At 32.0% G+C, this 72,089-nt stretch overlaps 4 protein-coding genes, 2 long non-coding RNA genes and 1 other non-coding gene across 9 annotated transcripts; 3 read left to right on the top strand and 4 right to left on the bottom strand.

Annotated features, from left to right (window-relative positions):
• Window positions 1–20,211: 20,211 nt before the first annotated feature.
• LOC110648941 (uncharacterized) lies at window positions 20,212–20,907 on the bottom strand. The gene is made up of 2 exons (XR_002493672.2): window positions 20,522–20,907; window positions 20,212–20,434 (listed from the first exon to the last, which is right to left on the bottom strand). It is a non-coding gene; the product is annotated as an uncharacterized LOC110648941 (long non-coding RNA).
• Window positions 20,908–27,720: 6,813 nt separating this feature from the next.
• Window positions 27,721–29,768, top strand: LOC110648942 (uncharacterized). Its single transcript, XR_009147452.1, has 3 exons — window positions 27,721–28,264; window positions 28,347–28,503; window positions 29,247–29,768. It is a non-coding gene; the product is annotated as an uncharacterized LOC110648942 (long non-coding RNA).
• A 1,973-nt stretch (window positions 29,769–31,741) lies between these two features.
• On the bottom strand, window positions 31,742–42,953 carry LOC110648939 (probable proteasome inhibitor). Its single transcript, XM_021803317.2, has 9 exons — window positions 42,639–42,953; window positions 42,364–42,535; window positions 42,103–42,252; window positions 40,789–40,875; window positions 33,814–33,891; window positions 33,682–33,716; window positions 33,503–33,557; window positions 33,342–33,419; window positions 31,742–32,021 (listed from the first exon to the last, which is right to left on the bottom strand). The coding sequence occupies exons 1-9, from the start codon at window positions 42,811–42,813 to the stop codon at window positions 31,949–31,951; spliced, it is 903 nt and encodes a 300-aa protein (XP_021659009.2). The 5' UTR covers window positions 42,814–42,953; the 3' UTR covers window positions 31,742–31,948.
• Window positions 42,954–55,191: 12,238 nt separating this feature from the next.
• On the bottom strand, window positions 55,192–55,836 carry LOC131178537 (uncharacterized). The gene has a single exon (XM_058143485.1). The coding sequence runs from the start codon at window positions 55,671–55,673 to the stop codon at window positions 55,260–55,262; it is 414 nt and encodes a 137-aa protein (XP_057999468.1). The 5' UTR covers window positions 55,674–55,836; the 3' UTR covers window positions 55,192–55,259.
• A 3,567-nt stretch (window positions 55,837–59,403) lies between these two features.
• Window positions 59,404–59,474, bottom strand: TRNAG-GCC (transfer RNA glycine (anticodon GCC)). The gene has a single exon. It is a non-coding gene; the product is annotated as a tRNA-Gly (tRNA).
• A 94-nt stretch (window positions 59,475–59,568) lies between these two features.
• On the top strand, window positions 59,569–68,045 carry LOC110648940 (uncharacterized). 3 transcript variants are annotated; one of them, XM_058144115.1, is made up of 3 exons: window positions 59,569–60,911; window positions 67,237–67,301; window positions 67,443–68,045. In XM_058144115.1, exon 1 carries the CDS (start codon window positions 59,628–59,630, stop codon window positions 60,375–60,377), a length of 750 nt encoding a protein of 249 aa, XP_058000098.1. In that variant the 5' UTR covers window positions 59,569–59,627; the 3' UTR covers window positions 60,378–60,911; window positions 67,237–67,301; window positions 67,443–68,045. The 3 variants fall into 3 exon arrangements, 2 of the variants coding, with proteins under 2 accessions (XP_058000098.1, XP_058000097.1); XM_058144114.1 differs by having other exon boundaries at window positions 67,237–68,045; XR_009147637.1 differs by lacking the exon at window positions 59,569–60,911 and adding an exon at window positions 66,435–66,491 and having other exon boundaries at window positions 67,237–68,045.
• Window positions 60,376–61,040, top strand: LOC131178701 (uncharacterized). The gene has a single exon (XM_058144116.1). The coding sequence runs from the start codon at window positions 60,386–60,388 to the stop codon at window positions 60,698–60,700; it is 315 nt and encodes a 104-aa protein (XP_058000099.1). The 5' UTR covers window positions 60,376–60,385; the 3' UTR covers window positions 60,701–61,040.
• Window positions 68,046–72,089: the final 4,044 nt, after the last annotated feature.

Below are 72,089 nucleotides of genomic sequence, written 5' to 3'. Positions count from 1 at the left end.
GTCTACTAACACATCAATGTGAGGGAGAGGGAAATCATCTTTCAAGCTTGCTTTATTAAGATCCCTGTAATCAACGCACACCCTGACTCTCCGTCCTTCTTCATTACCGGGACAACGTTAGCTATCTATTGGGGATATTTGACTACTTCCAGAAACCCAGCATCATACTGTTTCTTGACCTCATCCCTAACTTTGAGCAGCGTGTCAGGGTTCATTCTTCTTAGCTTTCGCACGGATTGTCCCCGGAATTAGAGGAATTTTGTGCGTCACTATCTGGGGGTCCAAACCAATCATATCGTCATAGCTCCATGAAAATACATCCAGGAATTCTTTGAGCAAACTGATCATATCTTCTGATTCTTCATTCTCCACAACCTTAAGTTCCCTTTTCACTTCTTTCGTGCCTAAGTTTATGGTGCGCGTTTCGTCCCCACAAGGCACTAGGGAAGGTTCATCTCTTTCATCCCTTTCCTCTGTGAGTTCTACCTCAGAATCATTTGAAGTAATGGCAGTTATGGGGATTTCAAAATTAACCAGAGGAATTTCTGAGTCTATTGAATTATTAGGTGCTAATTGATGAATGGTCCTGAATGAACGAAAATGGATTATATTATAAGGATGGAATTCAAAAGGAAAGAAAAAGAGAATTCAAAATGCGTTATTAATTCATTAACATTTATGACATAAGAAAAGGGTCCATTTACAATATTACACTTGCCACCATGGACAAAATGATCAAGTGTAGATAACCAGAAGTACTTTACTCGAAATTAAATACAGGGATGTCCTCTGCTGTCCAGTTGTCCAGTTCTTGCCCTTCAGTTATTGGCGAGACCAGAGCCTCATACAAGGAATCCAAGTGGATGACATCGATGGATGGTTCATCAGATGATCATTCAACCTCTGCCGGATTTTCAATGATCGGTTTAGTGAATACTTCCGTGATTCTCGGGACTACCTTCATCCTCCCGATTTTCTGATCAAATCTTTGATCCCGAAGTTGATTTCTCATCCAGAATCGCCCATCCATGAGGGCGTCCTCCTCATAACCCAAACCACAATGACCTACCTTCTGGATAGCCGGTATAGGTTCGACAATCCCTTGCAATGCGGTGCCTAGGCCTTTGCCCTCTTCATACCCATTCCTCGACATTACCTTGGCTACCATAGCCATAGCCCCTTCATTTTTCGAGATAGTTTCTTGTAATTTGAGGGCTTGGAAGGAGCTTTCCAATGACTTTTCGGCAGCTTCCACATAGGGAAGTGATTGTGGCTTGGTGACCAATATGGCTTCTTCCCCTCTCATAGTGATGATTTAACTGTCCATAATGTACTTTATCTTCTGCTGCAGAGTTGAGGGAATGGCATTCGCTGAATGGATCCAAGGCCTCCCCAGCAACATAGTGTAGGCCGGTTCAATGTTCATCACTTGGAATGTGACGTTGAAGGTGCATGTGCCAATTTGGAGTGGCAAGTCAATGTCTCCCAGCACTTCTCTCCTTGTACCATCGAAGGCTCTTACCACCATAGCACTCTGACGTATATCGGACCGGTCAACTGGCAGCCTAGCCAAGGTGGCATTAGGTAGTACATTGAGTGTGGATCCATTATCAATAAGGACCTTGGCCACTATACAACCTTTACATTTCACTGTCACATGCAGAGCTTTAGTGTGCGTTAAGCCTGCAGGGTCTATCTCTTCTTCAGAAAAGGTGACAAAACTGGATGCCTTGATTTATCCCACTATCTTCTCAAATTGCCTCGGTGTGATGTCGGGGTTCACAAAGGCCTGATCCAGGATTTTCTGCAAGGCTTGACGGTGCACCTCAGAGCTCAGAATCACCGATAACAGTGAAATTCGGGTAGGTGTCTTCCTTAACTGTTCCACCACATCATACTCACTTTGCTTCATTATTTGAAGCATCAGCTCCTCTTCCTCTCTTGACCCGGCGGGTTCTCCTCTCTCCATTCTCTCAACCTCCTCTCCTGTATTCTCTTGGGGCTCTCCCATTTTTACTTTCCCTCTCTTCTTTTCTTTTTCTTCATGCCCGTAACATCTCCCACTCCGAGTTATAAACTCGACTTCTTGCTCAGGTGGGGAGGATTTTGTGGCAGCGACGGGCTGAGGATTAGCCTGGGGAGTAGTACTACTGGTAGGTCCGGCATAAGTCATTTTGAAATGCTCATGAGGAGTGAAGCACGATTTTGGAGGTGCTAAAGGTGAAGCAAGATTAGGAGCCGATGTACTGCTTGACGCTCCTTGGGTGAACACTTAAAAATTATAATTCCAAGGTATGGCATGGGTGTTTGTGACAGGGAGCTGAGGCGGGGTTTGGATGATTGTCACTGGAGGTGAGGATACTGGGGGTGAGAAAGTAATTATGTGATTATGGGTGGAGGTGTTTTGGCCGAGTGGGGCTGTATTTATTCCGCTTTCCATCTTTGGCTTTGCCTGGCATCTCAGAACTTTGAGGGACAATAAGTTCTGGACCTCTTTCTTAAATTCTCCACAATTTTGCAGCTCATGGCCAGCTGCTCCTTCATGATAAGGGCATCCCGTTTCAACCCCATGTTCTGAGGCTTGAGGGTGGAGGTAACCTTCCCTTATTACCATTCTAAAAATTTCCTCAAAGTGAGGAATCAGCTTGTCTACCTCTGGTGCCGACCTTTCTCCGTCTGACTCTATCATGTTTACACCATTGCCCGTATTATGATTGGGCAACGGGTTTGAGGTAACATTGGGGAGGGAACCATTTCCCTTAATCTTCAACCACCCATTCCTGATTAAAGCGTGCACTCTCCCTCTGAGTGCCCCGCAGTTATCGGTTGAATGCCCTTGTGCCCCCCTATGATACTCACAACGGGCAGTGGCATCATACCACCTGGGGTATGGTGGCTAAATTGGGTCAAAGGAAACCGGTACTATCTGGTTTATACCGATAAGGTATCGGTATATTTCACTGAGTGGCAGGGGAAGAGGTAGATCAGGATTTCTTGGTGGTCTCGGGTTGTTTTGAGGTGGTCTAGGTTGAGCAGGTGGTGGAGGTGGTCTGGGTTGGTAATTTGTAGGTGGTGGATACTGGGGGCGTGGGTGAGGATAATTTGGAAAAGGGGGAGGAATGTTGGCAACTGTTTGGCCACGAGGGGGAAGATATGGCCGATAGTTATTTTGAGGAAGCGGGGAGTAATTGTTTTTCCGGGTGATGGAATGCACATCACCCTCCTTTTTCTTGCCAAAACTGGCAGCCTTCTTCGTAGGGTTCTCAGCCAACTCCTGCAGTCGCCCCATCCTTAAATTAGTTTCTATCCTCTCACCGGCTTGGATAATATCCGAGAAGCTGTTGGAGGTATTTCCAATTATCAGATTGAAATAAGGAGCCTTCAATGTCTCAATGAAATGGGAGCATAGCTCATTGTTAGTTACCGGAGGATATACTTCTGCAGCCTTTTCTCTCCATCTCTGGGCATATTCCTTGAAGCTTTCCCTGTCTCTCTGCACCAAGTTTTGGAGTTCTCTCCTCGTGGGGGCTACATCGCAGTTAAATTTATACTGCTTCAGGAAAGCATCAGCCAAATCCTTCCAAGAGCGCAGTTCGCTCCTGTCCAACTGTATGCACCATCTCAGGGCTGCCCCGGAGAGACTCTCGTGAAAGAAATGGACGAGAAGTCTGTCATCTTCTGTCAAGGCAGAGATTTTGGCAATGTAGGTTGCCAGGTGAATGCGAGGGTCTGAGTTCCCGGTGTACTTGTCGAAGTCCGGGATTTTGAACTTGGGCGGCACCACCACGTCTGGCACCAATCTCAGTGACGCGACATCGACTGAACCATACATGTTCAGCCCCTCTATTGCTCTCAATCTCTCCTCTAGAGCAGACAGCTTCTCATTTTCCCTGGTCCTATTTTCTCCTCCTACTGCATGAAATGCTCCCCCAGTTGGGAGATGAGGGGTGGAGTGAACTGGAGGAATTAGTAATGAAGGGTATGGGTCGGCATGTGAGACGGCTGGGTAATGGGAGAAAAGTAGGTCATTATTTATGGTAGCCGAATTGACAGTGATTGTCGGATCCGGGATAGGTGACTGAAAAGTGAAAGAGGTTAAAGCTTGATGCGGATCAATTGTTGTAGATGGTGGGGGAGGTAGTGGTAAGTTAGGTTCTGAAGCAGGTTTATTCTGGGACATCTCCCTCATTAGTCTCATCAGTTCTGAAACCTGATCTTTCAGCTCGGACACTTGCCCTTGTAGGTTCTGTACTTGTTCCTGATCTTCCATTATCTTCTTTGTTCGTGATCTTGTTAAGTACACTTGTTTGGGTTGAACCGTGTGCCTGGTTAGACTTGCTTTGTTTGAAGCAATATTGATTTTCTGTAGGGAAGTAAAAACAGCTTTTAATGAATTTTGAATTTCGTAAAAAAAACTAAAGGTCCTGGTTCGGACAAAGGATACAATGGCATTTGAGAGCCAAAATGAAATCTGCAGAAGGATAATTGCATCAATTTTATCATGGCATCGTTCGATAGTTTGATCGTGAATGACTGGATTGAATGCACATCTATGATACCTGTCCATATGGCACATCCAATTTTTCACACAACCCTAGCGAGGGGGTTTCTACGGGAGTCATACTATTCATTCATAATTTTACTAAACAATGGCCCAAAAATCATTCTATTAACTGAATAATTCATGCACAGCATTGTTTACATCGGCCTAGGCTCAGGGAGGTTCTTTATAATGAGATTACATTTTCTGAGATACTCATATAACCTTTCTTCCTGTCTGGCAGGGTTGAACACTTTCAGAGCATATTCGGATTCAGGTAGGAGTTCTTGTTTTCCCTGTGCTATCATTCTCTGCAGCTGGTCAACATTTTCTTTCAGCTCCTGATAGAAAGCAGCTTGTCTCTCTTTTTCCTTCCTTTCTTTAGCACATTCTTTCAGAATATCGTTAATAAGCAGTGCTTGTTTCTTTAGTTCAAGCTTCTTCTTTTTGCTTTCTTGTTTATATTCTTCCATGAGTATTTCCTGATATTTCATTTTCTCCTGAAGTTTGCTATTTTGTACTTCTGCTTCTTTTATTACAGCTTGGAGAGAGCTTTTTTCCTTTTCCCACTGTATCTCTTGCTCTTCGAACCCCATCTTTTTGGGTCTTGCCTCTTCCCTGAGTCTCCTTACTTTTCTTTTGAGGATCTGCTGTTGGTCCTCCAATTGTTTTACTTGTTCTTGCAATCGTGAGTTTTCAGTGTTTGCCTTTTGTAGGGAGTTGGCTAAACGATCATCATCTTTTTCTGAAAGGGCGTTTCGGCGAGGGTTGCTATCTTCGGGTTTTGTTGAATCTGCAGTCAAGTGTTCTTGATCTCTGTCAGCCCTCCATTTAAGATAATCGTCCGTGGCACTCGAGCCTTTAGGCGACCTCTCCATCAGAGTGATGTTTTCCCAAGATCTGTGAGCTATTTTCAACCCTTCCTCTTCCTTGAGCTCATGGTAGAAATGTCCTTGATGGTATTCTTCAATGTTGACTCTGAACTGTGTCGAGCCGAATTGTCTCATCACTAATGCCGGAGTGTAACTTGTGTATCCAGTCACTCCGATTAGGGATACTGATTGATTATCCCCTGTGCTGATCAAGATGGATTGACCCGACGTCCACAATTTCCTCCAGCAGTAGTCAGGGCTGTTAAAGCTCAAGATCCGTTTTTACCACTGCAGCTCATCCTTTGGGCTGATTACTAGTCTGGTCATTTTCTCAATAAGAGGCTGGTCAAGTTACCAAGTCAATCCCTTCGTCTCTACAGGACATATGTGACTGATGATCCAGAGGTATAATAATTGAGGGCAGCATTTAACGGATCCCTTGCCTCGTCGTCTACAATAGGTGAGAGTCAACAAAGTCTCTGCAAGAATTGCCGGTATAGGGTTGACTTTTTGTTTCTCTACTGCCCAGAACATTTCCACAACGCCGCAGGTTATGATTCCGGAAGGTCCAGGGAACAAGATCAGGCCGTAGATTGCTAAAGCGAGCATCAATGAAGCTTGATTCCACTGTTCATCTTGGATGCATTGATCCAACCACTTATTGAGATAAGTCCAATACCATCCATGCGTGTTCCTTTGACGCTTTCTCGCTTTGCTTCTTCCGTGGAATCCTCAAAGATATGTGCGAACCGTTTCCAGGTCTGCCTATGCTCGAGGTGTAGGTAGATCCGATTCTGCACTGCATAAGGAATCCCTAGCAATGCTTGATATTCTTCCATAATGGGAGCAGTATCGATATCGTTGAAAGAGAACACCCCATACTTAGGATTCCATACTGGCAACATGGCCTTTAATACCGGGACTTGAACTTTAACTCGTATCAAGGTCGCAATCCTCCCATATCTCTTCTCAAATTGTGCTTTGACCTGATCGGGAAATGACTACCAACCATTGGCCAGACCCTCGAGACTGTTCATTCTGACTTCAATTTTGCTCAGGTCCAATGGAGGTAATGAGCTGTTATCACTTTGTGGAGGCACTGGACTATTAGGCGTTTTGGGCCATGGTTTAGCATTCTGTTCTGATTTAAGAACTTCTTCTGCCGACTGACTCGAGGATGCCATCTTAAAAATGATGCTTATCCTTTTACAGACCTTATTTTGGTGATGCCTGCTGGAAAGATTTGTTAGCAGGATAAATTCAGGTAGTCTTGAATCATACTGTTGGCTGAGTGACACCTACACATTTATCAAAGTAGGAAAGTGTGTAGGTTTTCTTAACAGTATGATTCAAGATCGCCCTTAAAATAAGAACAAAATAAACACAAACGGAATAGGGTAAGAGTAAGTATGCCCCTTTTGTCCTAAAATAAGGAGAGTCCTAGTACCGGCTAGGTGCTACCTAATTGGATAGTTCTATCTTATAAGGTAGCTTGCTACGGCTTCCAGCTATCGTGACAGTTTAGCTCAAGGTCTAATTTTCTAAAAGCCACAGGTTCCCAAATTGCCCCTACTGTAAATAGTAGAGCCCCATTCTATCCCCCATGATACTGTCGGGAAAGTTCAACGGGTATCACAGTAGATAGAATGAGTTTCAATCTGAGCAAAAGCCTTCACGGATACTAACGGAGTAAAACCCACGGGTACCGCTACATGACCCCCTCCTATTTTCCTAAAAGGGTAAGAAAGCCTGGGTATAGGGCTGAAGTGTGTGAGGACATCGTATGAGTGTTCAGTGTGTGAAGGGACACCTTTACCTCTTCCCAATACAGGGGGATTTTTATTTTTCCTTTTTAGATGGAGAATGCTGTAGGATATAAAACAAAAATAAACAAAGCGGTTAGCGAAAATAACAAACATTAATAAACTAAGGTTTTCGAGCTTCGTAAATTGTACCTATTTAAATATAATTCTAGTTTATAGGAACATAAAATTAAATCTACTTTTGGACCTCTGGGCCGAAATTTCGAAACCGGTCCCCAGCGGAGTCGCCAAGCTGTCGCAAGGTGTTTTGCGATCGCCTGAACGAACCCTCACCAAAGTGGAAAGAGTGAGGAGTCACCACTTTAATTTTGAGGGAAATTAAAGAAAACCATTTGCAAAAACAAATTAAAATGAAACCACTTCAAAAATAGAGATTCTAGGTTCGGGGTCCGTAAACGGGTGGGGAAGGTGTTAGGCACCCCACCTCGTCCCTCAATGAGGGTAAGCAGATTTAACTTCAAGCTCTTTATAAACTAGAATTGATGGTTAGGAGGTTCGAACGGAGATGTTAATCCTCTTGGTAAAAAGGAATATTTGATTTTTCACCAATTCGGGTTACCCAGATACATAAATAAATGAGTCGACCCTTAGTGAGTTACCGTTGCATATCAGTTTTGTTTGAGGAGTCATTTTGCATATTTGTTAGAATTCAATTTGAAAATCGGATAAGAACTCTCCTCCGATCTCTTTTAGGTTAAAATTAGAATTTTGGATTGAGAATCGGATAAGAACTCTCCTCCGATCTCTTTTTAAATATTTGTTAAAATTTTGGATTGAGAATCGGAAAAGAACTCTCCTCCGATCTCTTTTAAGTATTTGTTAAAGTTTTTAGGTGAGAATCGGATAAGAACTCTCCTCCGATCTCTTTTTAAGTATTTATTAAAATTTTCAGACTTGAGAATCGGATAAGAACTCTCCTCCGATCTCTTTTTAAATATTTGTTAAAATTTTGGATTGAGAATCGGATAAGAACTCTCCTACGATCTCTTCTTAAATATTTGTTAAAATTTTTAGGTGAGAATCGGATAAGAACTCTCCTCCGATCTCTTTTAAGTATTTATTAAAATTTTCAGACTTGAGAATCGGATAAGAACTCTCCTCCGATCTCTTCTTAAATATTTGTTAAAATTTTTAGGTGAGAATCGGATAAGAACTCTCCTCCGATCTCTTTTAAAATATTTGTTAAAATTTTTAAGTGAGAATTGGATAAGAACCCTTCTCCGATCTCTTTTATTTTAATGGGAATCGGATAAGGACTTTACTGATCTCTCGAAGTTTGATTACAGTTACGCCTCGTAAGAGCCTAAGACTAAGGGTTCTGGCATTCAAAGATGCCGGGGATCGGAATAAGGCTTCTTTTTAACTCATTGGAACCTTGTGACTAGACAGGGGATATCAAACTGAATTTTCTGACCTTCCTATGTGGTCGCCTTACCAGTACCTTTTGATACCCAATCTATTCCATTTATTTATCTAAGGTTTAGTTTTACTCTGCCTTGTGACGTCTTACCCAATTGTCTTTTGTGTTATTCTAGTGATTCGGCCTTACTATTTTCCTGACTTATTATTCAGACCTTTCATTATTTTAGAGAGACCCTTAAGATACAGTTACCTATATTTTATCCAACCACTTATACGCTACTCGGGACTAGTAGACTTACATTCAGAAACAACAAAGATTAACAAAAAGAATAGACTGATCAACAAGGAAGTAGACTCGAGAATAACCTTCTTCGTGTTCTTTAACGCAATATAAACTTAGAGAAAATTACGAACATAAAAATAAAGGAAATACGTGAAATAAAGCGAACTCTTGATAAAGCAGCGATATAAGCACTCACCTGTAGGGAGCCGAATCTACCAAACTAAGTATGGAATCACAAATCGTAATAGGACTGCGGGTTGATAACCGGAAGACTAAGGTTCGTCTTGAAATGAAGGATGCAGTCAAGTCAAAAGAATAACCAAGTTTGAATGAAGTTGAGCTTGAACAACGGGAGTAGAAATAAAGATAACAAAGACAGAAAGTGAGAGTGTCACCGGATAATGAATCACACTGAAAATGGAGAGTTTTAGTATTCAAAAATCCCTTTGCAAGAAAATACTTCAGAAAACTGGTTTCAAAAGTTTTTCTTATGAAAGCTCAAAAATAGCAGAGTAACGAACTGAATTAAGTTTCAGAGTCCTTCCGCTATATTCACTATTTTTCCGTCCTTCTTTGAACAGTTTTTATGCAGGTATTTATAGGAATCGGGTGCTCCCCATGAAGGGTCAGGATTTGTTTTGAGGGAGATGGAGGGTTAGGATTTTAAAGGACATGATCTGAGGCTCGGGAATTAAAGAGAAGCAGAACGAATGGCTGAGATTCCTTTCAGAATATTTGTCCTTTCCCTCTTCTAATCTAACGGCCCCAAATTTTCTTATCAAGGGCGATCCGAGGGCTAAGAGTGAAAGGCGCTGGTCTTGTCATCTTCTTCTTTGATCCATGGGCTTCGGGCTCATCCTTACAAGTCAGATCAACGGTGGAGATTAGGATGTACAGCACCGTCATGACATATTCTGGCACATGTCAGTAATGCGGGCGATTCTGGGGCATGCAGTAGAGATTTCATCTGCAACGCTTTAACTACCTCGGCTCTTATTATGACGACAGCGATAGGCGCCTTATTCTTTTTGTTTTCCGATCTCTCCTCCTTTCCGGTCTTTCCAACATGATGCTTTTCCGATCTCTCATGCCGGGCTTCCTTTTTTTTCGATCTCCCCTATTCCGGTCTCCTCCTTCATCCGGTCCGGTTCAGTCAAAGCATTTATTCCCTCGATTTTCGAGACATTCGCTTCGTTTTCTGCTAGCAATAAATGCTCAGACTCGCCCTATATATATACCTTCAACGGGAAACTCCCCCGCATTTGATTTTCTCCTCTTTCCTTCTCACATTTCCTGTTCTAGCTGCCCCAGCCACAATTTCGGCCATGGTGGCCACTTTTGATCTTTTCCCTATTGTCCTCTTTATCCCTCGTCTGAAAGTTTACGATCTCGGTGATCGAAGAATCATGATGACCTTATTTGATGACAGTGAGAGAACCAGACTAATTAACCGATCTGGATCGAGGACCTCGATCATGTCGATTTCAAGTCGTTCGACCGATATAATCGGCGGATCGATTTCGGGCGAGAAGACTGCTAATATTTCGCTCAACATCGGTGATTGCCCCTTGAAGTTCATTTGGCTCCTCACCACATTGGGTGTCCCAACAGCGGCTCGGTTCCGAGCAATAACATTGATGACGACCTCTCTCATCCTCATGAGAGTCATAGTTTCCCCATCTGAGCTGTACCTCTGTCCGATATCGATGGCTGGCCTAACACATCTTTTGACTTAGCCACGAGACTAGGCTTTGACATAGGTCTTTATTAGATGGGATGTACTGCCGATCTCTAGAGATTGCCCAAATGATGTAATTTTTCTTTCAATGTAATCCGATCTCTAGAGATCGCCCAAATGATGTAGCCCGACCTTTAATGTAATCTGATCCCTAGAGATCGCCCAAATGATGTAATCCTACTTTTTCGGAAATAAAATTTTATTTTGACAACAATCATTTTTATAATTGTTGCGTTGTCTATTTTTCGATCTCTGATGTGTTCATTCGATCTGGTCCCTAACTGAACAACCCTTAACTGATCCGCCTTAATTCACCGATCTATAACTAGCCGATGGAATTTTTGGAATATTCGTGATACGTGTCAGAAAAGCTGGCGAATCCCGTTAACAGATGCACCGCCTGAAACACTGTGAGCATTAAATGCTCAGACGGGTATAAATAGAGGACGGGTCAGCCAGTTGCTCTCTTATGTCATTTTCAGCATCCCGCGAGCGGTTCCAAAATCCTCTCAATTTTTTAAGTTTTTCCGACACCGATCAAGCTCCGGTAAGGGTTTTGATCTTTCTTTTTGTTTAAATTTTCTATTTCCTTTGAAAATGAGCGGCGCTGAGGGTCAGAGAGCGGCAAGCCCCCCTTCCATTCAGATCTCGTGGTCATCTGATGAAGTGGAGGTAGTCGGACGAAGCGTGCGACCTGAACCTCCTAGGGTCTCCGTTCCAGCTCGGGGACAAGTAGCACCATCAAGACATGTACCTTCTTCAGGGAGGGAAAATCTTCCCATGGACGAGCTGCCATCAATTCTTCAAGAAATCGACCTGCAGTCGTTCAGCCAGGAGTACAACATCCGGCCCGATTCATACGAGCTCATTAAGTGTCACGGCGATCTTCGAGCCGATCACTTCTTTGAAGAGAACGACATGATCATGGTATACGAGGAGTAATTAAAAGCCGGACTGCGGTTTCCCCTTGATAACTTCTTCAAGGAGGTCTTAAAATTTCACTAAGTGTGCATCGCCCAAGTTCACCAGAACTCGTGGCGGATCCTAGTAGCCTTCCGAGGCCTCTGTCGAGCTAAGGGACTCCGTCCTACAGCTAAGGTATTCGCCGAACTACATAGATTAACTTGTCGAAAGGATGACGAGTATTGGTTCTTTCAGGCGAAGCCACATTGCGGTCTTTTTACCGACCTGCCCTCCTCCCTGAAGAATTGGAAGAACCGCTTCTTCATTCTGAGGAGCAAAATTCCGAACGGCTTTGAGGGCTTCCCTCGCAGCTGGCTGTACCAGGGCCCCGTACTTCGGAAGCGCCTCACCCTAAATAGGGAAGAAGGCCTGATGGTGATGGAGCTGAAAGATCAGGTGGCCAGAGAGAAGTTCTCTTGTTTGGATGCAGTGACTGTCGAACTGCATCACTGGACAATGGAGTTGATCACTGGCGAAGATCACGGGCTTCAGCTCTCTGACCTCGGCATCGGTATTTTTCTATATCTCATATCTTTGGACCTTAGCGATCTCACTGACCTCTTCTTTGTGAAGGTATGGCAAGCGGCGAAGCTTCCAAGGAGAGCCGGAAGCGAAAGAGAGAGGTTTCCCGGAAAGTGCGGGAGATGAAGCGATCCGAGCTGCTTCAGACACCCAGGCATGAAGCTGAGGAAATGCAAAGGGGCTCATCTCAACCTTCGGGGCAGCCAATCCCCAAGGTAGAAGTGATCCGATCTCCTCCTCGCTAAGAAGAGCCGCCTCCACCTCCTCCAGTTGCTTCGAGTGCGGAAGGGGGTCCTTCCCAACCTACCTCAAGGACCCTCTCCCGCGGTGCTCAAGTGCTAATCCATTCCCTGGAGAAGAACCGAACTGTTCGGGAGAATCCGGGTTTGGCTAAGGTTCTGGGGGTTTTTATCTGCCTTCGGGAGGATCGGGACAAGCTGTCCCCGGACAATCTTGATGGCATCCTGACCCGATCCATGAGCCTGAACGTGGAGTGCTTAGTGAATCAGCACATCGTCCGGGAGAAGGCTCACCGCCTGGGTAAGGAGGTCGAAAAGATGAGTCATGAAGTGGCTTCCCTCCTATCCCAACTCTCATCCGCTCAGAACTACATATCTGAAATTGAGGGGCAGATGAAGTTCTACGAGGACAAGCTGGCCGAGCAAGCTCATGTTCTGGCCGAGCGAGATCATGTTCTTGAGGAAGTTCAGGAGCTCCTTGCCGGTGAAGTTGCTCGCCTCACTGAGGAGCTCAAAGCGAAAGAGGAAGAGGCGGTAACAAGGGAGGCCAGCGCTTATGTAAATGCTCACAGGGATCTCTTGGCCGAGCTCAAAAAGCGTTATCCCGAGGAGGACTTCTCCTGGATGGTCGACCTGGCTCCCCAAGACGAAGAGAAAAGCGAGGAGGAGGCTGAGGGTGAGAGAGGAAGTGAGCAAAATGTAGATCAGGCTGGGAGTAATCCTCCAGCCGAATGACTTGTACAAATTTTAATATGAAATGAAATTCCCTTTTTGTTTAGTGAATGGATATGATCAGAAAATCTCTAAATTACTTAAGCACTTGATTGTCTGAGCATATTAAAACAACTAAAAATGATTATTAATCTAAGTGTAAGAGGTCGGAAAACACAATGAGTATGAGATCGGCAGGGAACCAACGCTAAACGGGACTTGATTAAAATTGGAGATTTGACTTGAACACTTAAGATCGGGATCATCATTAAACCGGATCGAAACCTTAACTTTATTATTCCCAAACTTTTAAAAGAGAGATCGGCAATAAGACTGGTGGCACGAAGGCCTGATGTTGGTTCAATCTCGTTTGACAAGAGAGACCGGGAATATAATTGACTAGTCAGGAGATTTGACAATTGGTTAGAGAGGTCAGTGAGGCTTTAAAATGACATGGGGACTTAGTATTGATTCGATTCCTTTTGAGGAGAGATTGGAAATGTGGTTGTCCGGCAAAGAGATATCGGAAATGTAATTGGCTGGCAAAGGGAGACTTAGTACTGGGGATCGGTTTCGAAATTTATTGATTATGGGGATCGGCCAAAATATGGTGTCGACAATTACTTTGATTAAAATATAATAAAATTATTTTATTTAAAAAATAAAATTTTATAAATATAAATAATATTACTTTATTATTTTATAATTTGTTAATATTTTAAAAAAATATTATTTAATTAAAAAATAATAACAAAAATATTTAAATTTATTTTTTATAATAGTAAAATATTTCTCATTTATTTAGCCATTTCAATTCAATGGCTATAAGTTAGCAATAATAATAATAATAATAATAATAATAATAATAATTAATGATAGAAAAGTAAAATAAAAAATATTATTTTATTAACATAAAAATTAATATATACTAATTATAAATAAGTTAAATCTCTATATTTTATTTTTATAACTTTTTATGTAGACAACATTTTTTGTCTCTCAAATTTTTTAAAAAATATTTTATAATAAAAATAATAAAAAATATAATAATATAATAAAAATATTCATTAAAGATATAAAATAATTTAAGATTGATTAAATTATATGATTATGAAATTATAAATTAATGGCCAATTTCTTTTAAGTTCATAGTCATCACTTACCTTTTATCATTATTATTGTTGTTATTATTAAATTATTTTTTTATTTTAAATTATTATTATTATTATTATTATTATTATTATTATGAAGAATGACGTGTGGTTTTGCATAAATAAATTTAAAAAATAATAATAATATCAATAATTTTTAAATATTACATTTAATTACAAAATATTTAAATTTTTAAAAATTAAAATTAAAAAAATAATAATAATTTAAATCATAAATATTAAAATAAAATTATAAATAATGTTGATAATGAAAAGAAAAATAAAAAAATAAATAATTATTATTATTATAAAAAAATATAAAAAAAATTATTAATGAAAAGTGCTAAGTTGGCAATTCTTTAAAAATGCATAAATAATATCATATGTTAGTGCTTACGGCACTCATTAGACAACAATCGAGTAATATGAAAATAAAACAGGCAAAAAGCCTGATTAAAAAAAAAAAAATTAGATTACTCATTTGACTCTAAACAAAATTTAGCAGATATAATATATCTGTTAATGATAATTTTTACAGGTTCTACTGAATGAGTTACAGAATTTATTGTCAGGAACCAATTGAAACATATTTTGAAGAAAGGCCATAAAGAATTATTTGCCTAAGTCCACCATCTAATCTAGAAGTCTGAGATAATGATATATGAGAAGAAAAACCATATTACCCAGTCTAATATGAAATTTCTTGGTATAAAATTCGAAAATGGGAAATATCAACTCTTAATCATTATTTGGTATTTAAGAAATTAATTGAGCAATTGTGGCCTAGTCAGTCAATAGGCCACGATTATCTTTTTTTTTTTTTAGTAAAAAAAATAAATTTTATTTAGAAATAATCATCATTAATAATAAAATTCATTTTTAACTTAAAATATTGTAGTAAAATTATTCTCTAATATCATTAATAATTATAATTTAATTTAGTACTGAAATCATGATATTATATATTTTTATTATTAAATTCTTTGATTATATTGTATTTTTTATTGATTGAAAATTTACATCACAATCAATTTAAAATCATCTTTTAAATTTAAAAACTGTGACAATAAAAAAAATAATTTATTTAGAATAAAATAAATAAAGAGATGAATAATTAAATAAATTATATAAAATGTTATACTTTATTGAAAAATATAAGAAAAAAAGGGAGTTTGTCATCGATTAAAATAATGGACAATAATGAGAAAGAAGAGGACAGTTAGGCAAGAGTCACCATTATCTAATCTTTACAAATAATAAAATTTTCTTAGTTTCGAGACTTTTATATTGTCTAATTTTAGTATTAGATTAATTTTTTATCTTACGAGAATATTATGCTATATTTATTTTATTATTTTTATTAATAAAATATATATAATTTTTTTTTAAAAAAATATATTTTTTCACTTTTCAAAATTAAAAAAATTAATCAATAAATTTATCAAATTAAACTAAACCAATCAAATTGAAATTAAATTAAAATTAAACAAAAATAAAAATCAATAAGTGTCCGTATTGATATTGTGGTTAGATAGCCAAAAATGTTTTTTCAAAAAAAATATCATTTCAGATGAAATAAAAAATAATTTTAAAAAATAATTTTATTATTTTATTATTTTAATATTTTTATTATTAAAATTTATTAAATTTAATTTTAAATATTTTTTAATTAATTTATTTAAAAAAAATTTAACAATAATTGTAGTAATAATATTTTTAAAAATTTTTTATAGAGTAAAATATGGTTTTATAAAAAAAAAATTTAAGTAAAGTTTTATATAATAAGATTTTTCATATTTTTAAAATTTTATTATTTTTTAATATTTAAAAGAAAAGAGAAACTTTTTTAAATATATCTAAATATTAAAAAAAATTATTAAATCACTAATTTAATAAATTAAAAAATAAAATTTTTTAAAAATTATTTTTTAAAAAAATCTTCTATTCTTTTAAATATATATTTAAAAATTTTAAATTTTAAAAACTTTCCACTACTTTAAAAATATACCTTCCAAAACAAAGGCTTAGTGCCAGTGGCGTTCAACAAGCAATGACAAATGAGAGAGAGAGAGAGAGAGAGAGAGAGAGGCAAAGCGACAAAAAAAAAAGGTACACGTGGAATGTGCAGGCGTTATGGGTCGTGTCAAGGAGTACGTGTGTGAATTTAAAGCCATATGGGATGTACCCGTCTCATCCTATAATATATTCCACTCTCGTCTCAACGTCTTTTCTTCTTTCTATTCCATTTGGTTACATTTTTTGAGAAATTATACGATATATTTAATGTGCGTATATTTTATTTCATAATTATATTAAATTTATTTTTTATATTATAAAAAATATTTTTATATAAAAAAATATTATTTTTTAATACTTAAATTGTATCCTGTGCCTTTTGCTCATATGGGACACCATCCCCTCTGATTGTGATTCAGTTCCGCCTCCGCTCCCCTCTACGTCATACATATTCAAACTCCATTGACTCCATCAATTTTCTCTATTTTTATTTTGCTTATTAGTTCAAGTTATATTTATTTTATTTATTTAAATAATTATTATAAATAAAATTAATTAATTAATTATATATAAATAAATTAATTCCTAAATTTGTAAATAAAATTATGTATCCATTTGTAAATAAATTGACTTATGAATTATAAATGAAAAGTGTTAATAAATTTAAGCTCACTTTATCTTGTAAAAAATATTTAAAAAATATATTTTATTTTTACATTTTATAGTATTTAGAATATTTAAAAAATAAATTAATAAAAAATATTTTCATAATAAAAAATTCAGTATTTTAAAAAAAATAACTTATTTTTTTTAAAATTTCATGAAATATATATTATTTTCAAGAAATAAATAACACCTTTAAGTAAATCAAATATTATTAAGCTTAAATTTAATTTATTAAATAAATTTTAAAAAATTTTTATTTAACTCATAAACGAGTTTAGAAATTCATTTTATATTTAATTTATTAAGTAAATGAGTCAAATTGATTTTTAATGAATACAGCTGTAAAAGTACTTGGGAGTGATTTTACTATATACATATATATATAATTTATTGAAAAAAAATATCAACCATTAAAATTTGAAATTTTAATTTTTATATATTAAAATAATTTTCATTTTGTATATTAAAATAATTTTAATTTTATAAACTACACTTTATTATTTTATTAAAATTGTTATATATATATATATATATACACACACACTACTCATTATTAAAAAAAAAAAGAAAAAAATATTTTAATCCTGAATTTGTTTTATTTTGCAACGTAAGGGCATAGACAGTTAAAGGAAACTACCGGTTTTACTTTTTATACAATTATTATTATTTTTTTTCAAATTTTCATTCTCCTCTTTCTTGAATTTTCTATTTTAAGTCCACATAAAATTTCAGGATAAATTATATATATGGCACTTTAATTTAAAGATGTATAATAGTAATATATTTAAAATATAAAATTATTTAATATTTAATTTAAATAATATAAAACTCTAATAATTTTTAATCTCAGATTTTTAAGTTATTTATATCAATATTATATATATATATATATATATATATATATATATATATATATATATATTCTTGTTAATGGGTAGCTTTATTTAAATAGATTTTAAATTATTAAAGAGTCTATATGTGCAAATTAAATCTTCAAATTTGAGATAGAGAGACAATATTTTTTTGATAAATATTAAATTAATAGAGAGAATATATAATTTTTTAATTTAATAAGTATCACATAAAAAAAAAATCTAAATTCCATAAAGAGAATGGTTTTGTAATCGAATATTTGAAAGGTCCACTATGCCCTCTCATTAATATGGAAGTCCAGCGAAATAATTTATTCATACCGGAAAATTTTAAGGCGAATCCATAATGATTTAATTTTAATAATTCATTATGGTAATTTGTCTATAAATTCACTATAATTAATAATTATAATAACTTTATTGTATATATTATTAATTTATCAAATAATTTCTCCATCATTCGGTGTGAAATTGTTATATATGATTTTTCCTTTTTTATATATATTATTAATTTATATATGATTTTTCCTTTTTTATAATTTTTAGGAGACGGAGAAAGTATATAAAATCAATGTAAAATTTTTATACATACTTACATCATAATAAAGAGAAAAATATATAATAATTATAAATGTGAATGACTATTAATAGTTTTCTATTTAAAAGGAAAAGTGCAAAAGATTAATAATAAATGATAATTAATTCTAAAATACAAAAATTTTATATTAAAAACACACTATAATAATTTTGTGAATTCATGAAAATTTTAATTTGAATGGTTAAGAGGTCAAAACATTGCTCTAATAATATGAGCAGACTCATGTCTTTTAATATATATGAAGGGGAAGGTTACTGAATTGACTGGCATAATTGTGCCAAAACAATCCTTTTATATTCTCTGCCTAATATATTTAAAAAATATTTTATTTAATTGTAATACCAAATAAATTATAAGTCATGATTCGGACTACGTTACCCCAAAATCATGGCAAGGCCTCACCTTTTGCGTACATTAATGCCATCATCAACATTAAAAGCAGCAAATTTCAATAGGACGTATAGAATCCAGCCCAACCCAAAATTTGATTGAGCCTAACAAACGGAAGCTTCTATAGTCCGGCCTATATTTTTAACACCAGGTTCATTTCTAGCCTGTCGGTGGCCAAACCCATCAAAATGAAAATGAATTCCTGAGTGCTTTGTTTGTGATTATTACTATTATTTCAATAGCCTCCAATTGGGCTTAAATCAATATCAATTTTGTCCTCTTTAGAATTTTAGTTGAGACATTGCTCAAAACCTAATCATCTTGTTTTTGGGGACTAATATGAGTTTTCAAAATTCATAAACTATCTATTTTAAATAAAAATTTAATGGGGAAGACTTTTTAAAATATATTTTTGCATTTTTTTCTTTTATTTGCAATAAATATGTACAGTTAGACACCATTTACATGGTTTAGGTCAATGACCGAGCGGGTAGAGAACGTAGATGCGTTCTAGAAAATTGTCCCCACAAAAACATGGTTGGCAGAGCTTGCTGAGCTGCTGTTGATCACACAACCTCTCTTGTATTCCAATTAACCATCATTTTCATCTTCGTTTTTCCAAGAATCAGTCTTCCACAATTCCCAACCATTGTGCATCTCCGGTCTTGTTTGGTTTAAAATGTTCTATTTTTTGGAGAAGTATATTTTTTGAAAAAGTATACATTTTGGAAGACTTAAAACCCTATTCTATAACAACTTTTAAAATAATTATTATTTTAATTATAGTTAAAATATTATTTTTTTTATTTATATTACTTGGTGATATAATATTTATAGTAATGTTTAGAGATTGAAGAAGTAATTTATAAAAAATTAACTTTCCTAATTTTTAGAGGTTGAAAGCATATTTTGATCAGAACCAACAAGATAATATAACTATTTTTACATTTAACAGCTAATTTAATAGCTTTTTTTTATTAAACACTTTTACTTTAAATCAATATATAAAACTATTAATAGTTAATATTTAATAGTACAACTATTAAAATAACTAATAGCTATTAAAACAGTTAATATTATCAAACAATGTCTTATTTTCTAAAAGAATATGAAATAAATATATTTAATATATAAATTAATATGCAAATTTACTCATTGCTTATAAGTTATAATAAATATAGTGCTCATAATATAATTTAAAATATAACAAATTAAAAGATAAATTGATAAATTAAATTATGCTTAAGTGTAGCTTACAAATTCCTATGTAGATTCACTTGTGAAGTAAAGTGACTTACTTTCCTAGAAGCTGGTTTGACAATATAACTAAAGAAAATTTTTTTTACACTTTTTGAAAAGTTTTACTTGCTTGATTTACTTCCAAACAAACAAGGCCTTAGAAATGTATATTTTTAGCCTGTCAAGGTTTTGATTGATGATCATCATCATATATGGATAAAAAATATATATGAAACAGGCTCAAGATTGTTTCCTTCATTGCATATGGCTATGTACAAGCACGAAAAAAATACAAAATTGAAGGAAATTAAACAATTTTTAGCCTATCTTCCAAGGAAGGCATTGAAGCTTATGGCAAGATCCCTTCTTCCATGTTCTTGTACATTCACCTTGGCCGCCATCACAGCACTTGCAAACAACTCCCAGAGTAGCAAAAATCTTCGAATGGTCTGCAGAATTATATTCAGAAGATTAATTAGGGGAGAGAGAGAGAGAGAGAGAGAGAGAGAAAGAGTGATCTTTTGTGCACAACTTACTTTGTTCAGCTAGGAAAGAAAGCGTTCTTGCTTCTGTGATTCTTGGTTTCTGGGGGAAGGAAATTGAGAGTACAAGAAGTAGAAAAAGCAGAGGAGACTTAGAAAACATACCCATATTCTTCTGTTTCTGGGAAGCAAGTGGGTATGATGTCTTAGATTTATATATGCCAATCTACTAAGAAAAATCAAGGCAAGTGGGTGCTGAGGGTTTTGGAGGTATACAAAAAATCATCAATTATATATATGAAATGATGACAATTATAATGGTTAATTAATTATAGTAATCTAGAAGGGTTGGCTCTTTCTGCTTGAATTTTGGGTAGATAAGAGATTTTGAGTGGGCTTCTAGAACCGACACAAGGGTCACGCCACACGTTTTCAATTTACTTACGTTTCTAATGGGGGAGAGAATTGGGTGGAAAGTTCCTGTCCCTATTCATGGATTGATAGATATATAATTGGCAAGGTTTGGCCTTTAGCGATTCGCTTGTTCATCTTTTTGTTTTAAAGTCGTTTACATAAGTTGGCAATTTGATTATCGAGTCTCTGCATTGGAACAAAATAATTAAATTCTGCATAGACTTGAGCCCCATGATTTACAGGTCTTTCACATGAATTATATGGTGGGTATGTGTTAAAGATGCAGATCATAGATATTGGAGAAGGATCTTATTAAATAACCAATCATTAACTTTTTTTTCTTTTATTAAGGGATTAGGGACTCAAATTTAATTTTATCAGATGAGGTATATATATATATATATATATAATTTTAACTACTAAATTAAGTCAAATTAGATATCAATCATTAACTAAAAAATTTGAAATCGTGGAGTATTTCATCAAATTTTTAAATAATTAAATAGCAATCTAATAATTAACTCAACGGTTTATAAATAAATTTTAATTTAATAATATTAAAATTATATTCAAAATTATAAAGTTTCAGAATTTAAGTCTCCATCAAAACTAATAGTATGAAAATAAACTGCATTTTATGAGTATTAATTTATTATCTCAAAAGCTCTTTTTAACTTGATAAAAAATTACACATTATATGTGACGCTTTTCTTAAAAAACTTGTCACGTGCTACCTTCCATAAATATTATCTTTTATACTGATTATTATTTAAATTTTTTATTTTTTTAATTATCATTATTATTTATAATATCACCTTAACATTTATGATTTAAATTCTTATTTTTTTTAAAATTTAATTTTTAAAAATAGGATTTTTGTAATTAAATATAATATTTAAAAATTATTTATATTAATTTTTAAATACAAATTATTATTTAATTTTTTATTTTTATTTTAATTATTATTATTATTTACAATACTACTTTAATATTTATAATTTAAATTATTATTTTTTTAATATTTAATTTTTAAAAATTAAGACATTTTATGATTAAATGTAATATTTAAAAATTATTTATATTATTTTTTTATAAATTCAATTTTGTGAAATATTATTTGTCACATTATCCTCCTCATCAATAATAATAATAATAATAATAATAATAATAATAATAATAATAATAAGATTATTGATGTCCGTTAATTTTAAAAAAATTTGTCATTAATTTGTAATCTCATAATCAATTATAAATATTTTCTTTTAAACTAATTATTATTTATTTTTTTATTTCTTTTTTAATTATCATTATTATTTACAATACTATCTTAATATTTATGATATAAATTATTATTTTTTAAAAATTTAATTTTTAAAAATTAAAATATTTTGTAATTAAATATAATATTTAAAAATTATTTATATTATTTTATAAATACTAATTATTATTTAATTTTTTATTTCTCATTTAATTATTATTATTATTTATAATACTCTTTTAACATTTATGATTTAAATTGTTATTTTCTTTAAAATTTTAATTTTTAAAAAATTAGGACTTTTTATAATTAAATGCAATATTTAAAAATTATTTACATTATTTTATAAATACTAATTATTATTTAATTTTTTATTTTCCTTTTAATTATCATTATTATTTACAATACTATCTTAACATTTATAATTTAAATAATTATTTTCTTTAATATTTAATTTTTAAAAATTAAGGCATTTTATAATTAAATGTAATATTTAAAATTATTTATATTATTTTTTTTATAAATTCATTTATGTGAAATATTATTTGTCACATTATTCTCAATAATAATAATAATAATAATAATAATAATAATAATAAGATTATTGATGTCCGTTAGCTTAAAAAAAGTTATCATTAATTTGTAATCTCATAATTAATTATAAATATTCTCTTTTAAATTAATTATTATTTATTTTTTTATTTCTCTTTTAATTATCATTATTATTTACGATACTACCTTAATATTTATGAAATAAATTATTATTTTTTAAAATTTTATTTTTAAAAATTAAGACATTTTATAATTAAATATAAAATTTAAACATTATTTATATTATTTTATAAATACTAATTATTATTTAATTTTTTATTTCTCTTTTAATTATCATTATTATTTACAATACTACATTAATATTTATGATTTAAATTATTATTTTTTTAAATTTTAATTTTTAAAAATTAGGACTTTTATAATTAAGTGTAATATTTAAAAATTATTTATATTATTTTTTTATAAATTCATTTATGTGAAATATTATTTGTCACATTATCCTCCTTAATAATAATAATAATAATAATAATAATAATAATAATAATAATAATAATAATAATAATAATAAAGGATTATTGATGTCCGTTAGTTTTAAAAAAATTTATCATTAATTTGTAATCTCATAATTAATCATAAATATTCTCTTTTAAACTAATTATTATTTATTTTTTTTAATTATCATTATTATTTACGATACTACTTTAACATTTATAATATAAATTATTATTTTTTTTAAATTTAATTTTTAAAAATTAAGACATTTTATAATTAAATATAATATTTAAAAATTATTTATATTATTTTATAAATACTAATGATTATTTAATTTTTTATTTCTTTTTTAATTATCATTATTATTTACAATACTACCTTAACATTTATGATTTAAATTATTATTTTTTTAAATTTTAATTTTCAAAAATTAGGACCTTTTATAATTAAGTGTAATATTTAAAAATTATTTATACTTTTTTTAATAAATTTATTTATGTAAAAACATTATTTGCCACATGTTACTCTCAATAATAATAATAATAATAATAATAATAATAATAATAATAATAATAATAAAAGGTCATTGATAACCATTAATTTAAAAAAAATTAACCATCAATTTATGATCTTATAATAAACTATTGTATAATTTAATTGACTTTAAATTATCTTATATCTTTAATAAATATTTTTATTATATTATTATAATTTTTATTATTTTTATTATGAAATTTTTGTTAAAAATTTTGAGAAACAAAATGTGTAATCTACATAAAAAAATTAAAAAAATAAAATATAGATATTTGACTTATTTATAATTAGTATATATTATTTTTTATGTTAATAATTTAATATTCTTTTTGTTTTATTTTTTTAAGATTAATTATTATTATTATTATTATTATTATTATCATTATGACCTACTTATGATGATTTGATTGAAAGAGTCAAGTAAATTGGAAACATTTTACTTTCGTGAAAATTGAATTTAAATGTTTTTGTTATTTTTTTCAATTAAATAATATTTAATTATAAATTAATTTATTTAAATAATTTTTATTTGTTTGTCTATATTTAATATGTCATATAAGACATTTGATACATATCGAGCACTCTCCTCTCACCAAGTATTTTTATTTCACCTAAATACTCTTATATCTTTTTTTGATTTATACTATTTTTTTTAATTTTTTCTTTCAAAAGTTATTAGTTATTATTCTCAAAATTTATTTATTTAAATATATTCAATTAATATTTATTTAATTATTAATTTTTTTATAAATTTCTTATATAATATTTCTTCAACTTTTGAATATTTTATTTGATTATAATTATATATTGAATGCAATGATAATTAATATTTTGATTATTTATATTTTATTATTATTAATTTTCAACAGAATTATTTTTAAATTTTAGTTAAATATCTATATTTTTATACACAAATTATCTATCAACTATATTTTTATATAGAAGTTGAATTTTAAAAATAAATTATAAATATGATTGTTTTGAAAATGTAGTTACAAATAAAGATAATTAAAAATAATTGAAATTACAGTATTAAAATTATAAAAACTATATTTCAAAAAATAGTATGTAATATTTATTATATTAATAGAAAATAATGATATTTTAAATTTTCAATTTTTATGAAATGTATTTTTTATATTATAAATTTATGCAAAGTGATAAGTATTTTTATCAAAGAATTATTTTATAAAAAATATATCAGATTAGTAAAAAAAATTTTCTTTTTAAGTATAGTATTTTTAAAAAATAATATAATAGAATGTTATTTTTAATCAATAATAATGTTATATATTTTCATTATTATTAAAATTAAATAATTCGATTCATTATTAGTTATTTAATTTTTTTATTATATCAATAACAAAAAATATTATATTTATATATTTTGGAAGTAATATTATTTTCTCATTAATTTAATATATTTTCTACAATTTACAAAAAATAAATATTTATTTACATAAATTATGAGATAAAATTTCATGAAATTTAAATTATTTTTTAAATGAAGTATTTTTATTACATTTTAAAAAAAATAATCATGAAAATTATTATTATTATTATATGTATAAAAAGAATTAAATATGTATTCTAATTAATTATATTATAAATTAATTAAAATTTATTATTATAATAAGTAAAAATTTATTCAAATTAAATTAAATAAAAGAAAATTTTTAATTTAAAATTAATTTAATAATAATTTATCTTATTTAAGATGTAATTAAAAATTAAATTAAAAAATAAAAATTATAAATTACCTACGCATTACATGAACATTATGCTAGTTTTATATATTTTCTAGTTAATTTTATTCATTTAGATTAGACTTGGCAACTAAATATGCTGTGTCATTAAACAACTAAGTCAAGTTGGATCAAGCACAGCATACAAGTTTTGATTTAATTAGATCTATCTCACCCAGTAAACAAAATCTAGATAAGAGGTATTCATTAATTATTTAATAGGGAAAAAAATTTACGTAATAATAAATTTAAGACATAAATATATAAGTGGAACTTATATATTTATTTTTTGAATCCATAATATATTGAATATAAACAAGAATTTCCTTATAGGCATACAATTTTTAAACTTCTTTTTATGAATAACAAAAGTGAGAAAATTAAATTATATCTGCACCCTATTTGTCAAAAAAGTTTAAGAGAATTGAATTATTTTGTCCCTATTTATTAAAAAAAATTAAGGGAAATGAATTATATTTTCCTCCCTATCTTAAAAAAAAAAAAAAAAATCCCTTTTATGAAAAAAAGCTAGAAAATTGAATTATGTTATCCTCCATTTCTATAAAAAAAAAAAATTAGAAGAATTGAATTATATTGTTTTATTTATTATACGAAGGTTAATAATTAAATAGTTATTTTTAATTTTTTTTCATTTAAAAATTCTACTATTCAAAATTATAAATTTTTATATTTATTATAAACTTCATGTAATAAAAAATTATTTACTTGAACTTTCAATAAATTATGATAAATAAATGAATTTTTGTAATTTAAATAAGTGAATAATTATATCATACTAAAAAAATATATAAATATATCATTATTTTAATAGAAGTCTTTGATATTGGATTAATTTAAAATAATTATAGTAAGATTTTGATTTGACAAGATAATTACAATGGGAAACCAATAAAAAATGTAATAAAATATTAATATTAATATTAAGTTCATTATAAGCAAATTATGGAGATTGGGGCATCAAACTAAAATTATATATATATATATATATAGCCCTTGAAAAGGTGAGAAAATTGAATTATATTATCCTCCCCCCATTTGTTAAAAAAAAAATAGTAAGAAAAATTCAAGTCAATAGTTTCTTTATGAATGTAATAATTGAAGCATATAAATGATTATAAAATTAATAATCAATGTTTAGTCTATTAAGGTAGTTAAGAAAGAGTATGAAATCCTCATTAGTTTTGGATACTCTGATTTCACCTTACCATTGGCAATGAAGAAATTGAAAGTTGAGACGAAGAGGGTAAGAGAATAAGATGGCTATTCGTGTGTTACAATTTAAGACAAACTTATCATAATGATTTTGTTTGAAGTGCAGTCCCTGCTGCTCTGGACCTCGTCAAGCTCTTGGAGAAACCATCGGTGTACGTGAGAGAGTGAGTGGTCTGAATTAAAGCTTTCACAACTGTATTTATATAAGATAAATTACTATTTAATTCTTATTTCTGATATCATTAACTACTTTACCTCTTTATTTTAAAAAATATATTAAAAAATTACTCTGTGTTGCTTTTGTCAACAAAATTAGTCCATTCATCTATTTTTTTTTTCAATTTCACTATTAATCATAATTCAGGGTTTTTTTTTTCTCTCATTTTTAATTTTTTTCAACGGAAACAATTTGTTTTTCTTGTTGACTCATGGTCGTCTTCTGCCCTTTCTGGGTAAGTGGTGGCCTTCCCCATCTCTTGTCCAGAGAGTGAGACTCTCCCTCCTCACTTCCGGCAAGAGATTGTTGATAAATAATGGTTTGGTTAGGTTTTTGATGATAGATCCATTGGTTTGGTAAGAGGGTTTCTATCGATCTGTTTGAATCAGTGTAGCTGCTTGTAGGGGTGGATCTACTTAGTGATGACTTTTGCTTTATTTTGCAGCGTGTTCACAGTTGGTTGATTTCCGTGCAGGAGAGTAATGTAATAACTTGATTTTTTTATATATATATAAAATATTTTTTTTAATTAGATTATTAATTTATTATTATTTTATTTATTTATTTATTTTATAAATATTATTTTACACGTATTATTATTATTGTTATTATTTTAAATTATTATTTATAATTTTGTCATTATAAAAAATTAATTAGAGTTATTTAAGATTAAATTAAATTATATTATATGTAAATATAATTAAATTTCTTTAGAGTATTATTATTATTATTATTATTATTATTATTATTATTATTATTATTATTATTATTAAAATTTTATTTAATTTAAATATAATAAAAAAATTTTAGACCTATTTCAATATACCAAAAAAATTCAAGAACTAAAAGAGTAATCCCTGCCCGCTCTCCCTCTCTTTCCTCCCTCTCCTCTTCCATCTCGTCTTCTCTGGCAATGAGGAGCTCCAGCCAGCAGCCAGTAAAGACCCTGCCCACCCCGCAACAGTTGGCACAACCCTCCCTTGGTGTTGAACGGCGACGATTCTCTAGGAAAAGGAGAACACACGTTAAATGCGAGAACATTAGGCTACAATTCAGGCCACCTTTGGTAGCGTTCCGGTAAGGGAAATGGAGAAAACACCTCAACACCTCATGGGATTCATTTTCCAACCAGCCAATGCCCCAAACTGACGCTCAGAGAGAGAGAGATTCGAGGAGAGAGAAACTCTTGGGTTTTGTCACTTTTCTGCGAGATTTCGGCCAATTTGACCATTGGATCAGAAATTTGAGATCACCGTTGAACTCAGAGCGACGAAACCTTTGAAATAGGACTAACCTTGCTCCGATCGGATACCATTTGAAAAAGGTGATCATCAGACGGTTTAGATTGTTTGGTGAGATTTTCGACCTTTTTCAATGCTCGTAAATTAAATATTTTTATATAATAATTATTAATAATTTATGGGCTTCGTTTAGGTGTAATCGGATCGACGATAGCTCACCGACACTTGTGATTGAGTTTTCAGCCCTGTCTAAGTGTATAATTGGCTATTCTGTTAAGTGGTCATGTTTACAATCGTTCCTAGCATTTTCAGACATTTCGGACGAGTTCTAGATAGCAGAATTTACAAAGGTACTCCTTAACTCAAGTCGTATAGTTTGTGTCTTGATTAAGTTAACTGGTTAAATCTGTAAAATATTCATGGCTTAGTAAAATTAAGGAAATTAACTTTAATTAATATAAGGACGATGTAGACGACTTTCAGGAATATTTTTATAATTTTTAAAGTACTGAAAATGATTATTTGAACTGTAGAGGAGTTAGGGACCCCAGCTGAAGTTTGGAAGATTGGACATGGATTAGGATTCTTGTAGGCCTCGGATGAACATTATAATTATTGTTGTGGGCTTGAGGCCCTATGTGTTGCTGTTGTTGCATTTTTCTTGGAGGAGAGTTAGGTCCAATTATAGAAGAGATTTTGCCGAAATTTCGGCAAGACCTTAAGAATTATTCTTACTTCTTTAATTAAATGAATTATTTAATTTTATCAGTAAATTGATAGAGGTCAGTGTGTCTATATAAGTGATCGGTGCAGGCTAGCCTTTCTTCTCTCCAGCCAAACCATCTGCAATCAAATCGACCAATCTGTGAATTAAATATTGATTATTTTTGTAATTTTAATATTAATTATATATCTGGCATATTTATGCATTTTATAAATATTTAATTGTGCACATAAATAGTTAATATATAGGGACATTTTAATTATTGCATATTTAATTATTATTATTTATTTGTGATTGCCTCCTGAGGATAATTTGAAACTCAGTGTATTATTTATATATGGTATATATGGATATGGATTGGTTGGGCAGTCACGGCTTGAGCTAGTCTCGTTGGAACTTGGTCCTTGTGGATATGAAAAGACTGGGTGAGCACGACTTTGAGTTGATATCGCTGGCCTCTGCACTTGGATTATTAAGCGAAAGTTCGACTTGAGTTGATATTGCTGGCATGTATTGGATTAAGAAAATTGTATAGGGGTGCATGAGTAGCTCTAAATTGTCTTCTCGTGTGAATATCGAATAAATTATTATTATATATGATAGATGTGCATTTCATGGTAGGATTGTAGTAGTTTTAGATAGCTATAGATATTGAATCTATAACCAATATCTAGACTTTCTGAGTTGAATACTCATTTTTGTTCAAATATTTTTTCCCAGATTGTAGGATGAGTGAGTTTATTTTTCAAGTTTAACCTACATTTTTCTTTGCAGGTTATGTTTCTTAATTCAATAGTTTTTATTGTATCTATTTATTTGTTTATTTATTTATCTATTTATTTAATTACTAAAACTTTGCTATGATACTAGTTTATGAATATATTGTATTAATTAATGATATAAAATGGTTTGCACATGCTGTGTATCAGGGTTGAGCTAGACTCCCCTAATAGAGGATTTCTAATAGAAATCGGGTTAAATTGACCCAAATAAATTTTTATATATATATATATATATTGCATATTGGGCATTCATCTTGGTCCTAGTTATGGGTTTGAAAATAGTGAAATTTATTACAAGCCTCAGGGGCTTTATGCCAGTCTATGTCCTAGTAATAATTCGACTCGTGGGATCAGGTCTTGACAAGAGTCACCGGTTTGGCTTTGGGAATAGTAACTTTTTCCACCAAATACTTCAATGGTCGACGATCCTTAATGGCTAAAAGAGAGTGAGATCGCTAGTTGAGCTCCACCTTTCCACTCTCCTCGCTTGTAACTGCCTATTTCTCCCTTCGTTTTCCATGCTCGAGTTCCTTTAAATGGTTGCTGACTTGGTCGATCTGTGGTGGCATTGTGGAATGTGCTTGGTATTCTTTAGCTTGCTTATCAAAAACCCCCTGCAACTAGGAGGATAAGGAATGCTATTAGCTGAAGTTTGTTGGATCCTCTTTTTCGAGTGGACAATCTGAATAGCCTAAGGAAGTGGTCCTGGTTGTTTAGTAGGTTAGGTTTCAGGGTTGGGCTAGATTTTTTATTTGTCTAAGGGACTTGGGCCAAGCTAGGGAAACTAGGATGGCAGAATCTGCATCATATAATTGGGCCTTGAGCCCTAAATTTGTACGGCTTTTTATGCAATGAATATCTCTCTATTTTTCAAAAAAAAAAAAAAAAAAACTATTAATCGCGCTTATAGCTCAGTAGCATCATTGCTGTCTCAATGTCATGGCTCAGTGTGAAAGTCTTCTTTCTCACTGTGACTTGCCAACGTGATGTTATGAGGAGCCTTACTGCGTGAAGCTCAACACATCATCGATCTTGAAGAGACCACCTCATCATTACCTGTCCGAGGACCTAGACTCGGCCATCCAGCCGATTTTGATTCACCTAAAAGGGTGAACAAGAACCATGAACCCCCAGGATTTCGACTCAAGTTTCAATTCCGGTTCAGTCAATGTTCAAATTGAATGGTCCAAAAATTTTTTTAGATTTTTTTTAATTTTTAAATGAAAAAAAGGCAATTTGACCTGAAACTGTTCGGTTTGATTCTAGTTTAATTTCAATTTGATTCATTTATTGTTTAAGTAAAAAACGAGTTTCACAAATTTTGGTCCAATTTAAACCAGTTTGATTCCAAATCTAAACCAGCCCTTGACTGAGTCTACGAGAAAATTTTCCATCCATGATGAGACCCATAACCATAGCTAGGCAATCAATGGCAAGATCCCATGAATGGGTTGGGTGCAAACCATGCCCAAGGCACACTTCAAACCCACGACTCTCTTCAAACCCGATGCAAAGTGACTCCTTCCTACTTCATAGTTTTGGAATGCAAATTGCATTTGCTTGTTGATTATGCATGATTTATTATTTTATTTAGTTATTTCTTGAGTGAGATTTTATAATTTGGTAGAATTTTGCAATTTGCAAGCAAATTGTAATTATGTAAATTGTTGGATTTTTTATACAATTTCTTGAAATATTGAAATGTTATAAAATTATGCAAGTTGAAATAAGGAGAAGGGGGGAGGAGGGAATGGAAGACAGAGAAAGAGGGAGCAATCAGGAAAAAGAGAGACAGAGGTAGAGAGAGAGAGAAAAGAAAGAGAAATCAGGGAAAAGAGATAGAGAATAGGAAAGACATAAATGAGTGAGAGGGAATAAGAAACAAAACGAGGGGTACAGAGAAAAATTGGAAGATACAGAACGAGAGGTAATGAGGGGTAGAACTCCCCGCCCCTGCCCCATTGCCATTCCCAAGTCCACCCCTAATGACTTAATAACTCGGTGCTGGAGCTCAAAGTACATAAAGTTAGGTTTGGCCATACATTCTACACAAGCACAGCAAATTACGTACAGAAAATAGGATTTACCAGAAATAGGGCTCTTGGGGTTATTACTCATAAAACCCATCAGCATGCCGAAATTCCTAGTCCATCAATATATACAATGCCTTGTGACTTGTAGACTAGCTACAAAAACGTTGTAGACAAACCGATATACTGGCAACCTTCATCTAACAAACGTTTATACAAAAGCAGGACAAGGGGAAAATGCAAAGTTTCAAGAAACATGTTAAATGAAATCTGAATCACTCCTGAAATGCTCGAGGTCTGGATGAGTGTCCCTTCCAGGCCTGCGTGGGTTTCTGCAACAAGCATAAAACAGAAGAATGCCAAATGCTCCTCATGTCAGAAAAAATAACTAGCATCACTGAGATGCATAAGAACACAAATATCTGTTTCAAGGAGCCTTTTGAAGGTTGGGCAGATCCCAAATGCAGCATGAAAAAAATTTACTACCATGTAGTTGCATGGAAATATTTAAAACCCATGTAAATGTTGATTAATACCATGTGAATTTTGTCAAAACATCATTGCTTTCCCCTTTTTTCTTTTAGCCAAACTTAAATAGAGCTTCTCACACAAGTTCAGGCAATGTTTAGAACTTCGAATCATTCCATAATTTACTGTTGGCATTTAAGCCCTTTGCAAGGCCAGACCGTGCATTATCAATGTGAGACCAAGTAAATTTAGAATAAACTAAAGCTCATACATACAACTTCTTGGATTCACTACGTAACCAACACTACAATAAAATTCAGCACACATGTAGAGGAGAAAAACTTAAGGGTCTGCTCATCTATGAAAAATAGAGATAATTTTCTGAAAAGTTTTCTAAGGAATTTGAAAAATAGAGTTTTAAATTCACATATATCAATTTTCAAAATGGGGAATTGGAAAATTAGGGGTTTTCTATGGAATATGAATATGGAAAACACATTTACCTGTCAACAATAGAAAATAGTTTTCTAATTCTTCATTTGGAAAATTGGTGTGTGTAAACATGAACCTCTTTCAAAAAACTAAACCAATTTTCCACAAATGAATAAAACCTAGCTTTCCAGTTTTCAAAAATTTAGGTAAGCCTTGAAAAACTACTTTTTGTTTTCCGCTATACATCCTTATTACAAAAGTTCTTTTTTCCAAAAGGAAAACAATGAATTTTCTATAACTAAAATTATAATATAACTTTTCATAACTAAAATTGAACAATTATTTAGCAAAATAATTATTTAAAAAATAAAAAAAACTCATATTATTATTGAACAAATGAATATCACACACCAAGAAAAAACTTTAAAAGTAATAAATTTTTAAATATATTTTATAATTATTTTTTTAATTATGAAAGATACTAATAATTTTATTATTATTTTTTAAATTAGAAAACTGTTTTCTATTATTGATAGATGAAAACATTTTTGTTGTTTTCTTTTAAAAAAATGAAAACTGGAGTTTTCCTAGAAAATGAAAAATAGAGAACTGTTTTTCACAAGTAAACAAGCCCTAAGTATCGTCCTCTTTGAAGCAAAAAGGAAGAGGAAAAGGGAAAGCAAAAAAAGAAAAAGACACTCTACATTAACCTGTAGATTGTATTCAATTTTAAGGAGAAAAAAGTGATATACCTAACAAATCGGTTAGGCTCAAAACCAGGAACCCCAGGTGGACCATAGGGATCAAAACGAGCACCTGGAGGAACACCCCTGCTTCAATAAAGCTTTCCATGGTTAATTTCATGGGAAAAAAAAAAAATAGTACAGTGCACATAAGAGGGAGGGAAACTCACGGTTGTCCACCAGGAAAATTTGACTCTCCACTAAACCAATGAGGATCATTAGGCCCTACTTGCAAATAAAAAAAGTTAGTAACGCAAGAACAATTGTACATGTTCTGTTTGTTCTTCCTCCTCTTTTCTCAAATAAAACAGAAAACTATGAATGTTTATTTGCATTTAGAAGAAAATACCTAGAAGCATGCTCCCACCAGTGCCAAAGCCACCCCTGAAAGACAGTTACACAAGAAAAAAAGTTTAAATTGATATGGAATGATCAGATAAAATAAGAATCACCAATAAGCAACGAATTCGAACACAAGTACCTCATTGGATACATTCCACCACCAGGACCAGGAAAAAGATCACTACCACCAACTGGATTTACAGGAGGATATATAATTCTAGAAAGCAAGTTAGGAGAAGTAGTATAAGCCTTCATAATCTCTATGAACAAAATTAGACAGCTCATGCCATGGCAGGTCTAGAGAAAACAACAGAAGAAAGGCAAACAGACATCATGGTTCTTCAAAACTCTCTCTCAAAAAGCCAAAGAATCATAAAACCTCAAACATAATTCAGCTTACGTATAGATTAGTCCTGGATATATTTGACAAGGACTTGCTAATGATGAAGCAAACTACGTTATCTTAATTGCAGAATATTATAAGTAGACCACCATCAAATAGTGAGTACAGGGAACCCCTCTTCAAAACTCAAATTATCAAAGAATCATGCAAATGCATAACATAACATCAACACAATAAAGTAAAATTACTTCATGCCATCCAGGATGGCAGATTGATGTGAATGATTAATACCAGGATCCTTTTGTCACTCTTCTTTTGATAAACACGTTGATATCATAATCTTCTTAATATAAGACAGCACCTACACACTGACCTGGCAATGAGCCCAATAACCTAAGCTGCCAGTGTGCTTATGAGAAAATAGGAAGCACGAATTAAGAGGATAGTCAATGGGCTGAAATTTCGGTCCTCTCACTATCTAAATTAGAGTCAAGTCACCACTGTACTTCTGTTACACTACTCATAATCCCAAATAACATTGCCAGTGCACGCTATTGGAAAAATCCTACCATCACAATAAATGCCTTGTCTTTCTCTTCCTAATTCTCTTATTTTCCCAAATAACAATAAATTCTTTCATCTATCTTTTTTCATTTAAACATAAGGAAAAGGGCTGAGCAAACGGTAGGTTTGATTTCAAACCGAATCAAACCAAAATAGAAAATTTTATAAAACGAACCTAATTATATAGAAAAATTGAATCTAATCAAAACAAAATGGTTTGGTTATTCGGTTCTAGGGTTCTAGGCCATTCCATAGAATAACAGAATGCAAAATTTTTCAACCTCTCAAATCTCAAATCATCAATTGTAAACAGTCGAAATTCGCATGAAATCTATTGCAAAACAACAAAACATTAAGTACCACAAAATGATAACAATAAAGATAAAAAAGAACTGAAAAAAGAGATAACAAAATCTAAAGATAATCCTAGCACATTACAGGAAGCAGCAGAACGCAACGAGTAACATATGCTTTTGAAATATGGAAGAAGGGTGTAACCAACAAACCCAATTAAAACAAGGAAAAAGGGTTGAAGAAATCATTGTTCTCTATCAGGTCCATAGAGTGTTATTGAAGGCGAGCAAAGGCGCTGGGTGAGGCGTGAGACGAGGTTGTCCAGCCTCACCAGGGCGAGGCATGCCCCGATGGAGAGAGGCAAGTGGAGATAAAACCATCTCCGCAAATTCTGCAAAACCTACTTCTATTGCAATTACCAGTTCTGTCAACCAAAGTACAACCAGGAACAATCAACCAACCCTTGATTTTAATTCTAAATCAGCTAGAACTTGTTATAGATGTGGAGATAAATTTTTTCCAAGCCACCAATTTAAGCCTAAAACAACCCTAGCTATGCAATTGGAGGAGCATGATCAGGAGAGTGTGGAAGAGGCTATAGAGGAAGGAATAGTGCTTATGCCAGATGAGGAATTACATAAAGACCAACCTAAAAGGACCCTTTCAGTTCATGCAATTGAGGGTAGTCAGGGTATAGACACTATCAAACTTCTTGGGAGATACAAAGATAGGCAACTGGTGATTCTTGTAGGTAGTGGTAGCACTAATACATTTTTGGATGAAAGAGTTGCTGAGGAATTAAAGATCCCTCTGGTGCAGATTCCTCTCTCACTAGTGAGAGTGGCTGATGGCAGAACAATAGTGAGTTTTACTATGTGTCATATTTTTCATTGGCAAGTCTAGAAGCATCAATTTGCTTTCCCTATGAGGATTTTAGAAAGCTAGAGTTTTGAAGAAGTACTCTAGAGTCAAAGGGCTTTAAGTTAAGTAGAACGAAAACAGAATACATGCATTGCAAGTTCAGTGAAGGCCGAACTAGTGATAGGGAAGGAGTTAGTTTGGATGGAGTGGTACTGTTCCAAAGTAATCACTTTAAATATCTCGGCTCAGTCCTTCAAGTAGATGGGAGATGTGAAGCGCATGCTAGCTATAGGATTAAAGCCGGATGGTAGAAGTTGAGATGTAAAATGAGAGTTTTATGTTATCACAAGATTCCCAATAAGTTGAAAGGAAAATTTTACCGTACAGCCTATGATCGGCCATGTTATATGGTAGTGAGTGTTGAGCACTGAAGGGGTCGTATGTGTTTAAGATAAGAGTTGCGGAGATGAGAATGTTAAGGTGGATGAGTGGCCATACTAGACTAGATAAAGTCCGTAATGAGAGTATTAGAGAAAAGGTAGGAGTGGTGCCAATTGAGGATAAGTTGAGAGAAGGGAGATTGAGGTAGTTTGGTCACGTGAAGCGTAAACATACGTAGGCTCCAATTAGACAAGTAGAGCACATTAGGTTAGAGGATAGAAAGAAAAGAAGGGGTAGACCTAAACTGACTTGGAGGAGAGTAGTACAACATGACCTAGAAGCATTACATATTTTCGATGATTTAACCCAAAATCATTTAGAGTCGAACAAAAAGAATCCATATAACTGACCCAAAATTTTTTGGATAAAGGCTTAGTTGAGTTGAATTGAGTCATATGAGGATTTTAGATTTGGCGAGTTTTGATATAATACTTGGAGTGGATTGGATGAAGAGTGTTAATCCTATACATTTTGATTTTAAAGGGTTAAAGATTTCTTTTCATAAGGATGGAAATACAGCAACATTATAAGGAACCAGGGATGGTGGTGAATCTTGTGAATTGCAGGAATGTGTTAGTCTTGGGAAATTAATTCACAAGCAAGGACGTGATTTTCAATCACCTCTCTTTTATGTGGAGCAGTTAGCACCATCTGCTGCAGGTTCTTTTCTGCAGCAAAAGAATTTCTTGTGTTCAGTCTCTAAAGGTACTATACATCTTGCTATTCAATCTCTTCTTGATAAATACCACCATATCTTTGAATAACCAACTTCCTTGCCTCCTTTTAGACCCCATAACCATAGCATTCCCTTACTGCCAAGCACAAACCCTATTAATGCAAGACCATACAGGTATCCCTATTACCAAAAGACTAAAATTGAGAAACTTGTGAATGATATGTTAACCTCAAAAGTCATTCAGCCAAGCTCTAGTCCATTTTCTTCATCAGTTCTTTTAGTAAAGAAGAAAGATGGAACATGGAGGTTTTGTATTGATTATAGGAGATTGAATAATAGTACTGTCAAAAATAAATTCCCTATTCCTATGATTGAGGATTTATTGGATGAACTTCATGGTGCTAAGATGTTTTCTAAAATAGATTTGAGAGCTGGTTATCATCATTTATATGGAGACTGGGGACATTCCAAAAATTGCCTTTAAGACACATCAAGGGCATTATGAATTTATTGTTATGCCCTTTGGGTTGACTAATGCCCCTTCTACATTTCAAGGGTTGATGAATCACATATTCCAAAAATATCTTAGGAAGTTGGTGCTGGTTTTCTTTGATGATATTCTCATTTACAGCCTAGATTTAGAATCTCACTTGGAGCATTTAGAAGCTGTCTTCAAGGTGTTGCAGGACCAGCAGCTCTTTGCTAAGATGTCCAAGTGCTTCTTTTAGGCAGGAGCAGGTGGATTATCTAGGCCATATCATCTCTAGTGAAGGTGTAGCTACAAATCCAGAAAAAATACAGTCCATACTCTCATGGCCTGTCCCTTCTTCAGTTAAAGAGTTGAGGAGTTTTCCTAACCTCACGGGTTACTACAGAAAATTTATTAAACAATATGGGGTTCTTTGTAAACCATTAACTGATTTACTTAAGAAGGATGGGTTTAATTGGTCTTCAGCTACTTAGAAGGCTTTTGAGTCACTTAAGGCAGCTATGTCTTCAGCACCAGTATTGTCCCTTCCAGATTTTACACAATCTTTTGTAGTGGAGACTGATGCAAGCAGTATGGGTATGGGCGCTGTTCTGCAACAACATGACCATACTATAGCTTATATTTCAAAAGCTTTTGGAGTGAGGAATCAAGCTATTTCAGTATATAAAAAAGAGCTATTGGCCATTACATATACTGTATCTAAATGGAGACATTATCTGGAACAGGCCATCTTTTATATCAAGACTGATCATGAAAGCATCAAGTATCTATTGGAGCAGACTTCACACGAATTTGCAGCAAAGAGGAATTTCTAAGTTGTTGGGGCTAGATTATAAAATTCTTTATAGAAGAGGGAGTGATAATAAGACTGCAGATGCTCTCTCCAAGAGGCCACATTCTGCTACTCAAGGGATTTATGCACTTCATTTTGTAATTGTTCCAACTTGGAAAAACCACTTGATTGCTTGCTGAGCAGGATGATAAAGCTAATACTTTATTGGCTCAACTTTCAGTAGATGTTGCTGCTCATTCCAAGTACCGACTGAAGCAATGGCTATTGTATGATGAAGGAAGGTTGTATGTGGGCATTAGTGGGGATTTAAGGAAGAAACTAATTGCTCAATATCATAATAGTGCGATAGGGGGCCATTCTAGCATGCACAACACTTATTTGAGATTGCAAAAGCAGTTTTACTGGCCTGGTATGCATTCAGATGTGTTTCAGTGGGTGCAACAGTGTGCTGATTGTGCTCAGCGCAAGGGAGATAATTCTGCTAATCCAAGGCTGTTGCAGCCCCTTCCATTGCCTTCTCAAGTTTGGCAGCACATCACCATGGATTTCATTGAACAGCTGCCTAAATCAAAGGGCAAAGACACCATCTTGGTTGTAGTTTGCAGGTATACTAAGTATGGCCATTTTCTGGCTTTGTCTCACCCTTTTACAGGATATACAGTAGCTCAGATTTTCTTGGACAATATTTACAAGCTGCATGGGTCCCCTATCTTTATTGTTACTAATAGAGATAAGCTATTCACTAACTTGTTCCGGAAAGAATTCTTTAAACAGTTGGGAACTACTCTCTTATAATAGTGCTCATCATCCTCAAACAGATGGGCAAACTGAGCGTTTGAATAAGTGCTTAGAAGCCTATTTGAGGTGTATGTGTCATCATCAACCTCAATCTTGGAGTATGTGGTTGCCTCTACCTAAATGGTAGTATAACTCTACCTATCATAGCTCCATAAAAATGACCCCTTTTGAAGCGTCATATGGGTATTATCCCTCTACTTTCCTTGTTGTTTTACCTATTGAAACTCCAGTTCAGGCTGTAGCTGACTTTTATGTTCAAAGACAACAAATCCATGATATTTTGAAAACCAATTCACAGCAAGCTAGAAATAGGATGAAGCAACTAGCAGATAAGAAAAGAAGTGAGCAAGAATTTCAAGAAGTTGATTGGGTTTATTTGAAGCTTCAGCCTTATAAACAGAGCTCTTTGGCATTAAGGAAAAACTTGAAGTTGGCAGCTAAATTTTATGGGCCTTTTCAAGTTTTAAAGAGAGTGGAGTAGGTTTCGTATATGCTGCATTTGCTTGAAAATGTAGCCATCCACCCTGGATTTCATGTTTCTCTCCTTAAAAAGAAGGTAGGAGATAATGTGGTGCCTCAAACATAGCTGCCTGCTATGCATGAGAATGAAATTATTGTGGCTCCTGCTGGTATTCTTAGCATCAGAACTGTGGAGAGCAAGTAGTCCAAGACTTGGTTAAGTGGACATTTTGTCTAATGAGGAAGCCACTTGGAAAGACAGAAGCTTTCTATAGGCCCAGTTCCCTAACTTCTTAGCATTCTTGGGGTCAAGAATGCTATCATAGATGGGGTATTGTTACATATAGGAGAAAAAGATACAGAAATAAGGATAATAATGAGCATATGGGCACGTGAGTAGAGGGAAGTTTTTGTTGGGAGTCTATTGAAGTAGTTATCCGTAATTGGAGGGAAATTGTAAGCAGTTGCAGTTGTTGGAGGAGGATAGAGCCGATATAGGAATTGGAGTGAAAATTGTAAGTAGTTGCAATTGTTGGAGGAGGTTAGAGCAGTTATAGGAATTGGAGGGAAATGTGTATAAAAAGAATTTAGCTTACTTGTAATTAGCATTCTGAATTCTGGATGAATAATACTACTTTTCTTCTCTCTTCTTCTTGATCTTTCTATCTTCTTTCTCTTTTCTTCTCTACTCCATCTATCTTTCTATCTTCTTCTTCTACCTTCTGTTAGGGTTTCTACCTAATATTAGGTAACAGTGATCTAAATCTTAAAATTCATTAATTATTTGAGATTGACTTTCTGTATAAGCATCAATAGCAAAATCACTCAACTTACTTTCTGTATAAGCATGAGTAGGAAAATCACTCAACTTTTGCTACATCATGTCTTTTGGCCTCCCCCCACCCCTTTTCATTTACCTATGAATGAACAAACAATAAGAGGTAAAGATCAACCTTTCCACAACCCTCCCAAGCCCTCACTTAACAAGCATCTTAGCTAAACATAAACTACAAAGAATTCCAAAGTCCTCTTTCAATTAGATTACTTTATCAAAACAAATTTCTCAAATATTACATCTCTTACAAGCAATCATACTGTTCAAGTCATTTGTATCATTTTCTAAGCATCAAATAAATCATTAAAAGGGTCATGCTTGTCTTATTGGTTACTTTTGAGAAACCTAGATCGTAGATAACTGAGATTCAACTCTAGTTTAGTTCTTGCTAACACCAACTTATCTCCATAAAACATTAAACTAATTCTAAGGATCAACATCAAGATTATGCAATTGCATTCTATAGCCAACTAAAAGAAAAAGGAAAGCCAGAAAGCAATTAATAGCAAATTATGGGCTATATATTCCATAATAAACTAAAAACCCAGAAATAAACATACCCTGAAGGATGAATTTGATGAATTTGAGGACCTGTTGGCTCAGTAATTCGAATTCCAGGTTCTTTTATGTCACGCCTTGAGCCATCACTTGTTTTTGAACCGCAAACACGCAAAAACAATTTAATTAAAATTTAAAATGCAAATCAGTGGATTACTAACCTTACATAAAACTACATCTTGTGGATGCCTTTAGAGAGTAGCAATCAAAATTGCATCGAGTCTCACAATTTGAATTGATTCATAAAATTAGGATTTCAATTCATCATTTAAATCTCAAGTTGCCAACAGAGTTTCAAAACATGACCATACCACTAATAAACTCCAAAAGATGTGGACAACAATTATGTTCTCAACATATTGAATAATACCATATTACATGTATACAAAAACTTTGAACATGATGCTTCATTAAAATGCTAAAATGATGGAGAATAAGAGAAAAGTCTGTTGCTGACCATCTGGGATTCACACTTCTCTTTTCCATCTAACAAAGCTTAAAGATAAGCATGAATAGCATATGAAAGGTATCCTCTTATTATCCATGCATGTTGCTAAAAGCACCAACTTATTATCTGCAAGCCCCTAATTAGCACACTTGCCTGACAATAGCTTCAAAACATTATTTCCAGATATTGACCAATGATATATAATCAAGAAAGAACACATGGTTTAAAGCTTTTTTACTTGCAGGTTATGGTGTTTTTGATGGGATTCTAGGATTTGAATCTAAAAATTGTATTTTCCCTAAGCCAAATGGTATAAGAGAATAAAATTAATATATAACAAATCAGTATTGATTCTTATCAATAACAAAACAATTCTTCTCATATCAACTACTACAACAACAATGAGTATAGTTAAATCTCAGAGCATAAACTTTTTCAATAGATAACAAATGAATCTGATATCTTATCTCTTATGATTCCTATAGGTTACATTTTTGAACTTTTCTTTACAATTAACTAAAGACCTAAACTTCACACTAAATTTGTATCTCATCACATGGAAAACAACTTTTGATCAATAATTTCAAAATTTGATATAACAGATAACAAAATTGTGTCCTAATGTACATATGACCTATTTAGCCCCAATTTAGTTTGATTTTTCATTTCCCCCTCTCAGCAAATAGTTATGTGGGACTTAACTTTCTGTTTCCTTTGCCCTATTCCTTTCCTCTTTGTCAACAACCATAGAGTAAGAAGTAAGATAATAATTATGCAAGAATCTCAGATCCGTCTTCAGCTAATATAATTCAGTGAATTCCACAAAATTACGTTTCAGATCGGTAAACAACAAAACAAATACAATTACTTTGGTCGATTGCTTGAGGAGCTCGCTTTTGAAGAGGAACCATCCAGTTTAGACAAAATTTCCGCATCAATATTCTTAACAAGCTTGTCCATATTCTTGAACTGAGCTGAATAATTTGCGCCTCCATTCTCCCCAACAAAGTCGACTACACTGCATCAATCACCCAAAATCCCACAATCCAAACAATAAATAAAAGAACCCAACAAGCCGAAATTAACGAATTTCACTCCTACAGAAGATAAATGACAGAAACGAACTTACTCGATTTCTAGATGGACCGGCTCTGACGCCCCGTCAGCCAAAGCATCGATAAGCAATTTATCGTTCATGACCAAACACTTCATTAACACCTTGTTTCCACCCTTCTCGGCGTTTAAATACACGAAAGCATATTCATTATCGGAATCGTTCCAGCGCTCAATCCCTACCTCATCTACACGAAAATACGAAAACGAGAGAAGGAGAATTTCATTATTCTTTTCTCTTCATGAAACTTAAACTTTACAGATTGAATTTTAAAAAGAGCAAGAAAATACCAGTAGAGGGAGAGTAAAGGGCAGTATCGGAGAAAGCAGGCGGTCCAGTGGCGGTGAGCACGTAACCGGCGGCGAGGAAAGAGGCGTGAACGGCAAAAACAACCTTATCGGCACTGTTCTTAAAAGATGGCCTGGCGGCCCTAATCACCGCCATTACAGACTTCTCGTCAGCCATTTTCTTGTGTATTGACGTGCTTGGATCGGTTGGCTTTGTTGCAGCGTATTATAAAAAGTTTTGGCTTGGTTGCGAAGCAAAGCTGATCCAGCTTCTTCGATCTTCCAAACAATACCTGTACAAACTTTTCCGTAAAATGTTCATTTTAGCGCTGTTAAGTTCATTTTAATTATTTTAATTATTTATTTAAATTATGCTAAAAATTTTAATTTAAATTAGATTTAATTTAAAAATTAAAATTTTTAGTTAAACATTTTAATTTAAATATTTTTTTTAATTTTTATTAATTTAAATTAATTTTAAACTAAAATTTAAAAATTAAATTAAATAAAAAAAATTAAAAAAAAATTAAATTAAATTTTCCCAATAAATAAAAAGATGTAACTAAGCTTTAAAAAAACCTTTTCTGGTCTATCTTCAATTGGGCTTTGTTGGGCTCTTAAAATTAAATATAATAGTTTTAAAATAATATTAAAAATTATATGTTTAATTATATTTCAATGAAAAGCTTTGAATTTTCTGAAGAATTATATTTGAATCATTTTGTTTCTTAATAGCTGCGGATTGAATTGCGCAATTTTAATAATTTTTTAAATTAATAAATCTTAGTTTAGATTGCATTTTACTGTTAATGTTTATTATATTTATTATACTTATTGAGTAAATAGTGACTTAAATTGAAATTAATTAATCTATTTTGACAATTTTAATAAATAAAATTTTAAATGAATAAACTTATTTAATTTAAACTTTTTAAAAATAAACCAAACAGTACTTCAATTAAATTTTTATAGTTAAAAAAATTTAATTTAAATTTTAAAAATTTATAAAATTTTAATTTTAATTTTTTTAATATTACTTGAAAATTTCTATAAATCTTCCTAAATAATTTGGAGTGAGTGCCTTTATTTATTTGAGATATAATTTAATGTGGGATAAGGAGAATGGACAATGCAACACCGTGCCATTGGGGTAGGGGGCAAACACCTACCATAGGAAGCAACAATGCACCGTCTAATATTTTTGTTTAATAAATTATTTTTATTTTTTAAATTTTAAATATTTTTTATAATTAATAATTAAAAAAATAAGAAGTTAATTAAAATAAAAATTTAAACATTTTATATTATTTAAATTTTAACTATTTTATATTTTTAAATAAAATTAATTTAAATAGGTAGCATTTTTTGCTAATTTGCATATATATCAGCAGGATGTTAACTACAATTGTATTAAAAAAATGACAAGCAATAAAATTTTAAATTACTTTTTTAAATAAATGATATGATTTTGTGAATTTATTTGTATAATTTAACTATATATATATATATATATATATATATATATATATATATATATATAGACCTGTTACATGAGTTATGAGTCAATAAGTATGCCGTCAGCCTCTTGATTGTTCTGAACTGTCCTTTGCCCTCTGAGATAGGGGAAGGCTTCTCCTCGACAGGGTATAGTCCCTCTCCTCATCCTGTATAAGGCTGTAAATAGTGTTCGTGCTTGGTTTTTGGTAGGAGAGGGCAAAAATTGATTTAAACCGAAATAATCAACCGTATAAATTAAATTAAAATTTAGTTTAATTTATTATGTAACTTGATTCGATTTTATTTTCTAAAATAATCGATCTAATTAATTCGATTTTAAAAGAAAAGAATTTAATAAAATAGAAATAAAATGAAAAAAAGTATAATTGCAAAAGTTATTTGCCTCTGGCTTAATGGTAGAAAGAACATTAAGTCCTTAGAAAAACCAGGGACTAAATCCCACCGTTAGTTTTTGTTTTTTTTTTTTTTTTTTTTTTTGAACTTAACAATCCAGTTAAATTGACCATTCATGTTAAAAGATCTCAACCATTCAAGTTATAATATATATTCATAATTTTTAATATCTCAAAATCCTAACCACTCAATCATTTTCTTTCTTATTTTCCTCCTACCTTGTTTGGATTGAGTAATGTCACACCCTACTCCTCCATAAGAGGTATAACATGATCCCGTTGTACACCTAATGAATTAACGTACTTCGCCTATCGGTAACTCATTAAATATACTACAAGGGATTTTAAAATAAATTTTGTTCATTTTTAAGCTGATGGGTAAATTTTTTTACAAATATTAAAAATTTTTAATTGACATTAAGTCACAAATCAAATTTTTTGATATTTAAAACTACCGTAATTTTTATAAAATTTCGGCAGAGTACCGACTGTATTTTGATAAAACAGTTCTTCAAAACCTGAAAAGAAACACACTTACAATATTTTTACTCAACCATAACTCCAATACAAATTCATTTCATCTCACAATCTCATACAAGAAGCTCAACTCAATATCAACCGCAATTCGAAACATCTCATTTCAAAAAAAAAAAAGAATAATTTCTCATTCACAAAATACAAAAATTTAATTATTTACATTGATTACAAAACTCATAAATAAATTTAATATTACAATAATTTACATTTTAATTACATACCCAAAATAATAATACAAAAGTTCTTGTACAACTGCTCAAACAATATACATACATATAATTATATGCATACATCAAAATCTAATGTACAAGGGTATACCTCTAATATACCCGAAGCTAATCCTAATGAGTATTCAAGGTGCAGCTATCGGAAATCTCACTCGACTGCTCTATCTTTATTTTCACCTGTGACAGCATACAAAGTTATCGCTGAGTAGTGAACTCAGTGGTGCACAACCATAATTTAAAACATAATATACAATACCTTACCAAAATTTTAGCAAATAAGTTGGAAATCTTGAAATTTAATCAAAATTCCAAAAATCAAAATATTCATTGCCAATTAAATAAATCATTTGTTAAAATGACTCTGCTTAAGAATTTCAATTTATCAAATCATAAATGAACATTTAAAGTAATTCCAGTAATTTATGGAAACAAATCTTAATTTCAATAAAATCAATTATGCATTAATCCCATTTGAAATCACAGCTCTTACTATTCAAAAATCCATTCTTTATCTCACTAACTATGCAAGATTAATCCGTAAAGGCCATCTTCAAGGTGATTCTAACACTCTATGGTCGGGGAGGTCGAATCATGGTGCACAGTATACAACACAATAATGAAACTTCCGAGATGGCCAATGAAAAACTTAGATCTAACTTATAATAAGAGGAGAATCTAAGTCTGTGCACATACCATGATATTCAAAACAAAACTAACTTCATTGTCTCCTCGACAAATGAGAGAGACGGGTAATAACCTAGTCAAGCATCTATAGTGAGATATAAAACAATATCATAAATCTCTTTGTCCTTTTTGTGAACATAAATCATAACACAATTCAATTCCAATATCCAATAATTTTTTATGCTCATCATAATTCAAAACAAAAATTTTATTCATTTCCCATATCAAGTATATTTTAATCAAATTTTTTCTAAAGCTAACTTTATTCAATTCATGACAAAATAAAATCATAACTAATTTCATTTTCCAAAACTAAACTTATTCATACCATAACACATTTCAATAATTATTGAAATAAATTCAATATTTGACAAACATAATACAATAAGAAATAAAATTATTTAGTCAAAAGACATATGAAGAAACATAACCAATAAAAATACAAGTTGTGCACAAACCTCTTTGTTGACTAGTTTACTCCAAATTTCGATTTTTCTTTGAATATCCCTTTTCAATCTCTTTTTCAACTGAAACACATAATATACAGTATTTTAGTATTATATCTCATAATAAATTCATTAATTTATTTCATGTCTACTTAGTTGTAGCCTTAAATTTGCTTAAATTGATATCCTTTGAATTTTGCATTTTGGGTCACTATTCATTACACTATTTAAGTCAAAATATTGACTTTTTCCTACTAAATAGGTTTATTAATTCTAATTGCACCCATATACCACATTTTGGGTGTCAATTTTGTTGGCATTGATTGCCAATTCAATTTCTAATTTCTCTATGTGCAAATCTAAAATTTCAATTTTGGTTCACTGTTTTCTATTGTTCCATTGGTTTGGTTACTGTAAAAATTTGACTAACTTTCCTTCATCAAAGTTGTTTCTTAATGTCTTATCTTTAATTTCCTTTTTAAATCACTCCATTTGGAGTTTTGTAGTCCAAGTTATGATCATTTTCCTAAGGCTGGCCGGATTGGTATCTACCCGAATTCTGGGCAGGTTTTTGGTTCTGGCAGTTTTAGGCAACCAATTTTGAGTGGCAAAATGACTTAGTTATGGGCAGAATTTGAGTTGATGTTCTTCATAAAAGTTGTAGTATTATGTCATATCTTTCTAATACCACAAAAATCAGGTCATTTGGACCTTCCTACACCAAGTTATGGTCAAATGAACAAACACTGTTCATTTGATTATTTCTGTATAGTGGCAGTGTGCCAATTTCGGGTTTGACCTAATTGTTCACTAACTTAAAGTCACTTTCTGGGCATGGTTTTTGCATTGAAAATGTGTTATTATGTATCTATTTTCATTTTCAATTGGCCTCATACCAATTGGGTTAACAAAATTACAGTTTTGATCCCTAAATAGGACCTAGGTCACATTGCCCAAATGTGAACACTCTCCAATCCGAATTGAATTGCATTTCTACTCATTCCAACACATCTCAATTGGTCACAATTGACCATTTCTAACCTCAATTAAGGTTATTTGCATCAATTGACCATTTCCTTCAATTTTTTTCCAAATTCCATGAACTCAAGAACCCTAAATTTGGCAACTTATGCAATTGACACAATTAAAGTACATAATCTTCTTCTTTACACTTAATGAAACTCACATACCATTTTAATTTCCTCAAAATCATGCAAACCCTAGTTTCCTCATGTGGGCCGAAATTTCACTTCCCAAATTCACTCATATTCTCTTTCAATTTCTTAGTTAGTTGATCATGGTTAAGCTAATTTCCAAGAATAAATTAACATAAAAGACTAATATTCACTAACCATTCTTAGAGACAATCTCCAAGCTTGCTAACTTCCACTTCCTTTCTTCTTTTTGCTCCCAAGTGATTCCTCAAGAGGTAAGGAGTATTTTTAATGAAGACTAATTGGTGTTTTAGGGTGAAGATTTGGGGGAAATCTAGTGAGAAAATTTAAAAAAAAAATGTGTAGAGAGAGAGGAAGGGTCATTCGGCCATGGACTCCAAATGAAAAAGATAACTTTTTTTTCTTTTGAATTTTTAACTCTTTTATACCATAATTATCCCACAATTTAAATTATTTAATATTAGACTTTATTGCATCATGCTTATGCAACTTTGATGATGTCAAAAATTCTAATTTTCTCTTCTTTTCTTTTTCCTTTATTTTTCCTTTATTCTTTAATTTAATTTAATTTTTCTAAATTTTATTTCTCCGATTTTATTGGACGGTTAGGTCGTGAGTCACCTCTAGAGGTGAATCGACCAATTTGCCACTTGTCGGATTGATCCGGTTTGCAAATAATTCAGTATTTCTTCCGGAGTTCTGACCTAATTATTTGACCTACTTATCAACTCTTTTCTGTGATTTTCTCTTTTCCATTAGCTTCGCAATAGTCCTTAGGATCGCGGTGTCACAATTTCCCGTTCAACAGTAGAATTACAGTTGACCTCGCAGTGCTGTGACCCCTGGCTCACTTAACTTTTTATGCTTGTTTTCTATATTTATATTTTTCCTTCTTATAATTGTTATTTATTTTTATCTATGACTTTTCTGGATGTCATAGATATAGCTCCAGACGTCTTGACTGTCCGAGCAGACATTAAGCTCCGGAACAATAGACTGTACAGGAGTGTCCAATATGAGGGCGTTATAAGTGAAGTCTAGTTTATTAATTTATGGTATCATATATTATATTATATGATATGGTTTTTATTGTTAACATATTTAGAAAAATGATATAGTACAAGAGAGTTTAATAATATTTTTTTATTTGGTTAGATAGTATGATATAGTAAAATAAATATAAAAATTACTAAAATAACATTTATTATTGTTTTAAACATATAAATGATTTAAAAATATTTATTTAGATAAAATATTAATTTATAAATAATATTATTATAATAATAATTAAATATATATTTTATTTTTTTAATTAATCACTAAATAAGCTTTATAAATATATAACTTTAAAACTATATAATTAGAATTTTATATATTGTGTAAGGATAAAATGAAAAATAAAAAATTATAAACCATACCAAACCACCAACTCGGTGGTTTAAGAGGTTATAATAAAATGATGATTAAGAAACAATCATTTTACAACCCCAAACCACCATTTTTTATGAACAATCTTCCTAATACGTAGGGTAATCATATATATAAAATACAAAATCATATCAAACCATCATCCAAATATAGTGTTAGTCTCCGCCTATGCATCTCTCTACCGAAGACTAAAAACCCATCGCATTTTTGTCTCATCTATTTGCCTTCCTTTTCTTTGCTTAGAATCATTCTTTTCCTCACCAACAACAAACCCATTTCACCTCCTTCCCCTCTTAATTCTTCAGATCCCTCACTTATTTGTATAGTAACAAGAGCAATGTCTCCTGCGTCGGTGAGAAGACTCATTCTGCGAGTTCAAATCCCTCACCAATGTATCTTCTCAACAAGTTCATGGCTTTCAACTATTGAAGACACATTCTATATATTTTGTATTTTTAATTTGATTTAGTGATTTGTCTTTCATTTTGAATGTTTTGCATGAAATAAAATTGTTTTCAATTGAATGTGTTTGCAAACACTGATTCGAATTCTGGAATTTATTTGTTTATAATTGATTGGAATTTTAGAAATGTGTTTGAATGTGCTGTAATTATTATTATTTAAAAAAAAAAAACAACTATTACGGCCTTCTCCCTGCTGGTATAACGTCAAAAAGGGGGAAAAAAAAACTATAATGGATAAAAATTGCTAAAGGATAAATTTATCAATTGTGCATTTAAATTTATCATTGTGCATTTAAATTTATCAATTGCTAAAGGATAAAAATTCTAATTATAGTATCAATTATATTTATATTGTAAATATTATATTACTTGAAATTTTTTTATTTTTATTGTATTATATTAAGATTATTATTTAAATTATTTATAAATTTATTATTTAGAAAAAGAATAAAATTATAATTGTATTTTATTATTATTGTTTATTTATGTTAGATTTTATAATATTTTAATGTTAAAATATATTAGATATTTTAAGTTTATATTACTATAATATTATTATAAACGAAAGAAAAGAAGAAAAAAAAAAGTACAATACGTGATCAGTAGAAAAAGAAAAAAAATTTTTTTGATTTTTTGCATGAACCATCCCTCCCTCTCTTATGCACTCTCCTCTCCACGTCCCTTTCTTCTCCCATTCTTTTCCTTTCTCTTTTGGCGAGTAGCCCTCACCAGTACTAATGAAGACCACCGGCGAGTCCAGCACATCCAGCAACCCACAGCGGTGGGAAGAAAGGGAAATGTTCAATGGCCACAAAAATTTCAATCGGCCATATTTGCCGTTCCGATGGCTAATTTGAGCAAGACCACTTGCATTGGACTCCTGATGACATGGGCTATGTTCCTGACCAATGGTGCCGCAAACTATCGTAGGAATCCGGCGAACCAAATGAGAGAGAAAATGAGTTTTTTTTTTTTTTTGTCACTTTCCGACCACTTTCAGACGATCCGACCGTCAGATCTGTGATCCGAGACTACCGATAAACTCAGCATGCTAAAATCTTCGAGATTGGATCAACTCCACTCCGATCGGATACTATTTGAAAAAGGCGATCATCAGACGGTCTAAATCGCTCATGAAATTTTTGACCCTTTTTTGTTTTTGTAAATTAAAAATAATTATATGATAATTATTAACAATTTATGATTTTCATTTAGGTGCAATCGGATCAGCGATAACTCACAGCCACAGGGACTTGGGACTGAGTTTTTAGGTCGGTCTGGACAACCTATGGATATCTGAAGGTAATCATGTTTACAATTGTTTTCAAACGTTCTAAACGCGTTCTAGATAGCAGAATTTATGAAAGGTAATCCTGAATTCAAGTTGTGCAGTTTTCACCTCAGTTAAACTAGCTGGTTATTTTGTAAAATATTCCTGATATGTTTAAAAATAATTAAAATAAATTGTATAAAGTTTAAGATGATGTGAAAGACCCCCAATGATATTTTAGAAAATTTTTGGAAGGTATTTAATAATTATCGGGATTGTAGAGGAGCTAGAGACCCGAGCTGAAGATTTAACGATTATACTTATATTAGGTTTCTCGTAAGCTCTGAATGGGCATTATAATTACTGTTGTAGGCCTAAAACTCTATGTTGTTACTTTTAGTTAAGTTTTATTACAGGGGGTTAGGTCTAATTACAGAGGAGACTCTTTCGAAATTTCAGTGAGACCTTAAGATTTATTCTTGCTTTCATATTTTAAATTAATTAGTTAATTTTATCAGCCAATTGATAGAGGTTAGTGTTTTTGTATAAGTGATTGGTGCCGGCCTGCCTTCTTCCTTCCACCGGCCTGTAAGTTAAATGTTGATTATTTTTATAATTTCAAATTATTTATATTTTAGTATGCTTATGCATTTTATAAATATATTTACATAGTTAAATAAATTAGAAGCATTCTTGTTGTTACATATTTATTTATTAGTAATTACTTGTGTTTATCGCCTTGAGAATAATTTGGAGCTGTGTGTATGATACACATATGTCGTATAGGATGGATATAGATTGGACAGGTAGTCGTTACTTAAACTAGTCTCACTGGAACCCGATCCTTATGGATATGGAGAGTCGGGGTGAGGCACGACTTTAAGTTAATCTTGCTGGCCCCCGCACATGGAATTTAGTGAAAGTCCGGCTTGAGTTGAGTTCGTGATAGGTCTTGGAATAAGAGAGTTGGATAGGGGATCAACTCCAATAGTATGCATGAAAATGCTATTCTGAGTGTTTGTATAGCTCCAAATTATCTTCTTGTGTGAGAATTAGTGATTTACTTGATATAAATATTTGATATATATTTCATTGTAGGATTACACTAGTTTTAAGTACTTATAGAAATTGCATCTATAATCAATATCTAAATTCACTGAGCCGAACGCTCATTCTTGTTCAATATTTTTTCCAGATTACAAGAGGAGAAATTTTATTTTAGAGTTTAACTTATATTTTTCTATCGTAGGTTGCTGTAGTGCTTACTTATTAATTTTATTTATTGTGTTTAATTATTTACTTATTTATTTATTAAATTCTTATAGCTCCGCTATAACATTGGTGTATAAATAAATTGTTTTAATTAATGGTATTAAATTGATTATTTATGTTGAGTATTAGGGTTGAGTTTAGCTCTCCTAATTGTGCATCTATAATGGCTTCTAGGTTGAGATGACCTAAGTTTAATTATAGTATTTTAATTTGTCTTGTACAATAGGTTTTGAGTTTGGGTTTAGTTATGGGTTTTGTTAACAGTAAGGCTCATTACGAGTTTTAGAGGTTTTATGTTGACTTAATTCCGACTGCCGGTTCGGCCCATTAAATTGGGTCATGATAGAGGCTTCTTGAGTTTCCTACGAAGTGGGTCTATCGACTGCTTCATTATGGCTTTATACTTCTCAGCGATTGCCTGAGTCAAGGCTTAGTGGGAAGGTGGTGGACGCAGTTGGGTTCACCAAATTGATATGCCATAGGCCGACCCAACTCTATAAGAGACTACGATACCTCGGTCTTTTGCGTTTATCACCCTCCAATTTGGTCACCTCTATTGCTCTTAGTGGCGAATTAAAAAAAAATATATATATATATCGTAGGGTCAACATATAAAAAATAAATAAGAAAATATTATCAAATATAATATTAATATCTTATTATTAAACTCGACGAAATCTAATATTCTGAAAATTATTGATAACTACATCATTGTTAATATTATTAAATATCTATCTCTTCATGTAGATAACTAATTCATCAATTGATTATATATGTAGTTGCACAGTTTTACTGTGATAAAGTTTATTAGTGAAAAGAGCTCATTCCACAATTGTAGCGGTTTATAATGTGTAAGTTTTAAAAGTAAATAAACTTGTAGATAAATAATTTTCTTTTTCATTTCAACAAATTTCTTTTGTCTCAACTAATTCTCTTCGTCTCAATCAAAAAGATGGTTCAATGATAAATTTTTTTAGAGTACATTTTAAATTAATGTAAATATGTGTAAGGATTTTTTTTTTTTTTTAATTAAAAGAGGGTTCATTTGACCCCTCATTTGCAAATGTACATCCGCCACTGGTTGCTCTATCGGTTTGAATGGCTAGTTTTGGCTTCTGTTGGTGTGAGAATCCTAATATTGCAGCTTCAGTCTGGTCTTTCAAGTTTCAATCTCTTTAGTTTTCCCTTTCTTGGTTCCCTTTGCAGCTTCAGTGGTGGATGAACAGCGACGTTTAGGGGGTGATTGGTTTATCTGTTGGGTTCAGCTGATAGCTGATAGACACCCAAACAAGTAAATTGTGGTGTTTGACAAGTTTAAAAAAATAGAGCTGATAGCTGATGGACAACTGATATGATACCCATCAGCTGCAGTTTGTATCAGCTCTATTTTTAGGGGCCTGTTTGGTTTAACTGTTGAATACAACTGATGATAGGTGATAAGTATTCTTGTTAGTGATAGTGATAGCGATAGTGATGATAGGCTTTTATGTTAAGTGTTTGGCAAAATTATATTTAGCTGTTGCTGTTCATATGTGAAATGACTAATAAGGGTATATATCATATAATTTATTTTATTATTTAAATAAATATAAAATTATAAATTTATTACATTATATTAAATATATAATTATTAAATTAATATATTATATTATTTAAATAAATATATAATTATTAATCTTTTATATTATATAATTTATTTTATTATTGAAATAAGAAAATAATTATTTTTTAAGATAATTAAATAATTTTAAAAATAAAAATAAAATAATAAAATAATTATTATTGTTAATAGAAAAATTTATAATTAATTTTAAGTTTTTAGATATAAATAAATATTTTATATTTTATGTTATTAATAAAAAATATTTTATCAAAATTAAAATACGTTAATTAAAATATTAAAATTTAAAATGAAAAAATAAAAATATTAATAATATTAATTTTTTAGTTAAATAAAAAAGGATAATATGGTCAAAATAAAAAATAAAACCAAATCAGCTATTAGCTGATGAGAAACAGCTCTAAAAATAGAGCTGATACAAACTGCAGCTGATGGGTATCATATCAGTTGCCCATCAGCTATCAGCTCTATTTTTTTGAGCTTGCCAAACACTATAGTTTACCTGTTTGGGTGTCTATCATCATCACCGCACTCCAACAGTAAACCAAACACCCCTAGATGCTTTCTCATCGGTGATGGTGATCTAGTTTTATTTTTTATTTTGACCATATTATCCTTTTTTATTTAACTTGAAAATTAATATTATTAATATTTTTATTTTTTTATTTATAATTTTAATATTTTAATTAATGTATTTCAACTTTATTAAAATATTTTTTATTAATAACATAAAATATAAAATATTTATTTATATCCAAAAACTTAAAATTAATTATAAATTTTCTATTAACAATAATAATTATTTTATTATTTTATCTATATTTTTAAAATTATTTAATTATCTTAAAAAATAATTATTTTCTTATTTCAATAATAAAATAAATAATATAATATAATATATTAATTTAATAATTATATATTTAATTTAATAATAAAATAAATAATATAATGTAATAAATTTATAATTTTATATTTATTTAAATAATAAAATAAATTATATGACATATATCCTTATTAGTCATTTCACATATTAACAGCAACAGCTAAATATAATTTTACCAAACACTTAATATAAAATAGCTATCATCAGCTATCAGTTATCAGCTATCAACTAACGGTAACAGCTATCGGTTGTATTCAACAGTTAATCCAAACAGGCCCTTAGTCTTTATTTCAACCTCCCAGAGTTTCTGCCTTTTGAGAGATACTGTTTTTCTTTGGGCTTCGGGCTCGTATTCTTGTATGGGCTTGGGCTGTGTTGACTTGATATTGCTGTTTTGGGAAGCGAGGGCTTGTTAGTTATTCTCCAGTTATCTTTTAGGGCTTTTTATGCAATTACCATTTTCAAAAAAAAAAAGAAAAAAAAATTCGAGTTAAATTATAGAGTAACTAGTTAATTAATGACAATTGGGTATTCCTTAAAACAAAAGCAATTATGAGAAGCGAAATTTTCATTTCATTTTCAATGATTTAACTTTGAAATTCTATTAAGCTAATCAATTTTCTTTACAGTGTTGAACAAAGAGACAGCTTCAGATGTTCCCCAAATAACAGTGTATGCGTCCCAAGGCTTCCTTGTACAAGTTATTATTAGGCAGCAGTAAGATCGGAATTGTGTCTCCCAGTAGCTCTAATGTAACACAAAACTGCCACCAGAAAGGTGGTGGCAAGACCGCCTAGGATCACCCCACCACCGGCAACCGATGTATCAAATGAGTGGTGGTGCCTTTCGTGCAGCAAGTGAATCTCCTGTCCTTTGACGCTAACACCCTCTTCATTCTTTCCAGATTGTGGAGCAATGGATGGGCTAGGACTGGGAGCAACCGACTGGTGATTTCCAAGTTTCCTGGGAAGGGGTGATTCCTGAGAATTCCAGTATGAATAGGAGGGACTAGGTGCTGGTGGATCTGAGGAGACCAAGGATTGAAACCCATTATTAGCCATGGCCAGAACCACAAAAGCATCTGCGAGCAAAATGAAGGAAACCAGAAAAATTTGAGCCATTATATTGGAGATGCTTGGTTGAGTTGTTTGAGGCAGTGAAGGTGAAGAAGAAGCTTTGGATATTATATATAGTGGGTTGGATTAATTAGAAGGAGAGATCTCATCTATGAGCGTGTGGGTTTGATGGAAATTTCTTTTTGTTAGATTCCAGGGATAATTTATTCAATTTGATAATCTGTTATTACAGGGCTGTCTTGCTTCTGTTGAGTATGAGGGGACACAGAAGGAGATACACGTGTAAGCATTATAATATATTAGAAATACAACTAAGATTCAATTAAGGGAACAGTAGGATCTCTATTATGTTTGCTTGTAGAGTTGTAATCTGTTAGCACATTATTATTTTTATACATTGGGTTTCAGAAATAATTCATCGGGGCACTGCTTCCCATAAATCTCAATAGGAAAAGAATCTGGTAAGAAGTTGCCTAAGCAATTTTCAGAATAAAAAATCATTCTCTAGATTAAACCCATTATTGTGAGGTGTAGCCATCCCAAGATGATCTGAACCAATTGAACATACAGTGAAAAAGACCGGCTGGGGTGAGGTGGGGATTTCAAATGTTTGTGGGTATAGCCCACTTAAGACTGTAAAAATGTATCACTGATTATACAGCCCCAATTGCATATCCATTCTATTTAACACTACATTTATATCTGGGAGATTACATGTTGAGTTACAAAAACAGTTTCTTTAAAAAGCAAGGTAAGCCTACGTGCGTTAACCTTTCTAGAACTCACAAATGTGAGATGTTTTTATCATTGAAAAAAATTTGTCAATAATTAATGTATTTGACAGTCGATTATTTATCTTCGAAAGTAGAGCAACTATGTAGGCTAATTCATGCATATTGTCTGGTACGTGTCTTCTTTGCAGGGAGAGTTGCAAGTCTCTCTTCTTCAGTGCAAAATCTGAATCTAAAATGGTCGAATAGACCAAAAGCAACAAGGTATTGATTTGAAAAGCAAGTAATTAAAAATTGCTTGTCTTGTCTGCAGACTTGCAAAGGTAATTAATATTGATCAATATCATCATTAATGTATAGAAAACTAATTAAAGATTTTTACCAGACACTAAATAAACTAATGTCTCAGTGAATTTAGGCACAAATATCTGCTTAAATGAGCATTCTGCATTCATGTGATCTTCGTAATCAAATGGATTTGGTGCAATGACCCTGAGGTTTGCCTTCCATTTTGCAATTTGCATGATATGATGAGGGAATATATGTATGTCTGCAGGTAACTATTCCTATTTATCAAATCAATAATCAAGGAGCACCCAAATGGAAATGGATGTTTCTTATATTAAAATTCTCATTACCAAGTTCACTTTCGTTTCAGATAATTGTTAAAAATTAATTATATAATTGAAAAGGAGATATGATTATCACTTAAATTTATATTACTGATATAAAAATATTATAAAAAAAAATTGGATTTCTATTTGGAATTTAGCTCTCTTTTTTCTGGATTTCAATGGTTTGTGATCGATTGTACTTGTGAGTCCTGTTCTCTGTGATATATGTGTATTGGTTGCAATGTTTGTTGTTTGGATTGCTTTGCTTGATTGCGAGCAGCTAGGTTAGTGCATTGAAAACTGGAGACATAATGTTGGAATGGTTATTCTCTGGCTACCAAGCGGCTGTTGTATCAATTATTTGAGAAGGGGAAAAAAAATAATAAGTTGATGCCCTCTGTAAAGGGAGCAAGGAAGGTCTAGGGCACCTTGGAGCATAAACTATAAAGACCAAAGCCATTTGATTAAGAAGATAGATGTCAGTTTCTTGTCTCTGCATCATAGGTTGCATTGTTGCAGATTCTTGATTTAAAAAATGGTTGGAGATCCCTTGCCAACTCATGAAATTGGCGATTAATTGTCAAACCCAGTGGGGTAGCAAGTTGGTGCCTTTTTCACATGCAGAGCTCTGTGTGTGTGTGTGTGTGTGTGTGTGTGTGTGTGTGTGTGTGTGTATGTGGCAAGTGATTGCTCCGCTTTCTAAGCTCAGCTTCTCGCGCATATCCTCACCAGTGACCAGTAGCAGAGCGAGTGTGGTGTGCTTTGCCTAATTTAATTATGTGTCAAGAAATTTTTTTAAAGGAAAAAAGTATGCAATTTGAATTTTGGAATAAGGTGATCATAGGGCCTGCTTTTATATCTTCTGTTTTGCAGTGGATCACTGAACTAACAGTACCAGTCCAGTCCTCCAGGCTGAGTGTTTTGCTACTGTCAAACAATATTTTAGAACTCATCTTTGCAGTTGTGGCTGTCTTGATGGAGGTGAAGTGAGAACCATCAAGTAATACATTTGTAGAACTTCTTTAACAGAGCCATTCTGAATGGTATTCGGGAGCTTCCAGATAGGAGTTGGGAAGTTCATATCGCTCGTGCGAGCCAGGACGTTATTTTTTTTTTTTTCACCAGTTTATTAGCTATTCTAGATTAGCTCAGTTAATTATCGCCTAAGGTACAATATATATAATAAGCTTATCATATGAGATTTATATATTTATATTTTAAATTTATAAAAAATTAAATCTAAATATTTTTTTCCCATATTTCAAAATCCTTTCAGTTGCTGTTTTCACATGACTTCTTCTTTGCATTAAATAGTTGCGTCAATCTCCTTTTGAGAAAAACTACGGGGGAGCTTATAGATAAGTGTTAACAAGTTTATATTATTCTTATTTACTGCCAAGATGACATTAGAACAAAGCGATTGGCCATTTAAGTACTAATTCTTTGTTTGGGATCTCCATCTTCTGAATGACGTTATTTTTTGCATATATATATTTTTAATTATTAAAAAGATTATTTTAAAATTACTTTCAATTAAAAGTTAGGGACTGATTTTGGTCTAATACTTTAATTTAAGCCTAATTAAACTTTTTTTTTTATCAGAATATCCATTTTATTTAAATAAAATTAGGAGAGTATAAGACTAAAAATGAAATTAAAATATAAGCAAACTTTCAAACAAATATATTTCTAGCACTCTTAATACACTCAATGTTTACACAGACTTAAAACAAAAAAAAAAGAAAAGAAATTAAATTAGTAACAAGTGAGCCTCCTAAAATTAAGTGGAACACAAATTGAAGATCACCTGTGAGTCATACAGAAATGTGAGACAAATAAAAATTTTGTTAATCTCCAGGTAGGTTAAATCAACTTTCTGAAATCATTTATAAACTAATAGTTTAAGTCTCTTTAATGTTAAATAAACACTTGTCTCCATGAAAAGTAAATCAAATATCGAGTAAATCGATCCAAAACACCACTCGATCTTATACTTTTTTCTCTTTTCAAGCATAAAAAAGCTCTGTAGGGAGATTAGAGGTGAATTAATGAAAGATAGCATAAATTATAAAATTTTTATTAAAATGGGTAAAACTCATATGAAAAATAAAGAGATAAGAGAAAGAAAGATGAAGGAAAAGGAGAATAAAGAAGAAGATTATAAAAAAAAAAAAAAAGGTAAAAAGCATAGAGGAGAAATAAATGGAGGGAGGGTGAGGTTGTTCTCAAGTTCCTAAAGTCAGTTTAGTGATGAAAGAATTTTCAATGAGATAAAGTCTGAAGAGAGGTTTTGCTAGAAATATCAGCCTAATTAAACTTTGCTTACAGGTTCAAGAATAAATCAATATTTATTTCAAATCCACACTGGCACAAATCAAAATGCTAAGATCTTTTAAAAAAAAAAAAAAAAAAAACCAAAAGATTAAACGTTGCACCAGCCGGGAATCGAACCCGGGTCTGTACCGTGGCAGGGTACTATTCTACCACTAGACCACTGGTGCTTGATGAAACATTTCGACGCTAAAATATAAACGAGGCTGCACAGATCGCAGCATGAGATTCAAACGCTGTTTTCAGCTCAACGAGTTTATTTACTTTGGCCGGAAAATCTTCACCTGTAAACTTGTCAATCGCGCCAATTTATTTCACAATCAATGTCTGTCTCAATTCCAATGCAGCTCTCCTTCTCTAAAACCTTATCACCCCAAAGCGCACTCTTTCTCTCTAGGTTCTCCCACCTCTCCTTAAACACTTCACCCGTTCCCCGCAACACTACCGTCATCCGCATGGGTGGCGGCCCCAGAACTTACCCAGGCGGAGTATCCAAGTGGCAATGGAAGCGAATGCAGGCTAAGAAAGCTAAACAGCTTCTAAAAGCTCGACTCTGCTGCGAGAGACAGATTTACGAAATGCAAAGGAGAGCGGAGCTCAAGGTGGCGGTTGCGGAGCTTGAACGCCACTGGAAGGTGGTCGAGAAAGCACCGACGTTGTTCTCTGTTAGTGCGGATGAGCAAGTGAAGGTCTTGGCCGATCGGTTTCAGAAACCGGGCGGGTTCGATTTGTGGTCGGAGAAGGATGGGCCCCAGCTGTTTGAGACTCCCGATGGGGTCCCCTCCGCTAGGTTTTTCCCTAAAGGTGTTGTTCATAATGTCAGGCCTTACCGTCAGATTGCCGGGAATGGTGATTTTGATAGTGGAGAGGAGGATTCTGCTTTAGAAAGCGAAAGCGAAAGTGAAAATGGAAATAAAGATAGATATGTTAGTGCTGTGGCAAGGAATGGGTGCAAGACTAATGGTATGTCAATCAATGGGAAGTTTAGGAGAGGTGATTTGTACACTGGAAGGAAAAAGGATGATGTGGATTCGTTGGTAATGGAAGTTAGTTCAGATTCTGAGAGTGGCTAAATGGGGGCATGGATAAGAAGACAAGAAGCAGAAATGGTGGTGAATTTAGGAAGCAGGGCAACGCAAGTAGATTTAGGAGTGGTTTAAGTTCACTAGATTCAGGGCAAGTTGGTTTAGGTAGAAAGCAAAGAGTTGGTTATGATACTAAGATTAATAGGAGTAAGATTGATGGTAGGATTAATCAGAGTAATGTTTTACGAAATCCTAGATATTCTGAGTCTGAAGTTTTTGATATGAGTTTACAACAGGATGGGAGTTATGGGTTCCAAGCCAAAAATAGGCAGATTGACTCTAATTCTCAGCCTAAAGAGGCATTTGAGTGATTCTAGCTTTAATTGACTGATGGAATAAATAGAATTTGTGGCTAGAACTAGCTATTGATGCTATCAAATTGGTAAATAGTAATGAACTGTATTTCATTAGTTATGTTCATAGAATTCTGGCATTTCAGGTAAGTGCAAGTTGTTATGACCGGTGACCATATCATATTTGGTGCTTAATGTAAATGAGTCTCAACAAATGGAAGATGATCAGGTAATAGTTGTTACTTTCTTAACTATAAACTGATGAACATCTGTATGCATTATGTGTTTTGTTCAATTTAGTAAAGCTGTATATTGAACTGCTCAAAGGATTCAATGGAGATTTAGCTGGTGTTTGGGATTTGTATCATTTTTTTTTTGCTCCTAATAGATTAAAATGTAATTGTGTGTTCTGTTCAATTTAGTAACGTATGCATATTAACCTTTTTAAACACCCCCCCCCCCCCCCCCCACCCCAAAAAAAAAAAAAAAGAAACCAGAAAAAGAGCTTTGCATTTTTGTGCAAAGTATGGAATGCCACTTGAATTTGGTGTGAACTGAAAACAACTGATTGAGACTTTTCATGGATCATTATTTTATTTTAATAGATATCTTAGATATTTGAAAGAAGATTTAACTAGGTGATGATTGGGAGGACAAGTAAATGGACCTAATTCTGATCTTGGTGACATATTTTGTCCTTTCTATGTGTCATAACAATTTGACATAAAATTAAAAGGGGAATGAAAAAGTTTATGAACTAACACTATGATGTTTAAAACTGAGTCCAAGGCGAAATTTGGCCTCTATTTGGGCAAGTACCCATTGTTGCATGTGCTTGGTAAGTGAGGGTACATATATGGGGCTACCTTCAAGTAGCCTGTAGCGGATAACCTATATTCTGCATTTTAATGGAAATTTAAACAGTGAAAATTGAAGTGCATTTGTTTTTACTCTTTTTGAAAGCGCCGACTGATTGATTAAATATGCTGTTAAGCTGAATTTCTTGTGCTTTTCGTATAAGCTCTTTTGATTGACACACAACAAACATCTAGAGCATAAGATAGCCTAAAATTAATCTTTAGACATTTTCTGTTGGGAAGAAATGGAGATGTTATAGCGTCATAGAGGTCATTGGGCTTTGCACCAAGTGATAGAGAAATAGTTAAGGCATTAGTATAGACAAGTGACTGATAGCCAGGTTGTTGATGCATTTGTGCAAGGCTGTTAAGCGGAGTTTCGAAGGGCTTTTAGAAATTTTGAGTACTAGTAGTTTGGTAGGCTAATCTTGTAAATGATTAAAAGATGTCACCTGGGAGGAACTTGAATACCACATTGTGCTTAGGGAAATTGAAAGTTGAACTTTGAAGGCTTGGTTAACTGGCTGTATTATGTATTGTTGAAATTAGGCTTAAAATTTTGGAAATTAATCAAGGCATAACTCTAAATACCGTGTGCATGGATTTTTCAATTTTGTTTGTTGAAGTCCAGCTAGGTGAATGTAATTGGATCTGCTTAACATTGTCATTTATGAAGGAAATAGCATATATTTTCTTCAATCCCAAATAGTTGGGGTTCCATATTATCCCATTTTGATTGCCAATAAAGGATCTTCATTTTAGGAGCTAACTTCTTTACATGGATGGAACGATGGTTACCAGATTCGCTTACCTTCCTTGGGTTTTGTTACTTAGATCGTGCATCCCAAATTGCCTAAAGACGTGATCTGGATCACCAGATCAAGTGATTTCATTCACTTGGCACAAAATCAAAGGGCTTGGCTTAAAATCAAACAGTGCATAGGAGGAGGAGTAGGAGGTATGCATCACCAAAGGAACAAGAGGCATTCTCTCTGCATCACTAGGAGAAGAAGAGTCGGAGGAAGAAGACACATAGAAGCCTAGTTGTTTGAAGCCCTAATTTACAAGGCCTACAAGTAAAAGCTCCTCATATTATTATATTTAGAATTTAGGACTTAAGGGTTCATGTAAATGTAAAACCCTAAGTTACAGTTAAATGCCCAGCTTAATATCATTACCAGGCCTACAAGCTCAACATATTATTTCTTTTACTAATATTAGTCTCCTATAATGTATACGTCATAAAAAAAGTTAAAAATTATGAAAAAGCAAAATAAAATTATTATTTTTAAGTGTAAAAGGTTATGCTAATTAAGTGTAATTAACACATTGTGAATTAAATTGATATAATTCATATATTGTATTATGAATTAAGTATATCAACAGGTCCCTCTCTCTCTAAACTTTCAAAGAGAGAAATTTCTCTTGTTTTTCTTCCTCTTCTGGGGGTTCGTGGGTTTTTCTCTGCCTATGTGAGGCTTCCCCCGCCCTATCCCTCTTGCTCGATATTGTTTGTTTACCTTCCCCATTTCCCGGGTGGTATAAATACTTTTTGCTTGCTTCTTTTCTTGCAATTCTGTGCTAAATGCAGAGGGCCTCGTTGGATCTGCTGCATTAGCTTGGTTGTCTGGTTGACGGCAAGTCTGTGTTTTTGTTATGCCGTCGGATGTGAAGGGGAGTTGGTTTTTGGCTTTACAGGCTTCTTAGGGGAAAGTTTTATGGGGATTACATTACCGATACCTCAGTAGCATCCAATTTTCCTCCTTGGCTCTAAATCCTGTCAAGAGAACGCCTTGCCCTTCTTACAGAGCTGCTAAAACTGAGAAACATATGGGCTCCGTTGAGATCATTAAGCGAACGTTGGCTCCGTTTGTGCTTTTCTGTTCACCTTCGTCGGCCTGAGCTCATTGGGCGTGATCGGCGTTGCAGACTTCAACCTTCCTCGCAGTTGGTCTTTGAAACTCACGGGCTGGATCACGAACCATATGGCTGATAGAACATGGGCTTTAGGGCTCTTCTATCTATTTGGTTTCAAGTGGTTAGAGTTGCTGGGCTTTAGTTTCCTTGGACCTTAGAGGTTCGTTTGTTTTTTTTTTCATATTTGGGCTGCAGGCCTGGTTCTATAAGCTTCCCCTTTTTTTAATGAATCTACTACTAGCTTTGGGAAAAAAAAAAATCAATTAAGCCTATTCCTGCATACCATATAGTTAAGTGGTGTATTACGTACCCATATCATGTGATTAAAAATGTACGGCGTTCAGGAAAAACATCTGTGTGCAAAATCTTTTAATCTGAAGATGGTAGGATTTTCTAAACGACAATAAGTTAGAGAAAAGTCCAAGCGATCAAAGTCATATTTAGACAACCCTTTTCTTTCTAATCCATTGATTTTACATTTAACATAATCTGCAAGTGAAGATCTTCAAGAGCCTTTTTTCCCTAATCTAAGTAGGTCTTTTTTTTTATAAGAGGCTTTGACTTTTTGCTACACAAATGAGCAGTTAATTGGTTAATTACTGCCATTTGGTCCTCTGCTTTTGAACTGCCAATTGCCTTTGTCTCACGATTGTGTAAAATGATGCCTCCAAAATATATCAACCAAAGAAAATCTCAGAGTATCTATATTGAGGTTGCATTTATGATGAGGGGCAATTCTGGAGTTCCTTGTTCGATGAAGGTGTGCTGCTATTATCCAAAGACCCAAAGATCAAGTTTATACCTTTTACTTTCCATCATTAGGCCTCTGCTTCTTTTTTTTTTTTAAACACTAATATGCTGACTTGAATAGTGAATCCTAAGGTTGATAGTGTGAACATCATCTTGTCGGCATAAGGATCTCATAATTGGACATGGATTATGTAGTGGCTTTCTCTGACTGTTTCATTGAACGGCCAGAAGGGTAAATTTTCAGACTCAAGATAGCATTTACACTCTTGTGCAAGCTTGTAATGTTGTTTGTATTATTTCTTATTTTCAGATTACAAATGCTTTTTTATGTGTGCTTTTTTCTTTTATCCTCTCTCTGTCTCACGCTTTCACACGTATTCTTTATTTTTTTTGAAGGAGTAGGGTATTCCCCATTGCGATGCGACGTGGGAAAATTATGTGGCAGTCTCAATCTAGGTTAGGTCTTCCACCAAAACCTTATCTACTGGGGGTATTGGTTTATTATTCACTTGATTAGGAGTCAATTTTCATCTTGTCTAAAGTATCAAGATGATCAAGTTTGATACCCTACTCCAAAATATATCAACCAAAGAAAATCTCTCAGTATCTATATTAAGGTTGCATTCATGATGATGGGCAATTCTGGAGTTCCTTGTTCGATGAAGGCGTGCTGCTATTATCCAAAGAGCCAAAGATCAAGTTTATACCTTGTGCAAGCTTGTAATGTTGTTTGTATTATTTCTTATTTTCAAATTACAAATGCTTTTTTATGACCATGTGCTTTTTTTATGAAATACCAATTGAAGTGTGGAAATGTTTGGGAGATATGAGAGTGGTATGGTTAATTAAATTATTTAATAAAATTCTAAACTCAAAGAAAATGCCCGATGAATGGAGGAGGAGTATCTTAGTACCCATTTTTAAAAATAAGGGAGACATACATAGTTGCTCAATTATAGAGGAATTAAATTCATGAGCCATACAATGAAGTTGTGGGAGAGAGTTGTGGAGCATCGACTACGTCATGATACTTCTATCTCTCTCAATCAATTTGGTTTCATGTCCGGTCGTTCAACTATGGAAGCGATTTTTCTCATTAGAAGCTTGATTGAGAAATATAGAGATGTGAAGAAAGATCTGCACATGATTTTTATTGATTTGGAAAAGGCTTATGATAGTGTTCCAAGAGATGTCTTATGGAATGTGTTAGAACAAAAGAGGGTATCTATTAGGTACATACAAGTGTTGAAAGATATGCATAAAGGAGCAACTACTATTGTGCGCACGGTGGGAGGCGACACAAGAGATTTTCCGATCTCAATTGGATTACACCAAGGATCAGCTATAAGCCCTTACCTTTTTACATTAGTTTTAGATGAATTAACGAAACATATACAAGAGAGTATTCCTTGTGCCTGATGTTTGCGGATGATATTGTTCTGATAGATGAGACACGAGAAGGAGTCAATAGAAAGCTAGAACTTTGGAGAAGTGCTCTAGAGTCAAAGGGTTTTAAGTTAAGTAGAACGAAGACAGAATACATGTATTGCAAGTTCAGTGAAGGCCAAACTGGTGATAGGGAAGGAGTTAGTTTGAATGGAGTGGTACTGTCTCAAAGTAATCACTTTAAATATCTAGGCTCAGTCCTTCAAGTAGACGGGGGATGTGAGGAAGATGTTAGTCATATGATTAAAGCTGGATGGTTGAAGTGGAGACGTGCCATGGGAGTTTTATGTGATTGTAAGATTCCCAATAAGTTGAAAGGAAAATTTTACCGTACAGCCATACGACCGGCTATGTTATATGGTAGTGAGTGTTGGGCACTGAAAGAGTCGTATGCGTCTAAGATAAGAGTTGCAGAGATGAGAATGTTAAAGTGGATGAGTGGCCATACTATATTAGATAAAGTTCGTAATGAGAGTATTAGAGAAAAGGTAGGAGTGGTGCCAATTGAAGATAAGTTGAGAGAAGGGAGATTGAAGTGGTTTGGTCATGTGAAGCGTAGAAATACGGAGGCTCCAGTTAGACAAGTAGAGCACATTAGGTTAGAGGATAGAAAGAAAAAAATGGGTAGACTTAAATTGATTTGGAGGAGAGTAGTACAACATGTCCTAGAAGCATTACACATTTCTGAGGATTTAACCCAAAATTGTTTAGAGTGGAGAAAGCGAATCCATATAGCCGACTCCAAATTTTTGGGATAAAGGCTTAGTTGAGTTGAGTAGAGTAGAGTATTCCCCATTGAGATGCGACGTGGGAAAATTATGTAGCGGTCTAAATCTAGGGTATGTCTTCCACCAAAACCTTATCTAGTGGGGGTATTGCTTTATTATTCACTTGATGAGGAGTCTATTTTCATCTTGTCTAAAGTATCAAGATGATCAAGTTTGATACAACCGCACCCAGTTTTCTTTTTGTTAAGCTAAGGGAATCATAACTTAGATCTCGTGAGATCTTCATTGCACTTTTTTTGTTTACTATTAACACAGTCAACCCATATCAACACTCTTGCCTCCACAACTTTTGCTCCCAAAGCATGAGTGGTTTTGTGGGCTGTTGCACTCATCTTCACCAACTCATTCGTACCCATGTTAGTGGATCCCATTTCAATCCATAGAGTTTTCTTTCATAATTCATCTACAAATTTGACTTGCTTTACATGGAGGATTCATATGTTATCAGTTTATCACGCCATGCTTGTCTATGGGTGCTGAGACAAGACATTTACTATTGTCAAGTGAGAGGTGATCACACTAGTGCTTCGCTTTACCACGATATTGATATGAGTTGAAATCAATCTGATTCTTTTTGCCTCCCAAATGTATACGGATGTTTCTATGGTTATAATCAAGACATGAATCTCCTCATTTTACTTGGTAAAGTCCATATTTTCTTGATTTATTTGGGCATTGCTGTTTCTGCATTATGTTTGACTAAACAGTGAAATCCATTATCATAATGCACGCCTTACTTCTTGATGCATCTAATTGGACAATCTTTAAATGTGTGTACTTCTCCAATCTTTTTCAGAGGATCACTTAATGATTGAAGATTAAATTGGACAGCTTGGCCCTGGCCATATGTTACTGCTAAAAGTAGGTTTTTGTATTCCATTATCATCATCATTAGGAATGATAGTGATATAACGCCACAGCAGAAACTGGTGTGGTAAGATTAGGGTTAAGTCTGAACCAGCCTCTGACCCGAATCTAGAACTGAATTTTGGAATCATTCAGATTGTTCCAGCCTGAATGGCCTCATATCCGAAGAGTGCTCACCCAACATTAGGATTCGAATGGCAGTTATTGGTTCCTTAAGATGTGGGTGCTGAGAATCTTGTGATTTAATCTCCAATGATCCTTGAATTAGGGATCTTGAGTACATTGCCAACAACTTCTTGACAACCTCTTAACATTTATATAAGGTAACACATCCTAAAACCTCAGATATGCTTACTCTGCTCAACTGATTATAGAAATTTCTCATTATTGTAGGTTTGGATACCCAACCGAGAGACTCACAGCAGCAACAGATAGGTGAAGGGATTATGGTGTTCACTGTTGTAGTCCCACCAAGTTGTATGCTGCTACTTTACTAATGCTTTTCTTTCTTCCCATCAATAAATGTTGACTCGGAGGAGCAGAATTGTCTTGCATGTGGATGCAGAATATGTGAGTTAGATATATGGGGACATGTAGAACTTGTTCTGAAGAGAAACAAAATCCAAAAGAATCAGAAAAAATGCATGTATCTTTTAGGAACACTACTTCAAAGTTGTCCTCTGTTCTTTTTTCTTACTAGAGAAATGAAATCACTAATGCTCCGTGTTGCATTGGATAGCTCTGCGCTGTTGGCATCATTATTACAGAGAATATGGTGGATGAAGGGACCTTGCTTTAATTGTATGGCTCTGCTGCTTGATATTAAAAGCTAATCTGCCTTTCGTTGAAACTTTTTAAGGCAATCATACACCAAATGTAAGACACAACATTACAGATTTAACAGCAACAATATTAGAGAGAAGCACAAACATTGATCTCTTTCCATTTTGAATTGCTCAGATTAGAAATTGGTACCTTGTTACCATCAACTTTTCTCTGATTTAAGGACACGTTTTTTTGGCATCAGAAATAAGAACATAATGCAATCTTAAAACCTTTTAATTATATCAAATAAATTTATTTTATTTCAAGTAGAGGAATGATTTATTTTTTCCATTGCCCAGTAATAAAATATAAACCAACTTAATAAATAAAATAATAAAATATAAAATGTTCTCATTAAAAATGTGTTTGCATATGTTGAAGAAATTAAAGGAAAAATCTTGCCTCTTTTCAGAAATATTTGATTTGATAGGATATATTTTTAATTTTAAAATCTATTTTTTTTTTCATTTGTGAGGAAAATAGTAAAAAAAAAAAATGAAATAAATCTCACCAACTTATTAATTATGGATACTTTACTCTTCAAAATAAATTTCACTTCTCATGCATGGCGCGTGGTACACATGCTATCATTATTCTCTTTCAAGGTGAAGATCTTCCAATATATATATGAATGAATGAGTGATATTCCTCAAACAATTTCTTTTTAAAGTTGCTTTTTTTTTTTCCCTGCAATCGCCATCTCAAGATACAGATCATATATTTTCCTAATTTAACGAGTGAAAGTACATAATTTAGTAAAAAAAATTCGTTGGTAATACCAAAGGAATTTCCACTATTATTAGCAACAAATTTTCAAATTCATTAAAAAAATAAGAGAAAAATGTTTAAAATAATAAATTTTATTATTATTTCAAAAAAATATATATTTTAATTTTTTATTATTATGAATACATTTTTAGTTTATTACTAATAATTATTGTAAATGAATTAAAATGAGTGAAAAATGTGGACTTGGAAAAAGAAAAAAAATAATGATGAGAAAATGAGATAAGAGAAAAATATATTAAAGAAAATGAAAAAAATAAGGTAAAAATGAAAAAAAAGAAAAAGAAAAAGAAAATAAAAGTGAAGGAAATGAGAGAAAAAAAAAGGAAAATAAAAGAAAAGAAAATGAGAGAAAAGGTAAGGAAATGAGTGAAAATAAAAAAAAATGAGAAAAAAAATATAAAAAAGAAAAAGAGAGTGAAATGAAGAAATAAAATATGTTGCTTGATTTAATAATATTTTTAGCAATGGATTGCTAACTTAAGGCATTTACCCACCACAATTTAATTATAGATTTTTCAATTCATTGCTAATTTAGTAAATTGTAAATTTCATTACCAATTTGAAAAAATAAAAAGCGCTTTTGAAAAATTGATGAACTATTTCCTTTTACAATTTAACAATGAATTAGCAATGAAATTTACCAATAAATTCAATCTCCATTACTAATTGAAGAAAAATCTTTACAATTTAGCAATGAAATTAACAACTCTTTGTTAATATACCAACAAAATAAAAATTTATTGCTAATTTGCCAAACGTAATTTAAATTTGTTGCTAAATATAGTAATGAATTTAAAATTTATTGCTAATAAAAAAATCTCTACAATTTAGTAATAGAATTAAAAATTCTTTGGTAGAAATCTTAATAATTTAGTAACATAATTAACAATTTATTGCTAATTTATTAATGAAATTAAAATTCGTTACTAAATTTAATAACATATTCAAACTTCACCGGTAATTCAAGAAAAATCTTTATAATTTAGAATTGAAAGTAAGAATTTATAACTTATATACCAATGAATCAAAATCCACTGTTAATTTACCATTGTAATACAAACTCGTTGTTAAATTTAGTAACGAATTTAAAATTTATTACTAATCAAATAAAATCCCTAAAATTTAATAATGAAATTAAAAATTAATTGATAAAAATCTCAATAATTTAGTAATATCATTAACAATCAGTTATTAATTTACTGATGAAATTAAAATTTGTTGTCAAATTTGGTAATAAATTTGAAATTCGTTAGTAATAAAAAAATTTATTACAATTTAATAACAAAATTTAGCAACTGAATCAAAATTTATATTATTTAGCAACAAATGGAAAAAGATCTGTTGCCAATCACTCTCATTTTGATTTGATATTTCTCCAGCTGAGTTGAAAATGGCCCCACCAATACCATCTCTAATAATTGGAAAGACATGACGGGCTCACACGTTTGACCGCGTAACACGCGGTTGACCGTAGGGTTGGCAATATTTGATTTAAGTTGAAAAATTAATTTTCGTAAAAGAAATTAATTAAATTAAATTAATTTAAAATTTAAAAATTTATTTTTCAGTAATTCATTTTAATTTAATTAGAAAATTTCTAGAATTAAACTGAATTATTTATTTTTTTAATTAATTATTATTAGATATTAAATTAAGTTAAAAATAAAAAATATAATTAAAATTTAATTTGAAATATATTCAAAATAAATTAAAAAAAAGCCCAATTGAAAAATTAAACTATTTTCAGTTGGATTTAATATGTTAAAAATGTTATTTTTTTTATATTTGATTTGTTTCTATTTTTCTTTAATTTAATTTGATTTAATTTAATTTATTATCACTTTCAATTAATTATTTTTATTTTAATTTTTTAAATTGAATCTAATTAAATACTAATAATTAATTCCTATCATTTCTATAATAATTTAATTCCCATCATTAAATTCACATAATTAACGCGCTAATAATATATTTTGAATTTGAGCTTTATTTGATTGGGGTAACTTAATTAAAAACTTTAAATTTTCAGGACAAAGTGTGGAATTTTTCTTTTCTCTGATATTTTATTTTAACTTCCTAAAAAATTAAAGAAGCCATTTTCTTCGCTTCATAGGAAGTAACTTATTCACCTCATGAGAGTAAATTACTTTCTCAAAAGTTCAATATTTGAAAAATAAAGAGTTTGAACTAAATAAAAGGTTGATAGAGCGTTCGCTTTCATATAATATAAATTATCCAAAATTGAAAAATATTTGTATTTTAAAGAAATTAACTTAAGTCAATGATGATTAAATTCAAAGTGCACAGACCACCATAAAAAAAAGTTGCATTAATCAACCATAGCCACCAAGTGCCCTATGAACTTTATATTGACCAGCATCACCATTCACCAGCAATTGCTTGCATTTACATGGCTAGTCATCTTAATTATGAAGTTGAATTGATTCCATTAATCTTTAAACCTAAACCACAATCTTTTTTTATTAAAAGTTTATTCCCATTTCCTTCTTAATGGGTTAGGATCATAGAGCAAACCTACTAATATTATTACATTTGTTAGTAATAGTTTTTGACATATTGATCTCTTAAGTATTTTTTTATAATAAAAAGATGAAATTCAGTTTTTTAATTAGCCTTATGATATTTATAATCAATAATATCGATACTAAAAATATTATTATTTAATGTTATAAAATAAAATAAATTTTAAAAAGAAAGAACATGAAAGCAATACCTATGAAGGGAAGAAGATAAGGAATTCAATTCCACACTAAGAAAAAAAAAATAATTCTAAAAAAAAGCAGAAATAAGAAAAATATAAGCATAGGAATAAAGCTAAATTTATTAAAATTATTATATTTAATATTTGATTATTTAAAAAAGCTATAAAAATAATATTTTATTATTAAAAATAATATTTTATTAGGTGTAAACTTATTTAACCTTAATTAAAAAGTACATGAGTTTATTTGACATAAAACTTAAAATTAGACTTATTTAACTCTTGACTAAAAGTATAAAGACTTATTTAGCCCTTAATTAAAAGTACAAAGGTTTATTAAATAAATAGAGATTAAACATGAAATTTATTAAATGAGTATTATATTTTTTAGTTACTAAATTAAATCAAATTAAACATTAATTGTTGATACTTCTAATTTTATTTTA

The sequence above is a fragment of the Hevea brasiliensis genome, chromosome 3 (genome assembly GCF_030052815.1).
Source record: "Hevea brasiliensis isolate MT/VB/25A 57/8 chromosome 3, ASM3005281v1, whole genome shotgun sequence".
Taxonomy (NCBI): Eukaryota; Viridiplantae; Streptophyta; class Magnoliopsida; order Malpighiales; family Euphorbiaceae; genus Hevea; species Hevea brasiliensis.
The sequence above is the reverse complement of the archived record's forward strand: the minus strand, read 5'-3'. Positions and strand labels throughout refer to the sequence as shown.

Coding starts and splice junctions, on each gene's coding strand:
- LOC110648939 (XM_021803317.2), bottom strand. CDS start 42,813: ATGGCTGACGAGAAGTCTGTAATGGCGGTGATTAGGGCCGCCAGGCCA. Junction 42,536..42,638: donor CCTTTACTCTCCCTCTACTG/GTATTTTCTTGC, acceptor ATTTTCGTGTAG/ATGAGGTAGGGATTGAGCGC. Junction 33,717..33,813: donor GGTGGAATGTATCCAATGAG/GTACTTGTGTTC, acceptor ACTGTCTTTCAG/GGGTGGCTTTGGCACTGGTG.
- LOC131178537 (XM_058143485.1), bottom strand. CDS start 55,673: ATGGCTCAAATTTTTCTGGTTTCCTTCATTTTGCTCGCAGATGCTTTT.
- LOC110648940 (XM_058144115.1), top strand. CDS start 59,628: ATGTCTGTCTCAATTCCAATGCAGCTCTCCTTCTCTAAAACCTTATCA.
- LOC131178701 (XM_058144116.1), top strand. CDS start 60,386: ATGGATAAGAAGACAAGAAGCAGAAATGGTGGTGAATTTAGGAAGCAG.